Raw genomic sequence first — 72089 nt, 5'->3', positions numbered from 1 at the left:
CAGAGGCTCTCCCCTGCTGGCCAATGCAGGGCTGGCACTGTCCAAGCGCCATGTGCCTTCACGGACTAGAGGGGAGATCAGAGATCTGCCTCCCCGTTCCACAGGCACCGTGCAGGCAGCCGGCAGAGGAGGAAGAGAGGACCCGGGAGCTCAGCCTGCAGCTCCTCCGGGTCCTAATTGCGCAAGTACAGAGCGTTGCCGCGGTTACAGAGCTACGGGCTAGAGTTCACTCTCACCACTGCGACCACTAGGGATTCCTGGTGGTCCCAGTGGTGAGAGTGAACTCTAGCCCCAAACATACACTGCCCACACACACACACCATACACATTCACACACTGCCCCCCCATACACACACACAGACCCTCATATACACACAGCCACCCATACACACATTGCTCTATACACACAGCCACCCATACACACATTGCCCCACACACCTTACACACTGAACCTTTCACACACATTGCACCCTTCCTATACCCTACTACAGCCCCATATCCCAGCAGACCCCAGGTAAGTTGTCAAACTGTTCTTAAATGTTTTGACTACTTACTCTGAGAGCGGGCCCCGGCACTCCTGGTACCATAACCACTACACAGAGCAGTAGTGGTTATTGTGCATGGATTATTTCTTTAAATAATCTATAGGTTCCCCTCCTGAGATCTGGCTCTGGATCTGCCACTGATTATTTTTATATATATAAATATTCCCATTGGTTTGGATATCTTCAATGTGGGTTTACAGTCGGGATTGGAGGCTGCACTGTCTGCGGGGGGGCGCAATGCCGGCGCGGCATAGCGCGAAGGGTGTGGCATCGCGGTTGTCCCTGGACAGCGCAACTGGGAGTAAAGGAGAAAGACACGGAGTCGAGTTGGGGAGACAGACTGCACAAGGGCTGATGGCAAGTGCCAGCTGTTGAGGCTCTTGGGAAAAAGAGGTGGAGAACTGTCTGTTGGGTTAACCCCCCAACAGCTGACAGGTCATGGTTATTGGATTTGAATTAAGTTAATAAAGCTGTGGCCGTTGCCCTTATCCACAAGAAAAGTGTGTGGTGTCTTATTGGAAGGTAAAAGGACGGGTAAAAGGTAAAAGGAGGATGGGTCAGCAGTCATGTAAACATTCTTATTGTTTTGGTGCTAAACTGCTAAATAGTACATTTTAGGGGTGCACTTCATATCTGAGAGTCAAATAGAAGCATCAAATAGTGCGCTTACTGCGCAGTTGTAAACATTCTAATTGTTTTGGTGGTAAACTGCTAAATAGTAAATTTTGGGGGTGCACTTAATATCTGAGAGACAAATAGAAGGGTCAAATAGTGCGCTTACTGCTCAGTTGTAAACATTCTAATTGTTTTGGTGCTAAATTGCTAAATAGTAAATTTTGGGGCCTGCTCTTCATATCTGAGAATAAAATAGAAGCGTCTAATAGTGCGCTTATAGCGCAATTGTAAACATTCCTATTTTTTGGTGCTAAACTGCTAAATAGTACATTTTGGGGGTGCACTTCATATCTAAAAGTCAAATAGAAGCATCAAATAGTGCGCTTACTGCGCAGTTGTAAAAATTCTAATTGTTTTGGTGCTAAACTGCTAAATAGTACATTTGCGGCCTGCACTTCATATTTTAGAGTCAAATAGAAGCGTTAAATACTGCGGTTACAGCGCAATTGTAAACATTCTAATTGTTTTGCTGCTAAACTGCTAAATAGTACATTTGCGTCCTGCACTTTATATCTGAGAGTCAAAAAGGAGGGCCAAATACTGCAGCTACAGCCCAATTGTAATAATTCTAATTGTTTTGCTGCTAAACTGCTAAATAGTACATTTTGGGCGTGCTCTTCATATCTGAGAATCAAATAGAAGCGTCTAATAGCTTACAGCGCAGTTGTAAAAATTCTTATTTTCTGGGTGCTAATCTGCTAAATAGTACATTTGTGGCCTGCACTTCATATCTGAGAGTCAAATAGAAGCGTCAAATACTGCGGTTACAGCGCAATTGTAAACATTCTAATTGTTTTTCTGCTAAACTGCTAAATAGTACATTTTAGAGGTGCACTTCATATCTGAGAGTCAAATAGAAGCGTCAAATAGTGCGCTTACTGCGCAGTTGTAAAAATTCTAATTGTTTTGGTGCTAAACTGCTAAATAGTACATTTGCGGCCTGCACTTCATATCTGAGAGTCAAATAGAAGCGTCAAATACTGCGGTTGCAGCGCAACTGTAAACATTCCAATTGTTTTGCTGCTAAACTGCTAAATAGTACATTTTGGGCGTGCTCTTCATATCTGAGAGTCAAATAGAAGCGTCAAATAGTTCGCTTACTGCGCAGTTGTAAAAATTATATTTTCTGGGTGCTAATCTGCTAAATAGTACTGTGATGGGATTCCATCATGGTCAAAATTTAGTAGGCCGAAATCTCCACATGGCACATGCTAATTAGTATCTGGTTACAAACAGTTGGATGAATCTTCAGTGTACTGAGCATGTGCAGAAGTGGAGAGCACATTCCTTTGTCTCAGATGAACCATGTGGTCTGCCCATATAAGGTGATCCTGAATATCCTGTTTGCTGATTGGTCTGAGGAATATAGGATCGGGTATACTGTATGGGAGGGGATATGCTGTTAAGAAAAAGCGTCTGCAATCTGTGCTCTGGCTCGATCGGTATGAATAAAGAACCTTTTTACTTCTCGAAGACCTGCCACCATCTCCCTGTGTTTGGCTGCTGCAATTGATTACGGTAACATTTTTGGTGCTATTGGGCCGGGAATCTCATCGCATGGATGCCTGTGCAGTGATTTGAAACGGTAATCTTTACCAAATCCTCCACGGCTGCACCCCTGGACTTCTGCGTGGACCTCCTTTCGTCTCGGCGCCACTGGCCTGTTGTCCAGGAGATCATCGGCTTCTATGCAGTGAGTACAGGGGTGTTCCGTTGATGAGTGTGAACCCAGATCTAGGAACTTAAAGGTAAGACAGTGATAGACTGTGGACCCGTTAGGGGTCTAATCTGTATCGTTAATCTGACTGCCCCCTTCCTACGAAGGGAAGAAGCAAAGGCGCACCGCTTATCTGAAGTTAAACGCTCTGTAGCCAGCCCGTTTAACATAGGGACTTTAGTTAGGCTGAATTCTGCGTATATATGTTCAGCCGGACACCGGTATCCTGGCAGACTAAGTGTAATCCTGTTGTATATTCGGTGACTAGATTGGGGATACCGGAGAGACTAAGCGAGATCCTGTTGTATATTCCGTCTGCTAGTTCTCACACTATCTTGACTAAGTGTGTCCTGATGTAAATTCCACCACTAGATCATAGATAGAATATATAGGCTAGTTGGATCCTGTTGCACATTTCGTCCACTAGACCGTGGTGCCTAGGCAGCGTAGGCTAGTAAATCCTGGTGTACATTTTGTTCACTAGACCTCAAGGTGCTGGCTAGTTAGAATAGTTGGGTTGTTGTAAAAGTTGTAAATATATTGTAATTGCTGATATGTATGTCCTGCTAAAAAGCTTGAGCTCTGCCGTTTAGCGTACGAGTAAAAAGTGTGTATAGTGTAAAATAGCATACGGTACCATAACCACTGACTTGTACCATAACCACTGACATTATGTGAACAATACTACAATTACTGTTTAACATTGTATTTGTAACACTTTAACTATTACTAACTGACCTTGTAACTTTAAAACCATAATTGTCTAAACTGTATAATACTTGCTAACCGTACCATAACCACTGACTGTAAAGACGATATTGCTGAAATGTTATGTAGTCGCTTAGTTTAGGTTGATTCATAGTGTGGATAGTTGTATGGTTTGATTAATAGTTACAGTGATGAGTATATAGTGTTTGATGAGACTTTTTGATTTTACTTGTGTGTACGACGTCATGATATTGTTGTGTGTGAGGATCCTGTGTGTGCGTGCACATGTGTGTTTGGGCCTAGTAATTGTGCCATGTGGTGCTGGTGATAAAGAGATTGGTGTGACTGTTGAAACTGTTTGTATATTCTACAGCTTTGAATCAGACACTCTGTTTAAATCATGTGTGCTTCTGATTCAAAAACTGTTGGTCCTTTGTCTTGTATGTTTAAAAAAACCAAAAAACTTTTCTAAGGGATATGCTGCTTGCGATTATGGTGCAAAGCTGTCCCCAAAACGTTTGACTACACTGTGTAGTAGGGAATGGCCTGTCCTGGTAGCCGCATGGCCTCCATGTTGCAGTCTTGACCTAAATTTAGTGCAGCGTGTACATGTGGCTGTAACTAGTAGGCCTGAATTCTATGATCAGTTTCCATATATTAATAGTTGGAAGCAGATCATTGAAAAACTGCCTAAGTGGATTAAACTGTGCCATGAGAAACAATGTCGTGTCATGGTGGCTAGGACTCGTCTGTCCATGAAGGCCGCAACTCCACCCATATTGGACCCTGAGCCTGAACTCCCTTTGCCACCCCCCAATTCATCCTCCAGAGCCAGAGGAGGTGCTGCTGGTGTAGCCACTCCCCCACTCTTCCTCCCAAGCTAAAACTGGTATAGCTGGTATTTGCACCCCCCCTGCTCTATTGTCCCCGCCTACCCAAATACCTAACTCAGACTCTGTTCTTTTGTTTCAAGCTCTCATATTTCTGTACCAACCCCCACTGGTTCTTTGTATTTTGAACAGACCCCCTTTTGGTAGGAGTGTATTTTAGCATTGAATTTTATTAACAATTACAATTGTGAGGATAATTCTTAATAACAGTAACTAAGTCTATTGGATCAGATAATTCTCAGCAATGACATTGTACCATAATCACTGAAATAGCACTACATGTCAGGGCTCCGCGGGCAGCGGTGAGGGGAGGCTGCAATCCTCTCGCAGCACTCACCCTAGGTCCGTCGCCGCCCGCGGTCCCCTCTCCCCTTACCGATAAGCGAGCGGCGTCCTCTCCTCTTGACATGCCGCCCGCGTCCTCCTCTCCTCCTCCCAGCGGCAGCATGTCTAACGCTGCACGCTGGGAGCCGGCACTATTATCTAAGCGCCGGGGTCACTCACGTGACCCGGCGTTAAAGCTACAGTGCAACAAACACAGTGGGGGGTATAGATATCCCCCACGTGTGTTTGTTAATACTGATTGGTGGTTAGCCAATCAGGATTCAGGCTAGGATTTAAATACTTACCTTTCCTGTCTATCTGTGCTCTGTTGTGGTCTTTGCTTTATAGTATTGATTGTGATCGTGTGCTTTCTGGTTACGTACTCTCTGGCTTGTTATACTGACTTTGTGACTTTCTCCTACCCTTTGACCTCGGCTTGTTTCTCGTTATTCTGTTTTCTGGTTCCCCTTACTCGGCTTGTCTCCTGACTATTCTGTGTGTGCTTAGCCCGGCCACTCTAAGGACCGGTACTGCACACTTTCTGTGTGTGTGTCTGTGTGTGTGTTAGCGTGTTGGGTTCCCCGGAATCGTGACACTACAACTACTGAACCCTGTGTGCCTTCAGTAACAGTAACAGTCTACAACTGGAAGAAATGATCAATGGTATAAAACACTAGAATATACTTTTATCCTTTTTGTAGTTACTGGATAGTCCCCTCCCAGCTTTGTCCAAGATATTCCCTTTAGCTAAAATACAAACTGAGATGCTTAATTTACCTTAGAAGCACTCTAGGGCCACCTACTGGCCCTCTTCGGGAGTAACATTGATTTACATTGTTTAAAATACTCATAACCGTTTACAACAGACATAAGTAGGATTGCTTATCCTATTTTAATATTTCTTGTTATAAGGTTTTATTTTAGGTTTAAATATATTAAAAGCTAAGTTTTATTATTAGACCCATAACGACTATTTTGATACAATTACTTACCCTCTGGTGACACCTACTGGTAGGTTTTTGGTTTAACACATTTTTATTTTATTTTTCACCCACCTAATGCTGACCAGTAAAATTAATTTACCCACTTCCACCTACCTTACTGCTCCACGACCGGAACCTGTTACTAAACATCTCTATCGAAGTCCCATCCTAACCCGACAAACGACCGGTACCCTCCAACCTGGCATTTACAGATGCCTCTCCGGCTTACACCTGGTCCACCACATGTTGACGGTGACGGTCAACTGCAGCTGGCAGACCCAGTATTTGCATATGACCATTTCTAGTCCGCAGCACTTCATTGACAAGTTTGGGAATTTCTTTGGGTTTCAGATACATGGTACAGGAACGGATCCAGGAGCCATATTATACGTAGGCCTTGAAACCGAGATTATGATAACTCAGACTCATCAGGTTTTTCATTCCTTTTATGAGAAGATGAGTGTTGAGGATACAATTCCCCATAATGTTAAGAATTTGTTTATTTAGAGTATTGCAGGTAGTCTTAATATAACTAACTGCTTTGTATGTGGAGGCACAAATATGGGAGACCAATGGCCATGGGAGGTGAAAGAAGTATGGTATCCTGGTTCTGAGATAAATGAACAACAGATGCCTTCCCAAACTGGCCATCAAGTAAATATAAGGGAAAAATCAAAATGGCTTTTAAAGACATTTATAATAGGTCATGTATGTTTAGCTAGAGGAGGTCCAATGTATAATACACCTGTTGGAGAGTTAACATGTTTGGGACAGAAGGCCTATAATGCTAGTACTCAAAATACTACTTGGTGATCAGCTTCAAATGTCTCGGAACCTACTAATCCTTTTGCCAATTATACCAATTTGAGAGAGGTATGGTTTGATCTATCTGTTACATCTAATTGGAGAGCCACATCGGATTTATACTGGATCTGTGGTAAGAAGGCATACTCTGAGTTACCACAAGATTGGGAAGGGGCATGTGTGCTAGGTATGCTCAAACCATCCTTCTTCTTGTTGCCAATTGAAACAGGAGAGACCTTGGGAGTGAAGGTTTATAATCTTAAAGGGACTCTCCAGGGAGCAGTTTTTACTCACCTGGTTCCAGCGCCGGGAACCTCGTGAAGCTGCGCCCCCTATTTCGTCAAAATGACGAAATAGATGGGCGCGAGCAGGGAGCAATCAGACGCTTCCATTTGGAAGCGTCATTGCTCCCTTGTGTGCATGCGCGGCTTTGCTGCACATGCGCACATACTTCAGAGGGCGGCATTCATGCTGCCCTCTGAAGTCCTGAGCGCACTACCGCGCATGCGCACGGTGTGCGCGGCCGCGAGCTGAGCTGACTGACAGCTCAGCTCGCGGTCTTTGCCCGCCCCCCTCCTCTGCTGACAGACTGGAGAGAGAAGGCGCGCACACAGTGCACTTTATTTCCCCATCACTTTCTCCTGTTTTTTGTGGGTGAGTAACCTGCCATGTATAAAGAATGGTTAAATGGTTAGGAGGTTTGAGCTCAATTACCTTGTAAGTAACCAGGCTGCAACAATAATAATCTTGTTATAGTTAAAAAAAAAAAATCAATTTTAAAAGCAGAGAAGAAGATGCCAGCAATAGAATGAATATTTTGAAGTCTATTACCTGGCTTTGGTTTTTTTGTGTGCTGACTTAATCACATCATCTATGGTTTTATAGAGAACTACAGATATTTTCAGTCATCAAAATATGTTCTCAAGAATTGTTTTGTTGCTTATGAAACCATGTGTGATGTACAATATTTGAATGATTAAATGTCATAGTGCTTTCATTCCGATATGATGTTTGAACATAAATAGACAATGGCAGATAGAAGTTTATTTATAACAGTGGCTTAAGCATATTTATGGACATTCATGAAAGAATGATAATTACTTTTTCACTCTTTCGAGTACAAAGGTTAAACTCACCAGGAAGACAAATCAGTTAAATATGTTATAGCATCTTTCACAACTGTGGTCCCATTTGGGAATACACATAGTGTCCTAGGGAAGTTTGTAACAGGGTCTGACAGGAGCCTGTTATTTGTGACAGATGGGACAACTCAAACTGTGTCAACATTGATTATATAGGACAACTAGTGTCCAGTGTTTTATTTAGTATTTGGAGGGTATTGTAATATTTGTCATAAAATTATGTTAAGAGAAGTCATAATTGACCATATTTTCTTCACACCAATAGCCCAAAACCCTTCACATAATCCAAGGATTTGCAGCACCTTTGGATATTATCATTTCAAAACCTTTGATGGAGACATCTTTCATTTTAATGGACACTGCAATTATGTTTTTGCTTCACACTGCAAGACCAACTATGAAGACTTTAACATCCAGATTAGACGTGTTGTTACGAAAAATGTCCCGGTAATCCTGACCATTAAAATAAGAATTGAAGAAGTTGATGTTGAAATAACAAAAAAGCATTTAAAAGTCAATGGAGTGGAGTGAGTATTTACTTTTTATTTTAATATTGTTTTCTGCCAACACCTGACAAGTTTTGCTACATGGTTCTATGAAATACTTGAATGTCAGAAATATTCTTCATCTTTAAATCATCATCATGTTCAAAATGCTATTGAATTACATCTTAGATATCTTTATTTTTTTAATATTCACAATATATTTTAATGGATATCTTTAAGCATATTTAAAAAGTTTAGATTTTTGCAAAGAGTGAAAAGAAAAATAAACAACTCTATATCCACCACCAGTTAAAAATAAAATAAATTAAATTAAATTGAAGAAAGGCTTCCAATATTAATGTACTTATCGATTTCTTTCTTTCTTACTTTCTTTGTTTCTTTCTTTCTTTCTTTCTTTCCAGGCTAGATACAATGTCGCATAGTTTTGGAGCAGTTCAGATTTCAAAGACTGGCACATATGTAAGAATTATTGTCAAAGCTAGTTTTGAGTTGGTGTGGAATGAAGAAGATTCTCTTACGGTTAGTACAAGTAAATTAAAATAATAAATCTATATATATATCACATCTTCAAAATAACTGAGATTTAACAAGGAATGTGGTGGAAGATATTGAGTCAATTATGAATTTCATGAATTAACAAGGAAATTAAACATTTTATTCACAGGTTATATGAACCTGTTTTTTTATATATAGGTTAATATTTTCTGCTTAATTTGTTGATATAAAATTTGCAATTTACTGGTTAATCTATAACTAGAAATAAAGTGAAAGAACCCGCAAGTGGCGATGGTCCAAATATGGTGCCAACTCCACCTGTGGAAAAAACACCTAAGTGGACACTCCAGAAGTGTCCTTGGGCTTAACCCCTATGTGTAAAACTGAAAGAATACTCCAGCCTCTGGATGAAAAGTCCAGAAGCTTAGGGTATGCTCTGGAAAAAACTAAAATATAGTCTATGTGATAATATAAATGAATAAGAAGTAACTTGCAATACAGCATTAATGTTCATAGATATTCAGAGTCCCATGAGTGATAAAAATCTAGCCTAATGGCTACAATCTAGCCTAATGGCTACACCTCCAAATAACCTAGTTAACAGAAAATCTATATCCCCACACTGCTACAGACTGCAGACTTTAATAATATTGCGTAGGGTCTAATGTCTGTGAGCTAAGGGGTTAAATATTTAAATCCCTAAGGAAAAGGACATGCAAAAATAACTAGGAGACTGGTCAGACGGCTATCAACTAGTATATATAAGAGACACTATCGGTAGCTATACACACTGTTTCGGACATGAACAACTGAACGCTTCCATGGGACAGTGTGGAGATGCTTGGGGACAGTGGCGGACGTGGTGGCGTTGCTGCCACATCCTCTGTTTGCGAGGTGGAGGAAGAGGTGGAGGAAGAGGCTGAGACAGCAGCAGAAGAGGAAGCAGGAGGAGCTTGAGACCTTTCTTGGTTTTTGAGGTGCTTACTCCACTGCAGCTTGTGCTTTGCATGTAGATGCCTGGTCATGCAGGTTGTGCTCAGGTTTAGAATGTTTATGCCTCGTGTCTTGTTGTCAGCACATTGTCTGAAGAACTGCCATGCCAGGGAACTCCTTGGAGCTGGCTTTGGTGTGCTCGGTCCCTGGGTGCGGTGGGCAGAAGCAGGTGTACTGTCTAGGGGACGCCCGCTCCACTTTTGCACCCTCCTCTAGGAGGAGGAGGTGGATGTGGAGTAGGAGGTTGAGGAGGCGGTGACCATGGCGGTGTAGGTGGAAGCAGCTTTGGAGGAGGAGGAGGTAGCCAACACTGTGTTCTTTTGTTTTTTTTTTATTGGGGTTGCCCCCAAAATATTGGGACATATAAAAAAGAAACATGTGCGGCCTGTGGTGCATTTATTGCAGTCCAATAACGCCATCAGGTTTTTAAAACTGTCCGTCTCCACCAGACGGAATGACAGCATTTCAAAGGCCAGGAATTTCAGCGTTTTTTCAAGGAGACATAGAAGCAGGATAGTAAGGCTGAGATCGGCGTCATCGGCACTGGCCATGTTGGTGGAGTACTCGAAATAGTGCAACATGGCACACAGGTCTCGCAAGGAGGCCCACTCATTGGTGGTGAAGTGGTACTGTTGCGCAGAGCGACTGACCCGTGTTGCTGCAGCTGAAACTCCACTATCGCCTGCTGCTGCTTGCAAAGTCTCTCCAGCATGTGCAAGGTGGAGTTCCACCTTGTGGGCATGTCGCATATGAGGCGGTGAGCGGGAAGTCCGAAGTTATGCTGCATCGTGGACAGGCCGAAAGCGCGCACAGCCGCTACAGTGAAACTGCGAATGGCTCGTTAAATCAGTTATGGTTCCTTTGATCGCTCCATCTGTTATTTGGATAACTGTGGTAATTCTAGAGCTAATATTGTCCCAGAATTACAATATTGTTTAAGTACCTCTTAGCTATTCATAACTGGTTTAAATATAGCAGCTTGTTATCTGGTAGTTTCTAGTATAGAAAATATCAATCTGTTTTCTATCACTTAGATCTGTTTAACAAGTGTTGTAGGTGTGAAACAATATTACAAGTGACCGTTGTAGTAAATTAGAATCAAAGTTCCATTTGCAAAAAAAAATTCTCGCCCATCTTCTGTGGGTTATTGCATTTTTAAGATGTAGACTTATTGTATCATACTAGCCATGCAAAGGTAGATTGTCTGGCACGTTGTTTTGGTGTTTGGTTTTTAACTTTGTAGTTGTGTCTTTACACAATATAGAAATGTATATTAATGCTTCTGTATATAGAGCGATCACAATAACAGTTTTTTTTCACTTTAAAAAAAAAAATCAGGCTAAACAAAAATTGGTAATTAACAATATGACATCTGAACAGCACATGAAAGGATGCTGTATGATTTTAAAAAAAGAGAACACACTACATTAAGGTCCTGTTCAGGTCCTGTGTAGTCATAAATGTAACCAGTAAAACTTTGTTTTTACAGCCACTGGTTGGCCCATACATATTTTAAAACTTGTTTAATTTTTTTTATAGCATGACTTGTAGTCCTGTTTTTAACTTGTCTATAATACATATTTTTGTATGACACTTAGTGTGTTTTTTCATTGATTATTGAATTTTAATGGTCTAAGATAATTTACATGTCAACAGGCAAACGTAACCCGAATGATTTGTCTCAGTCTTACCTTCTATACTACCTGCACCATAGGCAACATTTATTTGTCTTTACACTTTCTTGAGAAGCGGTAACTAGCCAGTGTTGCACACTGATATGAAGTGCACACCCCAAATGTACTATTTAGCAACAAAACAATTAGAATTTTTAAAACTGCGATGTAACCACAGTATTTGACGGTTCTATTTGACTCTCAGATATGAAGTGCATGCCGCAAATGTACTATTTAGCACCAAATACATTTGAATTTTTAAAACTGCAATGTAACCACAGTATTTGATGGTTCTATTTGACTCTGAGATATAAAGTGCACCGCAGGCCGCAAATTTACTATTTAGCACAAAAAAGTGTGATTTTTTTAAACCAACAATGTAACAGTAGTATTTAAGGGTTTTTAGACTGCAAGAAATGAAGTACGCAAATGTACTATTTAGCACCAAAAAAAATTGTATTTAAAAAGGCCTAGATGTTGCCCACTGAGCTACCAGAACAGGATTAAAGTAATGTGCCTGGCACACATACAGTTGCAAGTGCACTGCACTCTCTGTGGCACTGGGCTCAGGGCAGGGTACAAAAATGTAGTATAGCACCCACAAAAATAATCGCTGTAGTTTGCAGATTCAACACCAGAATTCTTTCCTAATCTGTCCTTCACAGATGCAGCATCCTCTCCTTACACTAATAACAGCTTATGTGACGTGCGGCGCTACGTGACTCCTGCTTATATAGAGAGGCTGGGTCACATGCTGCACTGGCCAATCACAGCCATGCCATTAGTAGGCATGGCTGTGATGTCTTCTAAGGGCACACGAGTCAAACGCTTGTTGATTGGCTGCCCTGCAGCCTTTCAAAACGCTCCATTAAATCGACGAACACCAAACTCCAACCCGAACATATACTAAAATGTCCATGTTCGGGTCCGGGGTCCAAAAACCGTAATGTTCTGTACGAACCCGAACTTCACAGTTCGGGTTCGCTCAACTCTAACAATCACTATCCAGATGTTGTGGACTACATCCCCCATAATGCTCTTATACCCATAATGCTGGCAAAGCATCATGTGAGGTGTAGTCCAAAACATCTGCAGTGCCGAAGGTTGCCTATACCTGTTCTAGGTCAACCTACCTCTTGCAGCAAGAGGGTAATTTCCCTCAAGATGGGATCCGGCTGCAAATGTCAATGAACGAATTTTTCCCTCCTGTGCGGCTTCTTTACATGCTGTAAAAAGTAATAAGTTATCACTTCCTCCAAGCACTACCCTACAAGAAGATAAACGTGGTAGTTAGCAAACTCTGGTAAGGGGTCCACACTTAAGTTACACAATGTGCTCTGGTTATGGGAGTTAGTTATATTAGCTGCAGGCAAGTCCCAGGGCTCGGTCAGGACCCTTAACAGGGTACCAGCTGTACCCCCAGATGGCAACCCTGGTCATGGGTAAACCTAATAGTAAAAATACACTCTCAAGGGCAGGATAAGGGAGATTGCTCAGTGTGAAAATGCAGTAGCAGGCAAGTTAGGTTGAGAAGCAGTTGGTCAGATAACAGTGGAGTATGACAAAGTATGGCTGGATTAAAAAACTAAATTTTTCTAAAAAATAAAACCATATACAAAATTTAGAAACATGATGAAGTTTCATAAAATGCAATAAACTTCTAAACAAATGAGAAGTGAAAATGTGGCAGTTGTCCTTTAATGCAATTAACTAATAAATATTAACAATTATAGTTGAGCGGACACCTGGATGTTTGGGTTCGCTGACTTCGGCCGAACTTGGTCAAAAAGTTCGAGTTCGGGCTCGAACTTGACCTGAACTTGACCCCGAACCCGAACCTCTTTGAAGTCAATGGGAATCCGAACTTTTTGGCACTAAAATGCCTCTAAAAAGACCTGGAAAGGACTAAAGGGCTGCAAAAGGAAGTAAAATGAAGGTAAGAATAGGACAAGTGCCCTGCAAACAAATGTGGATAGGGAAATCACTTAAAATACCGTAATGTTAATCACTTAAAATACCGTTTTGTGCTAAAAAACCACAACTCGACTTATACTCGAGTCAATGTCTGTATTATGGCAACTTACATTGCCATAATACAGATGGGGGGCTGGAAGGAAGCTGTTACTTACCTCGAGAGCCGCGGGGTCATAGCGTTGCCACGGGTTACTGTGGCAACGCTCCGTGCGGCCGCAAGACTTACACTGGGAGCTGACAGGAGAGCTGACTGGACCGGCGCGGAGGAGAAGGGAGCTGACAGGAGCTGCAGGAAAGGTAAGTAAATGCTCTCTGCCAGCTCCCCTCCACTGAACTGCCAATGCCACTGGACCACCAGGGAGTGAGAGCCCCCCTCCCTGCCATGTATCAAGGAGGGAGGGGGGACAAAAATATATTAATAATAAAATAAAATAATAATATTTAAAAAAATAATAATAAAATAATAATATAACAAAAAAATTATTAAAATAATAATTAAAAAAATAAATAATAAAAATGCCCACCCCCACCAAGGCTCTGCAACACATACATAAACACACAGTGCATCACACACTCTCTCACTGCACTCATACACACACACTGCACTCATACACACACTGCACTCATACGCACACTGCACTCATACACACACACTGCACTCATACATACACACACTGCACTCATACACACACACACTGCACTCATACACACACACACTGTAAATAAATATTCAATTAATATCATTTTTTTAGGATCTAATTTTATTTAGAAATTTACCAGTAGCTCCTGCATTTCCCACCCTAGTCTTATACTCGAGTCAATAAGTTTTCCCAGTTTTTTGGGGTAAAATTAGGGGCCACGGCTTATATTTGGGTCGGCTTATACTCGAGTATATACGGTAACATAAAAATTAAAAATACAGCTGAGCCATAAAATAGCACTAGATGGAATCTTTGATTTTAGTTTTGGAAGAACATAAATCAAAATCTAAAGCATGGCTGTGAGGAGGATCAACAGACTTATCCATTTGAGAGAGGGTTGGAGTTCAGGGTATTCTCTTTCATTGTTCAAACTGAGCTCAACTCCTGTCCTGATGCATGGAGAAAAAGCCTTCACAAGCCTCTGCTATTGTGTACATATTTTATACTAAGTGACCCATAGGTTGAGGAGGCGGTGACCGTGGCGGTGTAGGTGGAAGTGGCAGTGTAGGAGGAGGAGGTAGCCAACACTGTTTTTTATTTATGTTTAATTTTATATTTTTTAAATTGGGGTAGCCCCCAAAATATTGGGACATATAAAAAAAGAAACATTTGCGGCCTGCGGTGCATTTCTTGCAGTCCAATAACGCCATCCGTTTTTTAAAACTGCTGGCTTTGGTGTGCTCGTTCCCTGGGTGTGGTGGGCAGTAGCGGCCGTATTCTCTAGGGACGGCCGCTCCGCTTTTGCACCCTGCTCTAGGAGGAGGAGGTGGATGTGGAGTAGGAGGTTGAGGAGGCGGTGACCGTGGTGGTGTAGGTGGAAGCGGCGGTGGAGGAGGTAGCCAACACTGTTTTTTATTTATTTTTTAATTTTTTTTGTTTTTTAATTGGGGTAGCCCGCAAAATATTGTGACATATAAAAAAAGAAACATTTGCGGCCTGCGGTGCATTTTTTGCAGTCCAATAACGCCATCAGGTTTATAAAACTGTCTGTCTTCACTAGACGGAATGACAGCATTTCAAAGGCCAGGAATTTTGAAATGCTGGTATTCAGGTCCAGGGATCGCGGGTGGGTAGGGGGGTACTTCCTCTTTCTCTCCAGTGTTTTGGAGATGGATAGCTGAACGCTTCCATGGGACAGTGTGGAGATGCTGGACAATTGTGTACCTGGCCTATGCTGGTGCAGGAACCCACCCCCTGAGCCACTTGTGAATGACTGGCCTGATAACCCGTGGAAATGACCCCTCTTCCTCCTCTTCCTCCTGTGCCACATCCTCTTACATCATCGCCCAAAGCATTTTTTGAGGAGACAGAAGCAGGATAATAAGGCTGAGAACAGCGTCAGCAGCACTGGCCATGTTGCTGGAGTCCTTGAAACAGCGCAGCATGGCACACAGGTCTCGCATGGAGGCCCACTTATTGGTGGTGAAGTGGTGCTGTTCCGCAGAACGACTGACCTGTGCGTGCTGCAGCTGAAACTCCTCTTTTGCCTGCTGCTGCATGTGCAAGGTGGAGTTCTACCTTGTGGGCACATTGCATATGAGGCGGTGAGCGGGAAGGCCGAAGTTACGCTGCAGCGCAGACAGGCAAGTAGCAGCAGGGTGAGAACACCAGACGGCTCTCACTTTCTGCAGCAGCTCTGATATATCTGGGTATACACCGTGGCGGTGGAGGAGGAGGTAGCCAACACTGTTTTTTTTTTTAATTTTTTAATTTTATTGGGGTAGCCCCCAAAATATTGGGACATATAAAAAAAAGAAAACAAAGAATAAGTACACTTGAGTATAACAATGGCTGGATGAGGCCGGTATCAATGTCTATTCTGCACAAGGTACAGACAAGTCTGGTGGGATCCATGCCTGGTTCATTTTAATAAACGTGAGCTTGTCCACGTTGGCTCTGGACAGGCGGCTGCGCTTGTCTGTGATAACGCTCCCTGCCGTGCTAAAGACACGTTCAGACACCAGCACCTCTAATGCATAAAGGGCAAGCTCAGGCCATGTGCCCAATTTGGAGACCCAGAAGTTGAATGGGGCAGACCCATCAGGCAGTACGTGTAAGCGTGTGCACACGTACTGTTTCACCATGTTGCTGAAATCCTGCCTCCTGCTAAGACGTTCCATATCAGCTGGTGGTGCTGGTTGTTGTGGCGTGCTGACAAGGCTTTTCCGCATTTAGGCCATGCTAACCCTGCCTTCTGAGGTGCTGGCGGTGCCCCAGCTGCGTTGACAACCTCTTCCTCCTCCTCTGCCTTCGCCTTGTGCTTCCACTGAGCCCCCGGTGTCAGTTGGGAATACTCTCAGCAGCGCGTCTACCAGCGTGCGCTTGTAGACGCGCATCTTCCGATCACACTCCAGTGAGGGAATTAAGGATGGCACGTTGTCCTTGTAATGGGGGTCCAGCATGGTGGCCACCCATTAATCAGCACAAGTTAGAATGTGGGCAACTCGGCAGTCGTTGCGCAGGTACTTTGGTAACTCTAGAGAACCATTTGCCAATCGCACGTCCCCGTGACGGTGACTACGCATTCGGATGTCTGCCCTATCAACTTTCTATGGTACTTTCCGCGCCTACCATGGTGACCACGGGTAATGGGGAATCAGGGTTCGATTCCAGAGAGGGAGTCTGAGAAACGGCTACCACATCCAAGGAAGGCAGCAGGCGCGCAAGTTACCCACTCCCAATACGGGGTGGTAGTAACGACAAATAACAATACAGGACTCTTTCGAGGCCCTGTAGTTGTAATGAGTCCACTTAAAATCCTTTAACTAGGATCAATTGGAGGGCAAGTCTGGTGCAGAGCGACTGACCCGTGCGTGCTGCAGCTGAAACTCCACTATCGCCTGCTGCTGCACACACAGTCTCTCCAGCATGTGCAAGGTGGAGTTCCCCCTTGTGGGCACGTCGCATATGAGGCGGTGAGCGTGAAGGTCAAAGTTATGCTGCAGCGCAGACAGGCGAGCAGCAGCAGGATGAGAACGCCGAAAGCACGCACAGCCGCGACAGTGAATGTCACATGCTGTTCCAAGTTCGGATCAGTCTGGTGATGGCTTCCGGTATCCAGTACTTTTTTTACTGAAGCTGCATCAGGGTCCTGGTATGTGGTCGCACAAACGCTGGTGCTCAACACCAGGGGGCATGCGGTTACCCTGCACCAGACCCTGCTAATCCATTCCACACTGTGACTCCTATCTTCAACATCCGGCATACTGGGTCCCGGTCACCGGACTGCTGCCCTGACTTTGAAACTGCGAATGGCTCATTAAATCAGTTATGGTTCCTTTGATCGCTCCATCTGTTACTTGGATAACTGTGGTAATTCTAGAGCTAATACATGCCGACGAGCGCAAGGGGACGGCCGCTCCTCTTTTGCACCCTTCTCCCTCTTATGCTGTGCTGGTGCCTCTGTGTGACCACCGCCTCTTCCTCCAAACTGCACACGTCACTTGCATGACCTTCATTCCATGTGGGGTCTAGGACCTCATCATCCTCCACATCATCTTCCACCCATTCCTTAACCCTGCCCTCCTTGCTGGTCTGCACATGAAAGGATGCTGTATGATTTAAAAAAAAAAAAAACACTCTACATGAAGGTTCTGTTCACTAGAGTGTGTAGTCATGTATGTAACCAGTACAACTTTGTTTTTACAGCCACTGGTTGGCCCATACATATTTTACAACTCGTTTAATATTGTTATAGCATGTCTTGTAGTCTTGTGTTTAACCTGTGTATAATACATATTTTTGTATGACACTTAGTGTGTTTTTTTCATTGATTATTGAATTTTAATGGTCTAAGATAATTATCATGTCAACAGGCAAACGTAACCCAAATGATTTGTCTCAGTCTTGCCTTCTATACTACCTGCACCATAGGCAACATTTATTTGTCTTTAGACGTTCTTGAGAAGTGGTAACTAGCCAGTGTTGCACACACACACCAGATATGAACTGCACACCCCAAATTAACTATTTAGAACAAAAAAAAATAGAATTTTTAAAACAGCGCTGTAACTACAGTATTTGACAGTTCTATTTGTCTCTCAGATATGAAGTGCACGCCACAAATGTACTTTTTAGCACCAAATAAATGTAAATTGGTCAAACTGCAATGTCACAGCAGTATTTGACGGTTCTATTTGTCTCTCAGATATGAAGTGCAGTCCCCAAATGTACTATTTAGCAACTAAAAAATTAGAATTTTTAAAACGGCGCTGTAACCACAGTAGTTGACAGTTCTATTTGACTCGCAGATATGAAGTGCACACACCAAATGTACTTTTTAGCACCAAAGAAATGTGAATTTTTCAAAGTGCGATGTAACCACAGTATTTGACGGTTCTATTCGACTCTCAGATATGAAGTGCACCGCAGGCCGCAAATGTACTATTTTGCACAAAAAAGTGTGATTTTTTGAAACCAACAATGTAACAGTAGTATTTAAGGGTTTTATTAGACTGCAAGAAATGCAGTACGCAAATGTACTATTTAGCACCAAAAAAATTGTAGTATTTAAAAATGCCTAGATGTTGCCCTCTGAGCTACCAGAACAGGATTAAAGTAATGTGCCTGTCACACATGCAGTTGAAAGTGCACTACACTTTCTGTGGCACTGGGCTCAGGGCAGGGTACAAAAATGTAGTATAGCACCCACAAAAATAATCGCTGTAGTTTGCAGATTCAACACCAGAATTCTTTCCTAATCTGTCCCTCACAGATGCAGCATCCTCTCCCTACACTAATAAGAGCTCATGTGACATGCGGCACTATGTGACTTCAGCTTATATATAGATGCTGGGTCACATGCTTCACTGGCCAATCACAGCCATGCCAGGAGTAGGCATGGCTGTGATGGCTTCTAGGGGCACACAAGTCAAATGCTTGTTGATTGGCTGCCCTGCAGCCTTTCAAAACGTGCCATTAAATCGCCGAACACCGAACTCTAACCCCAACATACACTGACATTTCCGTGTTCGGGTCCGGGGTCCAAAAACCTTAATGTTCGGTACGAACCCGAACTTTGCAGTTCGGGTTCGCTCAACTCTATTAACAATGTATATTTTCCCATTAGTTTCTAACAAACCTTAAAGCATTACTATTCTCTAATGATATGGTGAAACTTCATAGAGAATGCATTATCATTAATAAAATGTGCTAACCAAATTGTTAACAAATGTGTATCTTATATTTACTTTAATACTGACGCTACTACTTGTTATATTATGCCATCACCATGCACACAGCTATGCTGGACTTGAGACTTGAAACATGGACTGGGACAATGATATTCCAAAATGCTTTCTGAAAACCCCCAGAATTATAAAATACATTTGTGAATGACAAGACTATTTTAACAAGCTGACTCATTGATTCCTAGTTTGTTTTTTCACATTGAATACATATCTTTTATTAGTTTCTATATTGTCACTTATTTTCACACTTGTTGCTGACATTTCCTTTCTCTAGTTGGAACTGAGCCCAAAATATTCCAATCAGACATGTGGACTTTGTGGAGACTATAATGGAATGCCAATATACAATGAGTTTATTGAAAATGGTAAGGAAAAATCAAATGCGTGTAATAAACTAACATGCACGTCAATATTACCCTAATATATACAACCATCGATTTATTCCTTACAGGTATCACAATATTTATAAAACCAATAATTTATCTCTTATAGATGTCGTATTGAATGAACACCAATATGCTAGTTTGCATAAGTACGATGGACCAGAAGAAAGATGTGATGATTCAAGAGATGAAGAATCAGATGACAACTGTACCATCAACGTAAGTTCTGATAGACACAAAATAAGTCAGACTGTTCCACTCCAACCCACTACCTTTAACACATAAATGTTGCCATTCTGCTACTATGTCGTGTCTAACTAACAACGTTTTTTAAGCCTTATCGATGTCATTTTGCTCTGTGAACCATTGATGTTTCTGTATGCTGTAGGTTTCTACATGGTTAGTAATTCCTCCAGACTTTCTCAGTACATGTACATTTTATAATTTGGTCTCAAACATTGTGTTTTAATGATGTATAGTTTGTTTTTAAAGGGATGCCCCTATGCACTTTAGCTTGCTGAAACACTTGATATGTAAAGAATGTGTCCTTTTTTTTTTTTTTTCAAGTGAAATATAAATTAACCTTGTTATTCCCCTTGTCTTTCAAGCAAACAACAGGTCAAGTTACTTTTTTAATACATATCTAAATATAATCTTTTTAACAGACAAGTTTATGCAAAACGGTTCTGACTGGCTCGGCTTTCCACCAATGTAACAGACTAGTGGATCCTACAAGATACATTGAGCTTTGTGAGAAAGATGCTTGCAGATGTAAAGGCAATTCAACTGGATTCTGCCTTTGCAATATTTTCACTGAGTATTCCCGGCAATGTGCTCATGCTGGAGGAAAGCCAAAGAACTGGAGAACAGCTAAGCTATGCCGTGAGTCTCCCTTTTTACTTTGAGATCAGACATATGTAAAATCATTTATTCAAGCAATATATGCATACCATTTTAAAATGACAATTTTTTCAGTAATCGGAGGGTTCTATGATTTTAATGTAAATTAACGTTGGATTTTTTTTAATCAAGGAAAATTCTAATTTTTTACTGCCATTGAATTTATCTGGCAGTTTCAAATTACCATTTTGTTTGGACAAAATGAATAAAGAATCTTGCACAAATATGAGTTTGTGGAAATTGCAGTGATAAGAGGAGGTGACATATTTTTTTAATTACAGCCTTGAAATGTGCTTTCAATCTGGAGTTCCGTGAATGTGGCAGTGCTTGCCAAGACACCTGTACTAATCCAGAACGCTCATTACTATGTGATGAACACTGTACAGATGGATGCTTCTGTCCAGCAGGTAACTCTATTTTTTCACAATCTTCATTAATATGTTTGTATACATTAGAATAGATAGACTCCACAAAACAGAGACCAGATAGAATCAACAAAACATGCATCATGTTTTGACTGCTTAGATTGAATTTAAGCCTAGGCCTGTCATCCTTCCACAAATAAAGCAATGGAGCGAAATTCAGAGAGAATAGAAAGGCTTGGGGCAATTAAATAGGGATCATCTGAAAAAGATACAGGAGCCTTTGTTGTATGGCCAACAGGAACATTTGGAAACTGTTCTAAAATTGTTAAACACTAGGATTCTATGTACTATAACAGAGATGAACTGGTTATAGTATCCATGGTGTATCTTTAAGGTGAAGATTGCTCAATTCGCCATACTTTCAAAACTACTCCAGAATATTATATTACACATGGTTCAACTGAAAACCCCTGAAAGCCTGTTTTTGCCTGATGGCTAAAATAAACAGTTCTAAGGTGATTACAGAATTCTTTGTAAGTCACTCTGCAAGCTATACACCTGGAATGTATTATGGTGTGTGCAAATGGATATTTGGCAGACTCTGACCATGCATTTGTAAACCCCGGTCAGCAGTTGTCTGTAAAATATTGGGTGAAAGACAATTTAATCTAAGTATTGTACATTTTCATATTTCTATATATTTTAATTTAATGAAATGCATCATTCCTTCAATATTTTATTTTTGTTCTTGTAAGGCATGGTTTTTGATGACATCAACAAATCTGGATGTGTACCTAAAAAGAAGTGTCCTTGCACATTCAATGGAGATGTCTATCCCATTGGAACAGGATATTCTGAAACCTGCAAGGAATGGTAACTTTTATTTCTGGACTTTTATTGTTTTAAGAATTTTAAAACCTTGATTTTTTATCTGGGAGTAATTAAGTCAACTTGCTACTGTTTGCACAAACAAATAAAAGACAACCTACATAATAGTTTTAAGTTGCTACCACTTGACACATGTACTGGCGGCATTATCTACATTGTATGCTCTTTCCTTCCTTAATTGAATTATGGTTGATTCAAATAGTATTTTTGATGTATCCTTTTACATCAGACCAGGAATTGAGGTGGTTCTAGTTTAAAAGTGTTTTCTATACTTCTATAAAGTTTTTGCTATTTACATTTTGATAATTGTACATATTTAAAAATAACAAAAAAGTACAATAGTATGCCATGCTATTGTTCTGAACTTATTGGTGTTTTGTTCTATCAGCACATGTGTTGGAGGGAAGTGGAGCTGTGACAAAAAGCCCTGCACAGGTATCTGCTCTCTTGAAGGAGGTTCACACGTCACCACCTTTGACCTTTCACGTTACAAATTCCACGGAGACTGTAATTATGTGTTGGCAAAGGTACGCACCATATAATTTTTTGTGTATAACATCAAGGGCTTCCCAGATAACACACTTTAACAATAATAAAAAAAAAAAAGGCAGGATCCACAAAACAGTGGAGCAGATGCCACAAGTAGACATTTTTTAAATTGCATTTTTTTTATAACAAACTAAAATATATATATTTTTTAATCATACACAGACATGTGATAATCTCCTCTTCACTATATTGGCTGAAATTCGCAGATGTGGAAAAACTGACACTGAAACATGCTTGAAGAGCATCTCTCTCAGCCTCAATGGAGGAAAAGATGTGTGTATTTCCAAAAAAAAAAAAAAATCAACATTGTTAATAACAGCAATCAACTTAATAATAATAATAATATATATATATAAAAAAAACTATTTTCTGCATTTTAGTTTCTATATTACTGTTATGTTCTAACTGATTGATTATATTCTCTCTCACCAGTTCATCTTGGTGAAACATTGTGGCAGTGTTTACGTCAACTCGTTGTATACACCGTTACCAATGACATCTTGTAAGTCAAAAGTTTATATAAGCTTAATTCATTGTAAAAATATCCAGTTGATTGGAACATAAGTTTATCTAACTATGTAATCAATATGTTTGTTTATGTATTTAATTTTCATAATAGTTTATTTTAAAAGTGAAGCAGAAAAGAGTCAATGTGCACATGAAAACATTTGTGAAAGCCTTGGTTTGTTTAAGGAAAAGACAAAAAATGTTTATGTTAACAACAGAGGGATAGCAGATGGGCAGGGTATAAAAGGTGCTAAGGTTAGTAGTGGCTTAGTGCTGTACATGGGGTGTCTACCACAACCCTCATTTTTTTTTATTCCACCATTCTTAGACTTGATAGAGTCTGTTACAGGCAAACACACAAAAAAGAAAATCAATTCCTTACAAGAAGAGAAATGGGTGGCATTTTTGGAAATGTATTGGACGATTGTATTGTGGTTTTGAAGAACTCTTCAGTGGTTTCATGCAGCTTGGCTATCACATGTTCCCTAGAATGAATATACCACATATTTTTTATACATATAAAATTAATATTCCAATTTCTGTTACAGATTTATGGTTTTGAAAGGTTTACACATAATTAGTATTTTCCATGCACCAATAAACTATTTCAATTGTAGGATCAATACATATTTAAATATATGTACTTCCTATATATTTTTGTTAACTTATACATATATAAATATATGTACTTCATATAAAATCTTGATGGCTAATGTATTTTTGATGGCTAATGTATTCATCCTAAAATCTCATTCTAGTTGTGATGCTGCACAGGATAACTAGGGAGTCTGAGTTGAACTTCAATAGACCAAATCTTTATAAATCTCTTATTTTGTACCATGTTATAAAATGTCTTATGTATCTTTTTGATATGCAACTTTCTTTCTTATCGTTACAGCCAGTTTCACCATGTTCAAACCAACATCCTTTTTTATCATCATGGAAGCTAAAATGGGCATGCAGATGCATATCCAATTGAAACCCACCATGCAGGTCCACATTGTAAGCGATCAAAGGCATATGAACGGAACCTGCGGTGAGTTGCTCTCTTGTTACAGTTATATGTGAAATCAAAATAGGAAGTATAAATAGAATTCTAAATTGCTCATCCACATACTTGCTAACATTTAGTTTTTTTATTTTCCCATGGTCATTATGTAAAATTGCCTCTAGTGCAAAATTTGCCACCCTATCTTGACATACAAATAATATTCATTTATAAATGTAACATGTGCCAATACTATTCCTCAGGTCTCTGTGGTAACTTCAACAACATTCAATCTGATGACTTTAAATCACCCAGTGGATTGATTGAAGGGACTGGGGCATCATTCGGCAACCAGTGGAAAACACAAGCAGATTGTCCCAGTGTCAAAAACAGCAAGGTGAATCCTTGTTCTCTCAGCTCTGAATCAGGTGAGTATTTAAAAGTTATTCAATTAATGAAATTATACATAAACAAATGTGGAATTCTCAACTTATTTAACCCCTTAAGGACCAAACTTCTGGAGTAAAAGGGAATCATGACATGTCACACATGTCATGTGTCCTTAAAGGGACACTCCAGGCACCCAGACCACTTCTGCTCATTGGAGGGGTCTGGGTGCCAACTCCCACTACCCTTAACCCTGCAAGTGTAATTATTGCAGTTTTTCATAAACTGCAATAATTACATTGCAGGGTTAACTCCACCTCTAGTGGCTGTCTACTAGACAGCCACTAGAGGTCACTTCCTAGTTTCTAGCACAGGTTTCCTGTGCTAGAGCGTCGCTGGACGTCCTCACGCTGTGTGAGGACCTCCAGCGTCGCTCAAAACCCCATAGGAAAGCATTGAAATGATTTTTCAATGCTTTCCTATGGGGAGACGTAATGCGCATGCGCGGCATTTCCGCGCATGCGCATGCGCATTAGGTCTCCTCGGCCGGTGAGCGAGATTAGTCTCGCCCACCGGCTGACGTAATCACTAGGAGGAGCGTCGCGGAGGCGGAGACAGCGGCGAGGGACATCGCCGCTGTCCCAGGTAAGTGACTGAAGGGGTTTTCACCCCTTCAGTAACCGGGGATTGGGGGGTGGGAGGGAGAGGGACCCTCCACTGCCAGAAAAACGGATCGTTTTTCTGGCACTGGAGTTTCCCTTTAACCCCTTAAGGACCAAACTTCTGGAATAAAAGGGAATCATGACATGTCACACATGTCATGTGTCCTTAAGGGGTTAAGGGGTTAATTGAAACAGGTTCTGCAGAGGTTTAATGGATAAAAACATAACATGGAAGACATAATATAGATTTCTCGGAAGAGAAAAGTCCCGAAAGTCAGAATTGTTGGGAGGGAGAGCGAGAGTCCAGCTTCCAACAAAAACTAACAAAAGATGTGCCCATAAATTAGAGTAAATAACTCAGAACCCATGGTATAGGAAATGTTGATAAAAAATTATAAATCTTTAATGGAGAAATATTAAAAATCTGTAATAGATAACCAAAAAAGTGCTACAAAATGAAAATGTGAAAAAGTGCTAAACACACTAAGTCTGGGTCTTAAATAGAGTCTACCTGATTAGTCTCAAATATATTGAAATATGGAGTTAGTTGCTCACTAAGAGGATAGAATAACAGACATTTGAAGCGATATAGATGTAGAACAGGTAGACCGTATAGCTGCCAGGGAGCGCAGATAGTAGGGTAAATAAAAACTAACTCCATATTTCAATATATTTGAGACTAATCAAGTAGACTCTATTTAAGACCCATACTTAGTGTGTTTAGCATTTTTTTCACATTTTCATTTTGTAGCACTTTTTTTGGTTGTCTATTTGTAACGAAAATATACCTAGACTCGCAGGATTCAACTCAACAAAAGACAACACAGAGGAGAGATACATCTACGGGATCTTAGAATGTCCGGACTCGACGTATGTGAGAGGAGACATAGTCAGGAACGATCTGAGGTCAAGGGCACAAAGAGACAGCGTAAACTAGGACTAGCCGGGGTCTGGTACACAGTAAACAGCAAGCCGGCAAACAGAACAGATAAGGATAAAGAGATAACGTAGTCAGAAACAAAGCCAAGGTCAATACGAAGGAACACAACTGAACACAACAAACGCTAAAGGGAACTGCAACAGAAACCACGATAGGGCAAGGACTAAGGGAAAAAGGTGAGTATAAGTACCTTCTAAATTAATGTGATTGGCTCCTGTCATATCCACACCCCCAAAAGGTAAGTGTATGGGGAGTGTAGCATGACAGGGGCCAATGGAAGCCTTTTGCTAATTTAGGCTCCCACTGTTTCTTTAAGAGCGCGCCCGAGACTCGCGGTGCACTCTTAGATTCAGGCGGGACACGTGATCGCTTCTCGCGGTCCCTGCCTGCCTTCCTGTTGCAGCCGTCGAAAGAACCGTGCGCGTCTCCTGCAGCAGCAGCAGCAAGAGAGGACCGCGGCCGGCCCCTGGATAAGGTAAGTGTGTTTAGCACTTTTTCACATTTTCATTTTGTAGCACTTTTTTTGGTTATCTATTACAGATTTTTAATATTTCTCCATTAAATATTTATTATTTTTTATCAACATTTCCTATACCATAGGTTCTGAGTTATTTACTCTAATTTATGGGCACACCCTTTGTTAGTTTTTGTTGGAAGCTTGACTCTCGCTCTCCCTCCCAACAATTCTGACTTTCGGGACTTTTCTCTACTGTTTATCGCCTTGGGTTATGCCCATGTTTGTTGCCCATTTAGTCCAGAAGCAGCTTAGCCTCACTCTGCAGTCACTTTCCTTCTCTATTTATTAATTTTGTGGTTTAATACCAGGACTAACGATTTTACCATTTAATGAAATGTATTTAATATACTTTTGAACTTATATACATTATGGCGGGTTTCCTGTCCAACAAACCGGACAGTAACTTATGGTGCAGGGACTCAGATAATGTATTTTCAGTTGAACAACTAGACTATTCGAATTCCGCCCCTGACATTAACCAATCATTCAACACCTTACAGAATCTCTATAAAAAACAAATTAAGTGCAGTTGGGAGATCTCATCTCTTGAAAATGATATCAAGAAATAAATGATTCCCCGGGGTCTGAGGGTTCAGAATATACCATCGTCCTATACAGATAACGTTGAATTAACTAAAGAATGGTAGTCTGCAGCTGCAATTTGTTCCAAATGCTTCATGGAAATTCTAATAAAATTTTAAAAAGAGAAAGTAGTAGAGGTCAATTTAAACCTTGAGAAAGAGATCACTATAGTACAACAATATCAATCCAATTCAGAATTTACTCCGTTCGAGACTAGACTTACTAGATAAATTTCAAAACAACATAAAAATACGTAAGCATTAGAAATTTGTCAGGGACTCCAGAGACTACCAAATTAATAATGTCTACCAATACTTTAATCGAAGAGTAAGGACTAATTCAGACAATTATTTAACATCAGATTACGAGTCCTCCGATATGGATACTGATGTGACGAGCGGATCACAAACTGACCCCCAGCCACAGACCTCAACCGCCCCTACATACACCAACCCTAATACTTAAGAAAGGGGTGAATTTTTTAGAGATGGGCCATCCAGATGGCATGCAAACTCGCAGAAACAGAAACTCTACATGGAACAGGGAAGGGAGCAGAGCAAAGGGAAATGGCAGGAGAAGATTTTGATTGGTAATAACGGCTCTGAGACGGATCTAAGAGTCAATAACCTCTCTAAACAGGTCCTTAATAACGACCACCTCTCACTATTAGAGAAAGGGTTATCCTTCGTGCCAGTACCCCCTTTGAACAAATTCATGTGGGTCAAAGACCTTCATCTATTTGCTGGGAAATTAGCACTTCATAAATTACATTAGATTAATAAAGAAAAGAAGGCAAAATCTCATGGTATGTCAAATAGAGAATATGAGTGCCTCATGACCCTCATGGATTTATGGGAAAAAAAAACAATGAGACTAGTCACCCCAAGTACACCAATCTCAGACAAAAAAAGTAAATTTACCCCAAATCTAGGAAACTACCGCAACATTGATCTGTTCCTAGAAACCATGAAAAATGAAATCGACAAACTAGATACTAGATCCCTTGATTATTACCCAAACATGAACTTGTCCAGAAGAGAGCAATTAGCGCTAAAGTCGCTTAGAAACAACAACAAAATTATCATGAAACCTGCGGATAAAGGCGGGAACATTGTAATGATGGATCTCACAAATTATGTGAAAATGGTACTTAATGTTCTGGAGGATGGTGATACATACAAAATCCTAGGGTCGGACTCCACCAATGACTTTCTCCAAAAATACATCGTCACCCTAAGATAGCAACCTTCTACTGCCTGCCAAAAGTACATAAGAGCATGACTTCACCCCCGGGCCGCCCTATTGTTTCGGGCATAGAGAATTTGACACAAAATGGTAGTACTTATATGGACCAAATCCTAAGACCCTTTGTTGAGAAACTTCCATCTTACCTCCAAGACACAAAACAGACCCTCGCCCTCCTGGCTAACCTGGAGGTACCACCTCTAGCTAAACTTTGTAGCCTAGACATTGGGGCATTGTATTCATCCATCCCCCACTCTAATGGCATTAGACATACGTGCCATTTTTTGGAACAAAGGGGTGAATCTGCCATGGCATATACTTCATTTTGTCTGGAACTCCTCGAATATATACTCACACACAACAATTTTATTTTTAAAAACAAATATTACCATCAAAACAGGGGGACTGCGATGGGGACAGCTTGTGCCCCATTGTATGCTAACCTCCATTTAGGGTGGTGGGAGGAGAATTTGACTCAGCACACGGGGATCTCACAATACCTCCCCCTTATCTATCTTTGGCGTTGCTACATTGATGACGTCCTTATTGTGTGGCTTGGTAACCTCGAGGAATTCAATGATTTTGTCCAGATTCTTAATATCAACGATGAAAATCTAAGATTTACTAATGAATTTGGGTGCTCAAGTTTAAACTTTCTGGACCTAACGATCTCCATTACAGTTTAAAATAAAATACACACCATTCTCTACCATAAGCCATATGCATCTAACAACCTCTTGAGATGGGACAGCTTCAACCCAACACCTCTCAAACAAGGCATCCCAACAGGCCGATATCTCAGGGTTAGACGTAATTGCAGTACCATCGCCGAGTTTAACATTAAAGCCAGAGAACTAAGGAGATATTTTAAGGCAAAAGGGTATCCTAATAGATGCCATCAGAAGACCCCAAGGGGATTATTCGATTAATAGCTACCTATGATGCAGGCTGGGAGAATGTAAAAAGCTCCCTTAGATGCTTCTGGCCACTTTTAACTGGTGATTTACATCTTCAAGAAGTACTAGCCCAAAACATTACCATCACGGCTCATAGAGGAAAAAACTTACGAGACTTGTTAGCCCCCAGTGACTTGAAAACTGGACCCCCCTACAACATGGCTCCAGACCCCCTTGATCGGAACCTATGGTTGTGGGCAGGGGCGTACCTAGAGCATATGGCACCCGGGGCGGGTCCTAGTTTTGGCACCCCCCCCCTCCCCTTTGCACTTTAAAATGCACAAAACACCCACAATTTTTTTTAATGTATGTAGCATTGAGCAGTGCTTGCATGTTTCAATGTAAGCATGCTTTTGTATGGAGTAAGTGTGAGTGAATGAATGGGTGTGTTTATATGTAGTGTTGGCATTTTAATGCAGGCATGCTTTTGTGTGTAGTGTTGGCGAGATGCAGTGGTGTGGTTATATATAATGGTGATGTTTTAATACAGAGGTGTGTTTGTATGTAGTGTTTGCACTGAATTGCAGGGATGTGTTTGTGTGTAGTGTTGGCAAGATGCTGAGATGTGGGATTGCCATATTTAAGGACACCAAATAAGGGAGCTATCTGCTAAACAGCACCCTAATTTGGTATCTTTACATATGGAATCTCACATAAGGGCACCAATTTAGGGAATTCTCTACTAAATAGCTAAAAGATCAAAATTTAAAAAGCCTTTTTCTTAATTTTAATCTTTAGGTTGTTTAGTAGATAACTCACTTATTTGTTATCCTTATGTGGGATTGACATATTTAAGGACACCAAATTAGGGAGCTATCTACTAAACATATACACAACCACAGATATACAAACGCATTTAGTTATTAAGAGGTCCAACCAACCTCCCTACCTTACTCTGGGAGTGACAAGCGGTTGCTGCTGGGCTGGGATCTCTGTGCTCTTCCTTCACAGCTCACTTGCACGACCAGTAGTGATGCCGATGCCAGGATGACGTCATACCCCGGCTGCCGGCTTACTGCAGGGCGTACACAAACTCCTATATGGTCCATAAAAATGTTTAATCTCACCGCCTTCCAGTATATATCTGTCCTATCTGTCTGGGGGAATGTGACAACGTGGATGTATATGTAAGTGGGTGAGTATTACTATCAGGAGAAAGGTATATGGCAGGGTGGGACAGTGTGGTGGATACTATGACAGTGTGTGCCATTGCACACAGTGGATTGAAGGAGGTGACTGCAGGTGAGGTGGTGAGTATATGGTGTTTTATGTCACGGGTGGGAACAATGGGATTGGGTGTTATATGGAAGAGAGGATATTATGTCAAGGCAGGGCCAGGGTGTATGGCAGGGTGTGTATTATGATAAGGTGGAGGTATATAGCAGGGAGGGGATTATGGCAGTGTGGATATTATATGACATGTTAAAGGGGTATATGCCAGGGTGGGAATTATGACCAGGTAGTGGGTTTATAGCAGGGAGGATATTATGACAAGGCAGGGGTGTATATGGCGGGGGTGTATATGGCAGAGAGGGCAGGGGTGTTGAAATTTAAAAAAAAAAACTACTTGTCCAGGGACTTAAGTGTTTGCCCAATCTACTTGTCTGCCTTGACAATCTACTTGTCCTGATACAAATCTTTATTGATAGTAATTTAGGAGACAGACCTGCTGTAGGGGTGATAGGGATGTAGTATGGGTAAGACACATAGTGTGGGGGTGGGATGTAGTGTGTGTAGGGCATTGTAAGGCACATAGTGTGCTGTGGGATAGGGTTGGCAGAGGGCGGAAGGGTCAGGTGGCAGAGCGTAAGAGGGAGGGGCTGACAGCGTGGGAGGGAGTGACAGGTAGCAGAGTGAGGGAAAGAGGGAGTGACAGGTGGCAGGGTGAGGGAAGGAGGGAGTGACAGGTGGCAGAGTGAGGAGGTGGCAGAGTGAGGGGATGACAGGTGGCAGAGTAAGGAGATGACAGGTCGCAGAGTGAGGGGGTGGTTAGTGACAGAGTGACTGAGGGAGGGGGTGACAGGGTGACTGAGGGAGGGGGTGATAGGGTGACTGAGGGAGGGGGTGATGGACAGATTGACTGAGGGGGTTGACTGGTGACTGAGGGAGGGGGTGACTGGTGGCAGAGTGAGGGGGTGACTGGTGACAGAGTGAGGGGGTAACAGAGTGAGGGAGGGGGTGACTGGGTGACAGGGTGACTGAGGGAGGGGGTGATTGGTGACAGAGTGACTGAGGAAGGGGGTGACAGGGTGACTGAGGGGGGGTGAAAAGGTGACTGAGGGGGAGTGACAGGGTGACTGGTGACAGGGTGACTGGGGGGTAACTGGTGACAGGGTGACTGAGGGGGGTGACAGGGTGACTGGGGGGTGACTGGTGACAGGGTGACTGAGGGAGGTGACAGGGTGAGGGGGGGTGACAGGGTGACTGAGGTGGTGACAGAGTGACTGAGGGAGGGGGTGACAGGGTGACTGAGGGGGGTGACTGGTGACAGGGTGACTGAGGGGGGAGTGACAGGGTGACTGAGGGAGGGGGTGAGAGGGTGACTGAGGGAGGGGGTGACAGGGTGATTGAGGGGGTGACAGGGTGACTGAGGGAGGGGGTGACAGGGTGAGGGGGTGACAGGGTGAGGGGGGGTGACAGGGTGACTGAGTGGGGGGGTGACAGGGTGACCGAGGGAGGGGGTGAGAGGGTGACTGAGGGAGGGGGTGAGAGGGTGACTGAGGGAGGGGGTGAAAGTGAATTTACAATAATATTATCTTACCGTGATTCAGGGGCTGTCTCTCTCCATCCCAGCCCAGGCAGTGCAGCAGGTGCAGGCAGAGTGGCCGCAGGGGAGAAACCTGGCAGAATACACGCTCTGCGCCCCCTGCTGGCACACTCCATAACAGCATCCCTGGTGCTCAGTGATGACTCAGAACACAGGCTGGGAATCCCCTCCCTGTGCTCTGACTCACTCACTGAGCGCCTGAGCTGCGAGGGAGAGGACGACCAGCAGGAGGTACAGAGTGTGGCACCCCCCTACTGGATGGCACCCGGGGCGGACCGCCCCCCCCTTAGTACGCCACTGGTTGTGGGAGATGCATTACCTGTAAATTCATCAAAAGGACTCTAAGAGAGTGAAAGACAGCCTAGAGAAGGAGGAATTTGTCATAGCTTTCTTCTGTAATACGGCAGGTATTGTATACTTATTGACTTGTGAATGTAATAGAAAATATGTGGGCAGCAGGTCTCTCTCCATCCCAGCCCAGGCAGTGCAGCAGGTGCAGGCAGAGTGGCCGCAGGGGAGAAACCTGGCAGAATACACGCTCTGCGCCCCCTGCTGGCACACTCCATAACAGCATCCCTGGTGCTCAGTGATGACTCAGAACACAGGCTGGGAATCCCCTCCCTGTGCTCTGACTCACTCACTGAGCGCCTGAGCTGCGAGGGAGAGGACGACCAGCAGGAGGTACAGAGTGTGGCACCCCCCTACTGGACGGCACCCGGGGCGGACCGCCCCCCCCGTCCCCCCCTTAGTACGCCACTGGTTGTGGGAGATGCATTACCTGTAAATTCATCAAAAGGACTCTAAGAGAGTGAAAGACAGCCTAGAGAAGGAGGAATTTGTCATAGCTTTCTTCTGTAATACGGCAGGTATTGTATACTTATTGACTTGTGAATGTAATAGAAAATATGTGGGCAAAACATTCTGCCCTTTTAAGAAACGGATACAGGAGCATATCAGATCATCCAAGAACTTGACTGAAAATCCCATTTCAAGACACCTTCGCGAATATCATGCTAGCGACCCTAAGGGGCTACGCTTCTGCGGTCTGGAACTAGTCAAGAAGAACACTAGGCAAGGGGACTATGATAAATGTCTTAGACAAAGAGAATGCTTTTGGAATTACCAACTTAAAACTTTCAGTCCAAAAGGTCTTAACAAAGGAGTTTCATTCTCCCCCTTTCTATAACATTTAGGCTCTACTATATTTATTTATAGACTTGTGGTAACCACCAAGTGTATATATTTCTAACTACTTTTTCTTATTATTTTTTCTTATTTTACATATGTTTACTTTATTTGGTAATTTCAAACTTATTAACCCCTTAAGGACACACATCATGTGTGACATGCCATGATTTTCTTTTATTCCAGAAGTTTGGTCCTTAAGGGGTTAAATTCTTTATGGTTTTCTGTACCTACTGTTCAGAATGTTCTGAAATCTACATTTTTATAATATTAAAGTAGTTTTTTCACTTTTGGCCTTTAGGCATTTATAAACATTGGTCTCCTATCTGCAGTTAGTTTTATTTATGAGATAATGAGGTTTCAGACAAACCAACTAGTAAACTTACCTTTACTTTACTGCATTTTCCATCTCTAGGATACCACAAATATTATAATTTAAATTAGCAACAAAATTGCAACAGCTTGTAAAGTCACATAGTGAAATAATGTCTTTTCATTTTACACTTTTGGAGATTTATTTATGAATGAGCCACTCCAATAGTTATTTACTATTTCGATTTCAATTCAGAGACTTAGGGGTTAATTGAGACGTTCAACACAGCGATCTACTAGTACCGCGAGTATATCGATAACATTATCTTGTTACGTATTAATTTACACATATTCCTCCCCGGTTGTTTCGATTCATTCAGTCCGTACTCCTGGAGGCGGTTCTATTTACCTCCCATGCAACTGATTAACATTTGGCCCACCCCCTTTTATGTGGCGGCACAGGATTGGCCGCATGACATATGCTGATGAGCGGGCTCTTGCCCCTTAAAAGTCTCGGCGGGTTCTGACTAATTTTACCGCTCTTGACAAAGGCGCCACATAGCGCCGAAACGCGCGTCGAGCAAGACGCCAGATTTAGGCTAGAATTTTAATTCACTATGGGTTCTTCTTGCCTGTCTTGCCTTAGAAGCTTAGAATGACTATGAGTTAGTAGGGTAATATTGACAGCTCTGCCTGGGAAGCGTAGAACAAGTACGAGATAGGAGACTTACGGGTCTTTAGACTGTATACCCGTTCTGCATTTATCTCAGGGTTAACTTTAAGATTCATTAGGGATTGCTGAATACTTTTCTTCACAGCAATATTGTATCCCTACTTGGCTAATTTGCTACTTGGATATTGATAGCTACTTTGTGTACTTTTCGTTTTTACTTTAAAAGGGGAAAATATATATTTTTCGATATCTCTTTTTTTATTACTTTGGCATTAGAGTTGCTGATATCTTTGCAGGTTGAGATATTTGGTAGTCTAGACCTATAGATGGATGACTTATAAATACCCACTCAAGACATCTATACCATTATCCACTGCATTGCGACTCTTGGATACCTTTTGAGTATCTATTGTATAAGCAACTAAGTTTCTATTACATAGCAATTTATAATAGGAAGGCAGTTTATACCATTTAACTGCTCTCCCAAATATCCTTTTTATCTAGTTAGTCTGAGGTTTAGTGTAGACTCAGACCATACGGGGGAGATTCTGTTTCATCCACATCTCCCCTTATAATAGAGGCTCTGAACACTATCCCTAGATACATGCAGGATTTTCAAGCTACATATAAGTACCTATTACTCAACTTCCTACGAATATCCTATTTACCCTACTATCTGCGCTCCCTGGCAGCTATACGGTCTACCTGCTCTACATCTATATAACTTCATATGTCTGTTATTCTATCCTCTTAGGGAGCAACTAACTCCATATTTCAATATATTTGAGACTAATCAGGTAGACTGTATTTAAGACCCAGACTTAGTGTGTTTAGCACTTTTTTCACATTTTCATTTTGTAGCACTTTGTTTGGTTGTCTATTACAGGTTTTTAATATTTCTCCATTAAAAATGTATTATTTTTTATCAACATTTCCTATACCATGGGTTCTGAGTTATTTACTCTAATTTATGGGCACACCCTTTGTTAGTTTTTGTTGGAAGCTTGACTCTCCCTCCCAACAATTCTGACTTTCGGGACTTTTCTCTACTGTTTATCGCCTTGGGTTATGCTCATGTTTGTTGCCCATTTAGTCCACTTTTTGACTCCAGAGTCAGCTTAGCCTCACTCTGCAGTCACTTTCCTTCTCTGAAATAGATTTCTTATTTCGCATATTTTGTTGTCATTAAGTTTGGTAAAATTACCTTTGTTCTCTCTCTCTCTCTTTTTTTTTTTTGAATATGTGTATACAAACTAACATTACTGTTTGGCTCTACACTTGTGAGTTGTCAATTTATATACCTTTATTCATTTCTGGTTATAAGTACCATCTGCACTATGATTGTATTGTATATTATTTGCAGATTATTTTTAAAAATGTTACTACCAATATATTCATCTGTTCAGGTATTTCAGTGCTCCGCTTATACTTTCCTTTTTTCTAACATTAATCTAATGTTTATTTTTTAGAAACTTATGCCAAACACTGGTGCTTGTTCCTAACAGACAGCAATGGACCATTCTCTCAATGTCACAAAACCATTGATCCAGAAGACTATTATAAGGTAAAATAAAAATAATGCGATGCTAACCTCAGCTACATTCTCTTTGTTGAGGAAATTTAAAAAAATATAATAATGGACGAGTAATATATAATATATAATATATAATGATATATAATAATTGTAATATATTTTATTTGTGCCTGAGAAATCAGTCTGGGTATGAAGATATTTCTAAAATGATAAGTAATTAAATACAAACAATTAGTAGAAATAATTTGCAGAAGTGCGCATTTTGTGAATTTAAACCAGGCATAGCCAATAAGTACCCATTCAACTGGTGCCATGATGCAAATTTTGGGAGGCTAAGCTTTGCAGTCCCATTTTAATGTGTGCAAGCTGTGTTGTTTTGCCAGAGTCATATCATTAGCTAAAAGCTCCCAAATGTAAGGAATTCAGGGGATAGAATCCCTAATTACAGTGTAGAACAATGATAGAAAGAAGCAAACCAGAGAGCACCTTAGTCAGACTGGCCAAGGTCAAAGACAATAGGAAAATAATGGGAATTTTTGAACAAGCAGGGCCAAACAAAGTAAATCTGTAAAGGAACACTAAAGAATCACACGCATTGAGAACCAGGCAAGGACCACAAACTGGCAGCACACTAATGGAGCACTGAAGTTTAACCCCTTAAGGACACATGACATGTGTGACACGTCATGATTCCCTTTTATTCCAGAAGTTTGGTCCTTAAGGGGTTAAATAGGTAATCCTTGATACGGAGTATGAAGTTGCATGAGATGTGAGGATGCTTGCCAGGAATTATGTGAATAAGCAAAAATAAATGCTTGCTGAAGACATCGGACATATGGAGTTCCTGACAAACTATCTCAAACAGTTAGCCTTCTACACTAGTAGATGATATTTTTCTTCAGTTGCAATCAATATAAACTTTTTTTATTCTCCTTCAGAGATGCTTGTACGATACCTGTAACAGTGAAAAAAGTGAAGATGCCATGTGTGCAGTTATGTCGTCATATTTCTATGCCTGCTCTAGAAAAGAAGTTGATTTGAGGGGGTGGAGAACACATGTCTGCAGTAAGTTGATAAACATCTGCCATTACGTACATACCAATTGTTTTGGGTATTATGAAATCTGCTGGCAATGTTATTTTCTGATTGTTAAAGAGACTGCTCATATAAATGTGATGGAAGGATTTATTAATGTGCTCATCTATTTAATCCCTAGGCTCATACACCCTGGACTGCCCAAAGACTCAAACATACTCTCCGCTTGTCAGTACATGTGAGCCCACCTGTCGCTCCCTCAGTGAGCCTGATGCCTTGTGTGCCATAAGCATGCCCATTATTGATGGATGCCGTTGTGAGGATGGAACCTATAAGGATCATAATGACAAATGTGTGCTTCCAGCTTTTTGTTCCTGTTTTTACAAGGGGACACCAGTGTCACCAGGAGAAGTTTTCCATGAAAATGGGGTAAAATGGTAAGTTATTATTAAGTGATAAAGAACAGACTTAGACATATTTCTTGATTTACTATGGTCACTGCTTCTACTCACAACTGCATTTCTGAACTTCAAATCACTGTACAATGCTAAAACGTTGTTGTTTTCCAATATTGCAGCACCTGCAAGAATGGAAAACTGGAATGTATTGGACAAGATACTAAAGAAATAGGTATATATTTATGGGGGGCAGTTTAAAATGGCACATTTTATTGTTATAGTTTACATTAAAGCCCTTCAATCCACTGCCATCAAATAAAGAAATAAATCAAGCCTAATAGGCAGCTATTTTGATAATTGTTTTTCTAACAATTACATTTATCAAGTTTTCCTTACCTCAAATATTATATCCAAACATTTAAAAAATATATCTTAATCTTCTTTTCTTTTGTAGTTCTCTTGTCTTATATTATTTTGTTTTGTCTGTTTCACATAGTGTGTAAGAGCCCAATGGTCTATTTTGACTGTGACAAAGCCCCAGCAGACACCAAGGGATCTGAATGTCAAAAAAGTTGTTCGACATTTGACACAGAATGTGTACGTATTTTTATGAGCACAATAAGTTGTAGAATTGTTTTTGAATTTAGAGGGACACTATAGTCACAAAACAACTTGAGAGTGCATATGCATGATCTATTCACTAGAACTGCTGTTTTGAGCAGTTTTTAAGTTGTTTTTGTGAGTACTGTGTCTATTTAACATTTTGGTTTCCTTTTACAACATGTTTGAAAGAAACAAACAAATAATACACAATGTAACACCAAAAATATATATACTTGTTATTGGCTATAACCTCTGAAATGTGCTAACTCAAAGTTAAAAAACTATTTGTGACACCCTAAGATCAAACATTAAAGGATACCTAGACAGACCTATAGATTAAAATTTGTTTCAATCAATAGTAATATGCAATTAATTTTGTATAAGTACAATAGGAATTGTCCACTAAGTAGATATTCTAAATTATATTCATACTTTTTGTTTGTTTGTGGTTCTCTATTGACACTGTTACTAACTAAACGTCTGCCAATATATATTACAGTACAGCACACAGTGTGTTTCTGGCTGCATGTGACCTGAGGGATTAGTGACTGATGATGATGGGCACTGCGTGCATGAAGAAGATTGTCCGTGCATGTTAGATGATGATTTATATGAACCAGGGGAAGAAGTTCAAGTAAAATGCAACACCTGGTGAGCCACTTAACTATTACATTTATTCAGGAGAAACATGTCTGAGAATAAAGATTGTGTGCAACTATTGTGATAGTGTGTTTCTTAAATTTCAAATTTACATGAACATCAAATTGGCATTTTTTAGAAAAACATACATTTAATTAGAGGTGTTGTGAATTTCAGAGGATGCTCAGAGATATTCTACTGACAGTTTCTTCCATAAATAATTTTGTGTTTTCTTCATGAAGCACTTGCAAAAATAGAAAGTGGGATTGCACAACCAACACATGTCTGGCGACATGTGCTATATATGGAGATGGGAACTACATTACTTTTGATAACAAGAGATACAATTTCAATGGACAATGCCAGTACTCCTTGGCTCAGGTACATTCTATTGCTTCCCTTTTACATCTCTGATGTGTGTGTGTGTACTTGCAGTCATTCTTGATATCTATAATCTTTAAAATATATTTTAAGTGCTTCATATTAGTGTTATTCTGATGTAGCTTGAAATCTGAGTAGGGACCCATCAAAAAAACCAGCTGCTTGAGCTGTTGTCCGTTCTTAGTACTCTTTTGCACATTGTTTGTTTTTGTTTTTTTCTCTGTCCAAGTTTAATGGGTATGCCACACATGGACCCATTACTCATGATGCCTAGAAGGGTATTGTCTATAACTCACTGAAAAGGCAAGCCTAACAGGTCTAAAAATATCATCTTGGGTTGCTGTATCATGCAGAGAGAGCTGGCATGCATTTCATCTTTTGGGTGGGATCAGTCTGGGATACAAATGGCATAAGTTCTCTTTGAAATGGCTCAATATGAGCTGCAACTAGCTTAAGATCTGAGTGGGCAAGCTACTTGAACTGTTGTGACTTTTCAGTATTCTCTGGAACATTGTTTTTTTACAGAGAATACTATCTTTAAAACAATGGTTGTAAATAATAATAATACTGTCAATGTCAAACTCCCCATATATACATATTGTGATTGACCAAGAATTAAACAAAAGAAAAATAAAGTATTAAAAGTAACCTAAACTATTTTTAGGTTAAGCAGTAAGATTTTATAATTTAAATTATATATATATATATATATATATATATATATATATATATATATATATATATATATATATATATATATATATATATATATATATATATATATATATATATAATAACATAATAATAATAATAATAATAATAATAATAATAATAATAATTAAATGTTATGTTAATGTATGGTGACCTTTTTGAGATCTTGGGATTTTAACTGTGTAGAAAAAAATAACCTTGTCAAGGTAATGCACCTTTTAAATTTACTGTGTGCTATAAAATATGTAATTGATGGTATTTTTTTTACATTACTAATGATATTTGTTTGTGGAAAGTGCTTGCATAAATTACATACTTGTAAAGTGCTTGTAAAAATCAATCTCCAGGATCATTGTTCTGAGGAGCCCGGTACATTCTACATCATCTCAGAGAACATTCCATGTGGCACGACAGGCACCACCTGCTCCAAATCTATGAAGCTCTTCCTAGGGGTGAGAAATTGCTAATTTGTTCACCTTAATATATATGTAACATAAACTTATATGAAAAACAAATTCAACAGTCTTGTTCATTTCCACAGAAACGATTTACCATAATATATCATTCTACCATGGTGCATTCAATTTATTTTAACTGGTAATAATGACATAACCCTTTATGACATTTTTTTTTCTCTTTTCCAGAACTATGAGTTAATTCTTGGTGACCAGAAATTTGATGTAGTGAAGAGAAATTATGGGCAATATGTACCTTTCAAAGTTCGACAGATGGGCATCTACATGATAGTTGAGGCTTCAAATGGCTTGATGTTGGTGTGGGACAAGAAAACAACTATCTTTGTGAAACTCCACCCCAATTTTCAGGTATAGATCTATTGAACAATATGTACCTCAAATGAGATCAAGTTAACCCCTTAACACAGCCAAATGTACAAGTTGTGAACGAAACAAAATGTAAACAAAACCTGGCATTTGCGCTATATGTCTGTCCAACCGTAATTCACCTCTTTCATATTAAATGCCCCCCTTATTATATATCATTTTATTCAGGGGAAACAGGGCTTTCATTTAATATCAAATATTTAGCTATGAAACATAATTTTATATGAAAAAAATGGGAAAAAATAAGATTTTTCTTTTTGTTTAGTTCTACATGACATTTTAACTGTCAATGTCATAATACTGTTTGCTTTTACTGCAATAAAATACACATATTTGTATTCAGCAAAGTCTCACTTGTAAAACAGTACCCCCTATGTACAGGTTTTATGGTGTTTTGGGAAGTTACAGGGTCAAATATAGCGTGTTACATTTGAAATTGAAATTTGCCAGATTGGTTACGTTGCCTTTGAGACTGTATAGTAGCCCAGGAAATAAATTTACATCCATAATGGCATACCATTTGCAATAGTAGACGACCCAAGGTATTGCAAATGGGGTATATCCAGTCTTTTTTAGTAGCCATTCAGTCACAAACACTGGCCAAAGTTAGCGTTAGTATTTGTTTGTGTGTGAAAAATGCAAAAGACGCCAATTTTGGCCAGTGTTTGTGACTAAGTGGCTACTAAAAATAACTGGACATACCCGATTTGCAATACCTTGGGTTGTCTACTATTGCAAATAGTATGCCATCATAGGGGTAATTTTCATTCTTGGGCTACCATAGGGTCATAAAGGCAACGTAAGCAATCTGGTGAATTTTAATGTGAAAAAAATGAAACACAAGCCTTATATTTGACGCTGTAATTTTTTTTTTTAAATATATAAATCTTTATTTTCATTTTTTTTTTTTTTTTAAATTCATTCAAGTACAGATACAGCTTTCAACTATATAGTTTTAAACACGGTACAAAAAGTTACTTTACAATAGTGATACAATAGATAATAATTATAAATACCAATCGGGCCGTGCTTCTAATAAACATCTACCAGTATTCTGCTGTATCTACAGCCATACAAACATACAAGCATACCGTACATTACATCTTGACCAAACCTACTTCCCATTCTCTCAACTGCCTGCGTGTGGCTATCTCTATGAGGGGAGGGGGGGAGGCGGGGGGGGGGGGGGGTTTACCTGTTGTAATTAATAAATCTAACCCAAGGGACCCAAACTTCATTATATTTTTCTTTAGATATCTTGGCTATCCCAGCTTCCATGTTGCGTTGGTATTCAATTTGTATACATATATCCTGCCAGTTTAACGCACCCAAATTTCTCCAGTTTCTGGACATAACTATTTTTATTGCCATACAGATATGAATCCAAATAATTTTTAATTTTATATTGCTTTTTGGTAAATCTAAATGAAACAAATACATTTGAGGCGTGATCTCAGTCCGAACTTCAAACATAAAGTCTACCAATTCCGCTAAGATTGATTTCACAGGTTTCAACTCCTCACAGTCCCAACAGATGTGGGAGAATGAACCTAACTCCCTACCGCATCTCCAACAATCTGGTAGGAGTGTGGGTCGAAATCTGTGAAGGCGAGTAGGGACCAGATACCAACGGTATACTAGTTTGAAGTACACTTCCTGTATATTCACCCCATGTATATATCTTTTTACTGCTTGTAAACCCAACAACCAGTCCTCCACCGAGGATGAAAAATTAAGTTCTTGCTCCCATTTATACATTGCTGGCGCTTTATCTATTTGCCTTTGGCTTCCTGCGAATTGATTATATCTGGAGGCGATTTTTTTTTTATAATGGAATGCTACAAACTGGTCCATTAGAGAACTTTCCGAAAAGTCTTTTCCCATAGTAAAGGATTTTATTCTTAAATAATTAAAAATTTCCTTCGCAGGGAGATTATATTTTGTTATTATTTAAAAGTTCCGCTATTCTTTCTACTCCACCATTTTCCCATTCTTGTATATTTATATCCTTTATATAAAGTTTTAGGGTTGTTAATGGGGCATTAAGTGATATATGTTTTGTTCCATATTTCTTTTTCAAGTGCTTAACGATATAGATCATTGTGTTATTCTTCGGGTTGCTAGATCTTATATTTTTTAGAAGTTCGCTATCGCACCACCAAAGCAATAGAGGTTCCATGTCACCAAGATCTGATTTTTCAATGTCTAACCAGTTTGGTCTGGCCATTGTAAAATTGTCACACTTAATTAGGTGTGCTACCATGTTGTTCATATATAATTTCTGTATGTCTGGGAAACAGATCCCCCCTTCTTTCCAGTCTCTCTGTAGTATTTCCAATGAGACTCTGGGTCTCCTATCTTGCCAAATATAATTTGATATTTGCCTTTGGAGACCGCGTATCGTCTGGTATGTCACCCTCAACGGGAGGTTACTAAATAAAAATGTAAACTTAGGAAGGAGATAGAAATTTACTGCTTCAATCCTACCCAACCAAGAAAGTTCCAATCCCTGCCAGTTTTTTAAGGTATTCCTGAAGTGGATGGCAATATCAGTATAATTAAGTTCTCCAATTTCTCTATAATCTAGAGAAAGTTTTACCCCTAAATATTTTATGTTTCTTGTTTCCCAATCGCATTTAAAATCTTTTTTGAGTTTGTCTACACCTGGTCCACTTAAGCCTTTTATCAGTATTTGTGTTTTATTTATATTTATTTTATAACCTGAATGTATACCAAACACGTTAATAAGCCGAAATACGGCTGGGATGGATCTAATAGGGTCTGCTAGGGTCAGTAGGACATCATCTGCATATAATGCAATCTTATTCTCCATCTTATTCACTTTTAGCCCGCTGATGTCTTTGTTCTGTCTAATCGCGGCTGCCAACGGTTCTATAGAAAGGATATATAACAGGGGTGCCAAAGGGCATCCCTGTCGCGTCCCATTTCTAATAGGGAACCAATTTGATTGAAACATGTATCCTGATACTTTAGCTTGAGGATCCTTATATAGCGCCATTGTGCACTCCTTAAAGTAACCCTCGATGCCGAAGGCCCTCAGTACTTCTTCCATGTACTTCCAGTTAACCCGATCGAAGGCCTTCTCGGCATCGAGGGTAACCACCGCAAAAGGAGACAAGCTTTGATCTGCATGATATAGGACATTCAGTAGTTTCCTAATATTATCAGATGTGCCCCTACCCTCTACAAACCCGCTCTGATCTTTATGTACAATGTTGGGTATGATTTGTTTTAGTCTATCGGCCAGAATTCTAGAGTATACTTTGATATCTAAGTTGATAAGAGATATTGGTCTATAATTTGAAGTATACGTAGGGTCCTTGTCTGTCTTAGGGATTGGTATTATAGAGGCCTGGAGTAGTTCCGTTGGGATGGCTTTCTGATTAGCAAAATCTTCAAATGTTCTTAATATATATGGAGATATTATATCGCTTAATTTTTTATAGAAGATTGAGGAGAAGCCATCTGGGCCTGGTGCTTTACCTGCTGTTAGTGCTTTAATGGTATTACTAATCTCATGTATAGAAAAGGGGGCATTTAGTTGGCTCAGATTCTCCACTGATATTGTTGGTAAGCTCAACTTATCCACTAAAACTGTTTTGTTTCGCCCTCAGATGGCTCATTAAATTTTATATTATATAGGCTTTTATAATAGTCTTCGAATGCTTTAGCTATTTGAGTTGGAGAAAACATTTTTTTACTTCCAACTGTTATATAGTTTATAGATTGAAGTTTATTTTTATTTTTTTATTTATTTGAAAGACTTTTCCCTATTTTATTATTTCCATAGTACCATCTCTGTTTTAAAGTTAACATAGCTTTATTAATCTTTTCTTGAGTTCTTACTAAAATGTTTCCCCTAATCTCTTTAATATCCTCCAAGATTTTATGATCTATGGTGAGTTTATGTAGTCGTTCTTGTTTTGCCAAATCAATATAAAGCTCGTTGAGCTCTTTTCCTTTCTTTTTTTTTATAATAGCGCCCATTTTTATGAGGCATCCTCTCATATACGATTTAAAAGTACACCATAGCATGGCATTGGAGACATCCCCTGTATCGTTACTTTCAAAAAATTCTCTGGTCTGAGTGCGTAGTACATCTACATTAGTTTCTGATTTTAGTAAGTTTTCATTAAGTCTCCATTTGTCTCTACATTTATATTCAGGATTATTTTTTATAACTAAACTTACAGGTGCATGGTCAGACCATGTTATAGGTCCGATTGACACTTTCTTAACTCGCTCCAAAGTTTCAGGTTTTACCAAAAAATAATCAATTCTAGTGTATGTCTGGTGAACATTTGAAAAGAACGTGTAATCTCTCGCTTCTGGATTAGACGTTCTCCAGGCATCGAATAGACAATTTTTTGCCAAAATAGTCTGCATCATTGATAGGCCTGTTCTTTGCTTGGCATCTATGTGGGCGGACTTTATTCTATTCCTATCTATTTTATTATCTATGATGCAATTAAAGTCCCCCCCGATGATTAGGCTACCAGACGACACGCGGTCAATCTTTTGCATCAAATTTCCCAAAAATCTATATGGGGATTGATTTGGAGCATAAACATTTACTAAAGTATACAAAATGTCATTAATTCGAACTATCACTACAGGGAGTGCAGAATTATTAGGCAAGTTGTATTTTTGAGGATTAATTTTATTATTGAACAACAACCATGTTCTCAATGAACCCAAAAAACTCATTAATATCAAAGCTGAATATTTTTGGAAGTAGTTTTTAGTTTGTTTTTAGTTTTAGCTATTTTAGGGGGATATCTGTGTGTGCAGGTGACTATTACTGTGCATAATTATTAGGCAACTTAACAAAAAACAAATATATACCCATTTCAATTATTTATTTTTACCAGTGAAACCAATATAACATCTCAACATTCACAAATATACATTTCTGACATTCAAAAACAAAACAAAAACAAATCAGTGACCAATATAGCCACCTTTCTTTGCAAGGACACTCAAAAGCCTGCCATCCATGGATTCTGTCAGTGTTTTGATCTGTTCACCATCAACATTGCGTGCAGAAGCAACCACAGCCTCCCAGACACTGTTCAGAGAGGTGTACTGTTTTCCCTCCTTGTAAATCTCACATTTGATGATGGACCACAGGTTCTCAATGGGGTTCAGATCAGGTGAACAAGGAGGCCATGTCATTAGATTTTCTTCTTTTATACCCTTTCTTGCCAGCCACGCTGTGGAGTACTTGGACGCGTGTGATGGAGCATTGTCCAGCATGAAAATCATGTTTTTCTTGAAGGATGCAGACTTACCACTGCTTGAAGAAGGTGTTTTCCAGAAACTGGCAGTAGGACTGGGAGTTGAGCTTGACTCCATCCTCAACCCGAAAAGGCCCCACAAGCTCATCTTTGATGATACCAGCCCAAACCAGTACTCCACCTCCACCTTGCTGGCGTCTGAGTCGGACTGGAGCTCTCTGCCCTTTACCAATCCATGCATCTGGCCCATCAAGACTCACTCTCATTTCATCAGTCCATAAAACCTTAGAAAAATCAGTCTTGAGATATTTCTTGGCCCAGTCTTGACGTTTCAGCTTGTGTGTCTTGTTCAGTGGTGGTCGTCTTTCAGCCTTTCTTACCATGGCCATGTCTCTGTGTATTGCACACCTTGTGCTTTCGGGCACTCCAGTGATGTTGCAGCTCTGAAATATGGCCAAACTGGTGGCAAGTGGCATCTTGGCAGCTGCACGCTTGACTTTTCTCAGTTCATGGGCAGTTATTTTGCGCCTTTGTGTTTCCACACGCTTCTTGCGACCCTGTTGACTATTTTGAATGAAACGCTTGATTGTTCGATGATCACGCTTCAGAAGCTTTGCAATTTTAAGAGTGCTGCATCCCTCTGCAAGATATCTCACTATTTTTGACTTTTCTGAGCCTGTCAAGTCCTTCTTTTGACCCATTTTGCCAAAGGAAAGGAAGTTGCCTAATAATGATGCACACCTGATATAGGGTGTTGATGTCATTAGACCACACCCCTTCTCATTACAGAGATGCCCATCACCTAATATGCTTAATTGGTAGTAGGCTTTCGAGCCTATACAGCTTGGAGTAAGACAACATGCATAAAGAGGATGATGTGGTCAAAATACTCATTTGCCTAATAATTCTGCACTCCCTGTATAAGAAACCTGCCACCAGGGTCAGTCTCCTCGTGGATCAACTCATATTTTAAACTATCTGAGAAAAAAATTGCCACCCCTCTTTTTTTGTTCTTTCCCGCCAGATTAGATCTGTGGACCACTGGGAATTTTTTGTAGTTCCATAGTTTTGGCGTAGAATTAGACCAGTGTGTTTCTTGAACGAAACCGATATCTGTTTTACTGTCAATCAATAATTTATACAAGTATCCTCTTTTCTGACCTGAATTTAAGCCCCTTGTGTTAATAGATAGTATGTTTAATGACATACTACCGCAGTTCACCCCACACCCTCATCCCCTCTATCCTCCCCTCAGATAGCATCCAACACTCAAATCCATTCATATTTCCACCTATCGGTCCTATATATATGGACCTCCTGGTGAAACTCCAACTTTCTGATACCTCATTCAATCCATAATATGAAGTTCTGTATACAGTCTTCATATTTGACCCTGCTGCCGTCGCAGGACCCTGGACCAGGATAGTAGGCATTTATTCTTTATTATAATCCCTCTGTCCTTCATACGATTCTGCCCCCCCTTTTTTTTCCTTTTTTTTCTCCTTCCTCTTTCTTACCAATCCTATTCCTAAAGGCGTGATGATGTTCATTCCCTTTATCCTGCCACAAGATCTATCTGCTAAGTCCCCCTTCTACTAACTTTTATTTTATCTGGGGCAATTCTCTCTTCCAATTTCAACTTCTAATACTCCCTTTCCCTAGCCCTTGGTTATGGTCTATAATCTCCCTTCTCCTCCTTTTGTGTGGTTATAAACTTGTGTTTATTGTGAAACCCACTTCATTCATTTCATTCTTATACTTTTAAATAATGTGTCAATAAGTGTAAGTTGTGCTTTTTGCTCATTTTCCTTATACATTACATACATTACTCTATATGTGAATCTATGATTTTTACTCTATATGTGAATCTATAATTATATTCTTTATATGGGTAGCCCCACAATTTAACACCTTTTCTGCTAGTGCCAAAAAAAAAAAAAAGAGAAACACTTATAAATTGTTTTCTATAGTTATAAGTGTTAAATACTCCTTTTTCATTAACTTCATTCTTACTATATTACTTTATATATGTTTATATTAATTTTACCATATACCTTTAAATCTATTATAAATTGTTTCCTAGAGTTATAAGTGTTAAATACTCCTTTTTCGTTCACTTCATACTTACTATATTACTTTATATATGTTTATGTTAATTATACCTTATACCTTTAAATCTGTGATTATGTGATTACCCCTCTATACATTTTACCATTTCTAAACAAAAAAAAAAAAAAAAAAAAAAGGAGGAGGAGTTCGGTTTGACTAAGGGATCAGTTTCAAACTTGACATCTTCTGTTTTAGTGCCAGGTTGTCTCTAAAGATGTATGATTTATCTTTAAAAAAGACCATAATTGCCGTCGGGAACAGCCACTTGTATCTAATCTCCTTGTTCCTGAGGATAACCGTTTCTTCGGAAAAGGTTCTTCTTGCTTGTCTTGTCTTTAGAGATAAGTCCTGATAAACTTTTAGATGTCTCCATTCTTCCGTGTCTAGGATCCCATTCCTTATCTTCTGCATTATTTGATTTTTCATCCAAAAACTAGAGAAGCAAATCATAACGTCTCTTGGGTAGGATTTATCGGTACCATTTGGTCTAGCCAGTCTGTGGAATCTTTCGAAGGTCTCAGAGCCCAGCGTCTGTCTGGATAGTATTTTTGAAAAGAGACTGTTCAGGTACAAATATAAGTCTTCTTGTAATATTGATTCCGGTATTCCTCTAACTCTTACATTGTTTCTCCTGGATCGGTCCTCTAAATCAGTCAGCTTCATCTCGGTGTCCTGCAGTCTCTTCTCTAACTGTATATTAGATGCTTTAATTTGTTCGTATTCCTCTTGGACTTTTTGTAGTATGATTGCCTGGTTTGTAAATTTCTCTGAGAGGGTAGCAATTTCTGATCTGACATCTTTAGAGTTGTTTTCAATATCCACTTGGATCTTTTTATGTAAATTATCCAACATTTGAGTTAACAGTTGTTGTGTCAATCCCTGTGAGTTTTTTGACTGATGTGGCAGGTCGTCCTCTGATATGTTTGATATTTGAAGTGCAGGGAGCTGAGCATTTTCTAATGGCAGGGACTTTCGTTGCCTCTCTAGTTCTATACTAGGCACTTTGGGTGAATAAAATGTGCCTATTGTTGCCTTCTTTTTCTCCATATTTTGGACTTTCTCTTTTTTAGGAGCCATATGAGGTGCTAAAGCTTCTGATTTAAGCTTTATTCTCCGCTAGGGTTAACCCCGCTAGGTTAACTATTGAATATGTCTTTTATCAACTTTAGCGGAATATCTCCTTTGCTCTTTGCTGGTACACCAGATGCTGTCCCTTTAAGTTAACTCTTATTTGTCCAATGTGGAGTAAAGATCAGTGGAAAATAAGTATTTAGATATTTTCTTTAAATGTGGAGTAAAGATCAGGGGAAGATAAGTAATTAAATATATTTTTACTCTCAAATATTATTTTATACTTTCTTTGTCACATTTAACACAAAAATTTCCTTTCCTCTTCGCTGCAACACCAGATGACTGTCCCTTTAAGTTAGCGCTTATATATAGAGTAGAGATTTAGTTGCAGATAGGTGGATAAGTATATTTTTTACACACAGACATTAATTTATACACTCTGAGACTCTGCCAAAATCAATCTTCTATTTACAAACTCAAATAAATTCAGACTGTAGATGTATACTTATCGCACTCAGCGTCCTCTCTTCTTCCATGTGTCAGCAGTGCCCGATAACTGTCCCGTTTAGTGAACTTTTAATCATCAGATAGGAGTACAGAATCAGTGGCAGATGAATGCCCCAATGTATCAGCTTTGTAGCTTTGTATCTTTGTAGCAACTTTGTAGATTAGTAGCTGTTTGCTCGTGGAAAGTTGTAACTTTGTAACTTTATGGCTTAGTAACCGCTTTATATCTGCTGCTCATCGCACTTGTGAAGATCCGTGGCAATCAGTGGCAAGTGGGCTCATAATGTACCGGCTTTATGGTTCGACAGCTTTTTCCAGTACCTTAAGCCTCTTGTAGCTTTATGGAGGCTGCTCAACTGCTCAGCCGTCTGTCGCGCTCGTGCCCCGCTGCCCTTCACAGTCTCTCCGCCCGGCGTTCTCACCGCCTCGACAGGCTCGCACGCTGCATTGCCCCACTTCCTGGTCCGTGAAGACGCGGTCCCACGGCTTACGTGCGCACCGACGTCACGTACCGCCCGCCCACATCATGACGCTGTAATTTTTTAAACACCATAAAACCTGTACATGAGGGGTACTGTTGTACTCGGGAGACTTCGCTGAACACAAATATTTGTGTTTCAAAACAGTAAAAAGTATTGCAGCAAGAATATCGTCCGTGTAAGTGCTGTTTGTGCGTGAAAAATGCAAACAATTTCACTTTTACTGGCGATATCATCGTTGTAATACATTTTACTGTTTTGAAACACTAATATCTGTGTTCAGCAAAGTCTCCCGAGTAAAACAGTACCCCCCATGTACAGGTTTTATGGTGTCTTGGAAAGGTATAGGGTTAAATATAGTGCTAGCAAATTAAATTCCCTATACTTTCGGCATGGGTTGTCATGCAGGTCCCGCTAATTGTAATTAATTAGGATACCTAATTATGTAAAATTATTACATAAATATATGTGTAGAATTAATATATGTATATATATACATATGTGTATATATACGTATATATATATATATATATCATTTTTTTTTAAAATATTTTTATTTATATATAGGTATATATATAGTGATATATACGTATATATTTATGTATATAGATATATATATATTATTTCATTCTACATGTATTTTGATATAAATATATATATATATATTAATATCACAATACAGTTAGAACGAAATAAAACACATCTATATATTTTTTAATATTTTATTTTTAATTAATTTTTTATTTTATTTTTTACGTATTTACATTTTTTTATATTATATAACAATAATTATATATATATTTAATCAGTATCAGTCTACGTGTAATTTGATATTAATATATATATATATATATATATATAATTATATATATATTAATATTAAAATACACCTAGACAGTGTATGTGTATGTGTGTATATATATACTTAGATCATATATATATATATATATATATATATATATAATATATATATATGGTCTAAGTATATATATATTTTTTTACACTTATTTTAATTTTACACTTAATTTAATTTTATTTCCAGCCAGCAGGGGGACCAACTGTCATTACAGTTAGTCCCCCTGCTGGCAATGCCTGAGCCAGCTATACCGGCCATGTCATTGTGAGGTCCTCGCAAGGACCTCACTCTCACATGACCGGGAGGGACCGGAGAAGGAAGATCTGCCGCGGGGGGCTCCCTGGGAGTCCCCCCAACCGCGATCGCCGGCGACCGGGTAAGTTACAAAAAAACGGAGGGCGTACTATTACGTCCTGCGGCGTTTAGAGCCGCTTTTAAAAGGATGTAATAGTACGCCCTCCGGTCTTAAGGGGTTAATCTTTGTTAAAGTGAACAATTATATCTTTCAAAAACGTGTTTCATAAATCATTCAAGCATTGATTTTTTAATTTTACACTGATTAAAATGCTGTTGGAAATATTCTGTTTGCAAACTAATGCATCTATTGCATTAGATAAAATATTCCAATGTTTTCTTTTAATCTTTTGATAGGGCAAGGTTTGTGGTCTTTGTGGTAATTACGATGGGAATGCTGTTAATGACTTTATCACCAGAAGTCGCTCTGAGGTTGGTGACGCATTTGAATTTTGCAATAGCTGGAAATTGTCGCAAAACTGCCCGAATGCTATTGAAGCAAAAGATCCTTGTCTGTCCAACCCATATAGGAAAGCATGGTCACAGAAGAATTGTAGTATCATCACAGGTCCTGTCTTCCAGGCCTGTCATCCCAAGGTGAGAACTATATTTTGAAATTCTTGCCCTCTTGCTTTAGATTGCCACTTATTCCAGTTATTCTATACATTACTTGTGATGTAGTCTTTAAATTCTGCTATTTCCATAAATTAATTGTACAGAAAACACTAGCCAATCTGGTCTTTCCAGAATTTCAATGTACTCAATTCTCATATCACAAATTAGTGATGTATAATGAATTGATTTTCTAACATTATCTTGTGCTCCAACAACTTTGTGTTACATTATCCTGAGCTATGTGCAGTTTTCTAATATTAAAGACAATAACATGGAGATTCATGATCACGTAGGAATAGGAAATGACTGCTTCTCTACCCATAGATTGACCCAATGGAATATTATGAGTCTTGTGTTCATGATGCCTGTGCTTGTGACACTGGAGGAGACTGTGAATGTCTCTGTACAGCTGTAGCCTCATATGCCCAAGCTTGCAGTGAAACTGGAATATGTGTGAACTGGAGAACTCCATCCATATGTCGTAAGTGTTAAATGACCCAATATTTAAATGGATGGTTTAGCTGTAGACTGCCATTTTTCAGTAGATACAAATTTTCAATTTTCATGCTATGTCTATCCTAGGTTTTAAATAACTAGTTATTGTTCACATGCTAGTTAAGAGTGTTTACAGAAATTTAGTTCCCTATTGTGATAATTTTCAGGGTATTCTAGACTGCACTTTTGTACAAGATTTCACAAACATAGACCATTCCAATATCACACAGGACCTTTTACCATACCCATGTAACACATGTCAAGTCTTTTAACCAACACATTTATCTTTCTGAGCTTCCTACTAAATACAAACCCAACCTTTCCAATTGGTATTTTCACTACATAACATTAGGTGGTTCTACTGGTGTAAACTCATTAATTCTTGTCCACTTATAAACAGCTATATATTGTGATTTCTACCATCTGAAAGGACATTGTGAGTGGCATTACCAAGCTTGTGGAGCTCCATGCATGAAGACATGCATGAATCCTACTGGGGTTTGCTTTAACAATCTGACTGGTTTAGAAGGTAAGAAAGACTCATGAACATTTTATGATTCACATGTGCCACAAATAATACAAGACGAGTGAAATGCAAACTGTGATGTTCAGATGCTTTTATAGTTTATTGTTATGTTTAAATTAAGGATAACTATTTAATAGATAAAATAACTGAGCAAAGAATGAACATTTTATGTTTTATTTCAAATGATTGGATTCCTGGATACTTTTTAGGGTAACTTGTTTCTTGAGGGATGTTTCCCTTACCCTCTCCCTGCAACAACTTTTCACCTTCTCCTTATACTCATAAATTTTCTTTCTTCTTTTCTGTCTTTTTAATTTCCTTATCTCTTAAATATGGAAGGTAGTTTACTTTCCTTCTAATGTCAAAACTACAGAACAGTGGTGCGAGTTAATGTTTTGAGAGATCACTTTTTGTTGCTTTAGGTTTACTGCTCTTAAATAAGGAGTGTAAAAAAAAACCGTAATAAATCATGGATGATATGCTGCAAATATGAAAAGAAAAAGAAAATCTGAATATTATAGCTTCACATAGACGTAATAAAAGCAATTTCATCAGACTCTCATTAGGTTGTGAATTACTTTTACAAATAATTATTGACATATATTTTCTGTTGCCCCGGTGTATGCTAAAAAATGTGGCATGGCATGGTTTTAGTTTGATAACCTTTTTTTCTGCCATACCAGAGGATTTGTATGAAGAACAAAGAGAACAAGAAACCTAGTTTAATTTATGTTACACTGTTTACATTGTATTGTATTAATTGTTCTAACTTCATAAAATGTACAAATAGCAAGTGCACACATTTCAAATAATTTTAATAATCTTTTTATTATTTTGCTATTCTTCACTGATGCACTATGTTTATCAGTTTTACTGGTCACCAGTATCACATGGCTAGCATTTGGCTAACCACTCAGTGATGGCTAGTGTAATTTTACTGGCAAATATAACTCTAACATGGTTACTTACAAAAGTGAGAATTCAAATTGAATTTGTTTATAATGCCCATACAATTATTAAAGCTGCCCTTTAATCAGCTTTAAAGCATGATCCTTGATTTTGTTATTGATATGATCTTCAGAAATTCACATGCTTTCATATATCCTCAGGTTGTTACCCAAAATGTCCACCAGACAGTCCTTATTTTGATGAGGAGAGCATGCGGTGCATTTCCTCGTGTCACTATTATGATGAATATGGAGATGAATATAAACCATGACAGAAAATGCCAAGTGTGGAAAGATGTTCAATCTGGTATGAATCCTAGATATTGGCAGGCATGTGTGTGCATGCGTGTGTGAATATGGCTCGATAGGAAGTAAAGATTATGACTATAGTTGAGCGGACACCTTGATGTTCGGGTCCGGCTGGTTCGGCCGAACTTTGAAAAAAGAATTTGACCTTGAAATCGAACTTGACCTTGAACTTGATCCTGAATCCGAACCCCATTGAGGTCAATGGGGACCCGAACTTTTGGCCACAAAAATGCCTCTAAAAAACTCCTGGAAAGAGCTAGAGAGCTGCAAAAGCAAGTCAAATAGGGGTAAGAGTAGGACAAGTGCCCTGCAAACAAATGTGGATAGGGAAATCACTTAAAATAAGATAAAAATTAAAAAAAAAAATTCTCTTTCATTGTTCACACTGAGCTCAACTCCTGATGCATGGAGAAAAGGCTTCACAAGCCTCTGCTAATGTGCACCTAGTTTATACTAAGTGACCCATAGGTTGAGGAGGCGGTGACCATGGCGGTGGAGGAGGAGGATGAGGTAGCCAACACTGTTTTTATTATATATATATATATATATATATATATATATATTTATATTAATTGGGGTAGCCCGCAAAATATTGGGCCATATAAAAAAAGACAACTCTGTTCCGCAGAGTAGCTGTTGACATTATACTTGCGCAGGAACTTTGTTGACTATAGAGAACCTTGTGCAAATCGCACATCCCCGTGGTGGCGACTTTGCATGCGGATGTCATCCATATCAACTTTTGATGCCAGTTTCTGCACCTACCATGGTGACCACGGGTAATGGGGAATCAGGGTTCCATTCCATACAGGGACCCTGAGAAACGGCTACCACATGCAAGGAAGGCAGCAGGTGCGCAAATGACCCACTCCCGACGCGGGAAGGTAGGGACGACAAATAACAATACAGGACTCTTTAGAGGCCCTGTAATTGTAATGAGTTCACTTGAAATCCTTTAACTCTGATCAATTGGAGGGAAGTCTGGTGCAGAGCCACTGACCCATGCGTGCCGCAGCTGAAACTCCACTATCGCCTGCTGCTGCTCGCAAAGTCTCATGAGTCGGTGAGCGGGAAGGCCGAAGTTACGCCGCAGCACAGAAAGGTGAGCAGCAACAGGGTGACAACGCCAAAAGTGCGCACAGCCACTACAGTGAATGTCACATCCTGTTCCAAGTTGCGGATCAGTCTGGTGATGGCTTCTGGTATCAAGTACTCTTTTTACTGAAGCTGCATCAGGGTCCTGGTATGTGGCCGCACAAACGCTGGTGCTCAACACCAGGGGCCGTGCGGTTACCCTGCACCAGACCCTGCTAATCCATTCCACACTGTGACTCCTAACTTCAACATCAGGTATATTGAGTGCCGGTCGTCCGACCGCCACCCAGACAGTGTCTGGGTCCTGGTCACTGGACTGCCCACCTCACTGTAAAACTATGAATGGATCTATAATCTGGTACGAACCCGAACTTTGCAGTTCGGGTTTGCTCAACTCTATTATGGATCCTGTGATCGCTTCGCTTCATGTATTACTTGGATAACTGGTAATTCTCGAGCTAAAACATGCCGACGAGCGCTAGGGGACAGCCGCACTATTAGACGCTTCGATTTGACTCTCAGATATGAACAGGCCCCAAAATGTACTATATAGCAGTTTAGCACCAAAACAATTAGAAAGTTTACAATTGCGCTGTAACCGCAGTATTAGACGCTTCTATTTGACTCTCAGATATGAAAAACAGGCCCCAAAATGTACTATTTAGTAGTTTAGCACCAAAACAATTAGAATGTTTACAATTGCGCTGTAACCACACTATTAGACGCTTATATTTGACTCTCAGATTTGAAGAACTGGCACCAAAATGTACTATTTAGCAGATTAGCACCCAGAAAATAAGAATGTTTACCACTGCGCAGTAAGCGCACTATTTGATGCTTCTATTTGACTCTCAGATATGAAGTGCACCGCAGGCCCCAAAATGTACTATTTAGCAGATTAGCAGCAAAACAATTAGAATGTTTACAAGTGCACAGTAAGCACACTATTGGAAGCTTCTATTTGACGCTCGGATATGAAGAACAGGCCCCAAAATGTACTGTTTAGCACCAAAACAATTAGAATGTTTACAATTGCGCTGTAACCGCACTATTAGACGCTTTGATTTGAATCTCCCATATGAACAGGCCCCAAATGAACTATTTAGCAGATTAGCACCCAGAAAATAAGAATGTTTACCATTGCGCAGTAAGCGCACTATTTGACGCTTCTATTTGACTCTCAGATATGAAGTGCACCGCAGGCCGCAAATGTACTATTTAGCAGATTAGCAGCAAAACAATTAGAATGTTTACAATAGCGCTGTAACCGCAGTATTAGACGCTTCTATTTGACTCTCAGATATGAAGTGCACGCCCCAAAATGTACTATTTAGCAGATTAGCACCAGAAAATAAGAATGTTTACCACTGCGCTGTAAGCACACTATTAGACGCTTTGATTTGACTCTCAGATGTGAAGTGCACGCTAGTGATGTCCCGAACTGTTCGCTGGCGAATAGTTCCCGGCGAACATCACTTGTTCGCGTTCGCCACGGACGGCGAACACATACGCTGTTCAGTCCGCCCCCTATTCGTCATCATTGAGTAAACTTTGACCCTGGCCTGTACTTCACAGTCAGCAGACATATTCCAGCCATTCAGCAGCAGACCATCCCTCCCAGACCCTCCCACCTCCTGGACAGCATCCATTTTACATTCATTGTGAAGCTGCATTCTTATTGAGAGTAGGGACAGTGTAGCTGCTGCTGATTTGATAGGGAAATTGATAGCTAGGCTAGTGTATTCAGTGTCCACTACAGTCCTGAAGAACTCATCTGATCTCTGCTGTAAGGACAGCACCCCAAAAAGCCCTTTTTAGGGCTAGAACATCAGTCTGTTTTTTTTTTTTTGTTGCCTGCCTGCCAGCCAGCCTGTGTGTCAGGCTCACAGCATATAATGTGCCCACTTGCCCAGTGCCACCACTCACTCACTGGTGTCACAATAGCTTGCATTTAAACCCCAAAAAACTTTTTTTAATGTAGTATAATAGCAGTCAGTTTCCTTAACTAGTGTACGTTTCAGGGCCTGCCAGGGTACAGTGTCACGCCAGTGCAACTCATATCTGGTGTAACATTTAAAAAAAAAAAAATAGAATTTTGACTGTAATAGATTGAATAGCAGTTAGTTGTCTGCCAGCGTGTGTCAGGCTCACAGCGTATACTGTGCCCACTTGCCCAGTGCCACCACTAACTCACTGGTGTCACAATAGCTTGCATTTAACAAAAAAAAACTTTTTGGACTGAAATATAATAGCAGTCAGTTTCCTTCACAAGTGTGCATTTCAGGGCCTGCCCAGTGCCACCACTCACTCACTGGTGTCACAATAGCTTGCATTTAAAAAAAAAAAACTTTTTGGATTGTAATATAATAGCAGTCAGTTTCCTTCACTAGTGTGCGTTTCAGGGCCTGCCAGGGCACTGTGTCACACCAGTGCAACTCATATCTGGTGTAACAGTAGTGTAATTTTTTTTGTTTTTTAAATACAATTTTGACTGTAATAGATTGAATAGCAGTTAGTTGTCTGCCAGTGTGTGTGTCTGGCTCACAGCGTATACTGTGCCCACTTGACCAGTGCCACCACTCACTCACTGGCTTGCATTTTAAAAAAAACTAAACTTTTTTGACTGTAATATAATAGCCGTCAGTTTCCTTCACTAGTGTGCGTTTCAGGGCCTGCCCAGTGCCACCACACATATCTGGTGTCATAATAGCTTGCATTTAACAAAAAAAAAACCTTTTTGGACTGTAATATAATAGCAGTCATTTTCCTTCATGAGTGTGCATTTCAAGGCCTGCCCAGTGCCACCACTCACTCATATCTGGTGTCCCAATAGCTTGCATTTAAAAAAACCTAAACTTTTTGGACTGTAATATAATAGCAGTCAGTTTCCTTCACGAGTGTTCGTTTCAGGGCCTGCCAGGGCACAGTGTCACACCAGTGCCACTCATATCTGTTGTCACAGTAGCTTGCACGCATAGTACCACTAATCGAAAAAAAAATGACAGGCAGAGGCAGGTCACTCCGCAGGGGCCGTCGTGGTCGTGGTTCTGTGATTCCCTTTGGCCCTAGAATAATGCCCAGTGTTCAGAGGCCACATACCCTGAACTTGAAAAGCCCTCCTGCCGCCACCACCAACACTAGCACCACAGCCGCTTCTTTACATAGTTCTTGGTTCTCTTTACATAGTTACATAGCTGCAAAGAGACTTGCGTCCATCAAGTTCAGCCTTCCTCACATATGTTTTTTGCTGTTGATCCAAAAGAAGGCAAAAAAAAACCCAGTTTGAAGCACTTCCAATTTTGCAACAAGCTAGGGAAAAAATTCCTTCTTGACCCCAGAATGGCAGTCAGATTTATCCTTGGATCAAGCAGTTATTACCCTACATTGAAAGATTATATCCTTGAATATTCTGTTTTTGCAAGTATGCATCTAGTAGCTGTTTGAACATCTGTATGGACTCTGATAAAACCACTTCTTCAGGCAGATAATTCCATATCCTGATTGTTCTTACAGTAAAAAAACCTTTCCTTTGCCTTAGACGAAATCTTCTTTCTTCTAGTCTAAACGCATGACCTCGTGTCCTATGTAAAGTCCGGTTTGTGAATAGATTTCCACACAATGGTTTGTATTGGCCTCGAATATATTTGTATAATGTTATCATATCCCCTCTCAGGCGAAGTTTTTCTAAACTAAATAGGTTTAAATTTGTTACCTTTCTTCATAGCTGATATGTTCCATTCCTTTTATTAATTTTGTAGCCCGCCTCTGCACTTCTTTAGAACAGGTGGCCAAAATTGCACAGCATATTCAATGTGTGGTCTTACCAGTGATTTATAAAGAGGCAAAATGATATTCTCGTCCCGAGAATGAATGCCCTTTTTCATGCATGACAATACCCTACTGGCCTTGGCCACTGCTGATTGACATTGTACATTGTTGCATAGTTTGTTGTCTATAACAATTCCCAAGTCCTTTTCGTGTGTTGTTATCCCTAATTCGCTTCCATTAAGGGTATACGTTGCTTGTGTATTTTTTACGCCGAAGTGCATGACTTTGCATTTTTCAACATTAAATTTCATCTGCAATTTGAGTGCCCAGTCCTCCAGTCTATCTAAATCCCTCTGCAGCAAAGTAATATCTTGCTCACATTGTATTATTTTACAAAGTTTTGTGTCATCTGCAAACACTGAAACATGACTTTGAATACTGTCTTCAAGATCATTTATAAACATGTTAAATAGAAGGGGTCCCAGAACAGACCCCTGAGGGACACCACTTGCCACCTCTGTCCAGCTTGAAAATTTACCATTAACGACAACTCTTTGTACTCTATTTTTAAGCCAATGTTCTACCCAAGAATAAGCATTTTCATCTAGACCGATTTCCTTGAGTTTGAACGAGTATTTGTATAACCGGGGTGCTAGGACAGCCTCTGCGGAGCTGGAATTTTTTTTGCCACATTACTGGACGCTCATGCGCAATGCCTGTAGGCTCATGCATCCTTTTGAGGAGGTGACAAACCTAGTCAGTCGCACCGAAGGCACCATCAGCGACATCATACCATTTGTTTTCTTCCTAGAGCGTGCCCTGCAAAGAGTGCTGGATCAGGCCGTAGATGAGCGTGAAGAGGAAGAGTTGTGGTCACCATCACCACCATGCCTTATCAGCATCGCTTGCTGGACCTGCGGCAACGCTGGAAGAGGATTGTGAGGAAGAGGAGTAAGAGGAGGAATGTGGCTTTGAGGAGGAGGAGGAAGACCAACCACAACAGGCATCCCAGGGTGCTTGTTGTCACCTATCTGGTACTTGTGGTGTTGTACATGGCTGGGGGGAAGAACATACCTTCAGAGAGATCACTGAGGACGAGGAACAGGACATAAGTAGCTCGGCATCCAACCTTGTGCAAATGGGGTCTTTCATGCTGTCGTGTCTGTTGAGGGACCCTCGTATAAAAAGGCTGAAGGAGAACGACCTGTACTGGGTGTCCACGCTACTAAACCCCCAGTATTAGCAGAAAGTGCCTGAAATGTTACCGAATTACGGCAAGTCGGAAATGATGCAGCAGTTCCAAAATCAATTAAAAAGTATGCTTTACACAGCATATAAGGGTGATGTCACAGCACAATGTGAATCTAACAGGGGAAGAGGTGAAAGTAATCCTCCTCCTCCCACGACCACGCCGGCAAGGACAGGATGCTTTACAGACGTGTTGTTGATGGAGGACATGCGGAGCTTTTTAAGCCCTACACATCGCCGCAGCCCTTCGGGGTCCACCCTCAGAGAACGACTCGACCGACAGGTAGCAGACTACCTCGCCTTAACTGCAGATATCGACACTGTGAGGAGCGATGAACCCCTTGACTACTGGGTGTGCAGGCTTGACCTGTGGCCTGAGCTATCCCAATTTGCGATAGAACTTCTGGCCTGCTCCGCTTCAAGTGTCCTGTCAGAAAGGACCTTCAGTGCAGCAGGAGGTATTGTCACTGAGAAGAGAAGTCACCTAGGTCAAAAAAGTCTAGATTACCTCACCTTTATTAAGATGAATGAGGGATGGATCCCGAAGGGACTGACTCGACTAAAAAAGGCCTGATGAGAGGGACTACTTAACACACCACTCCTATCTGGTGGCACATTAGATTGCACGCGCAGTGCCCCAAATTTGAAGTAGGAGGACCGACCAAGCATCTTTTTCCATCTCCCGCTTCCTAAAATCGATGCCTTATATACCCGTCCCCTGATAGGGGACGTAACAGGGATTAAACTGATAGGAATAGTACTACTTAACACACCACTCCTATCTGGTGGCACATTAGATTGCACGTGCAGTGCCCCAAATTTGAAGTAGGAGGACCGACCAAGCATGTTTTTCCATCTCCCGCTTCCTAAAATCGATGCCTTATATACACGTCCCCTGATAGGGGACGTAACAGGGATTAAACTGATAGGAATAGTACTACTTAACACACCACTCCTATCTGGTGGCTTATTAGATTGCACGCGCAGTGCCCCAAATTTGAAGTAGGAGGACCGACCAAGCATGTTTTTCCATCTCCTGCTGTCAGGATCGGGACAGGGATCCAACACGCAGAGTACGAACAGGAGAGATGTACGTATACCGGACCTTAGAATTGCCGGACTAACGTAAGGAGAAAGCAGAGAATAGTCAGAGACAAGCCGGGGTCGAGGGAACGAGAGGACAGGTAAGCGAGAGACAAGCCGAGGTCAAAGGACACGAGAGGTAAACAGGAACGATAGTACAAGCCGAGTCAAAACCAGATAGAACGATAAACATAAGAGCACTGAGGGACCAGACAAGCTAGGACCACGACAGGGCAATGAACCATTACCCACATCCCTCTTTTATACCCAGATTGACAGGTCGGGATGTGATTGCCGTCATGACGTCGGCTCCTGAGCGTCGTGTCATAAAAGGAAGTGGGGTTCTCGCGGCCGGCGCGGGAATGACTATGAGAGCTGTGAGGATTAGATGAATCAGCCCCGCTGAGAGAACGGACGTCGGGAAGTCTAACCTCCTCCGAGGTAGAGACTTCAGGTACCCTGACAGTACCCCCCCCTTCAGAAACGCCCACCGGGCGGAAGGAACCGGGGCGAGACGGAAAGCGAGCATGAAAAGCCCTGAGAAGGCGAGGAGCATGCACATCCTCCTGGGCCACCCAAGACCTCTCTTCAGGACCATATCCTTTCCAGTCCACAAGATATTGCACCTTCCCCCGAGAAATCCGAGAATTGAGAATGGAATTGATCTCATACTCCTCCTGACCCTCAACCTGGACAGGACGAGGGGACGGCACAGTGGAGGAAAATCTGTTACATACCAAAGGCTTCAATAAAGAAACATGAAAGGAGTTCGGGATGCGTAAAGCAGGCGGAAGAGCCAGACGATATGCAACAGGATTTATCCGAGACAGAACCCTGTAAGGACCTATGAAACGAGGAGCAAATTTCATGGAAGGAACTTTCAAGCGGATGTTTCTGGTACTCAACCATACCCTATCGCCCGGAGAGAATACAGGAGCCACCCTTCTGCATTTGTCAGCGTGTTGTTTGGACAACATGGAATTATGAACAAGGATTTGTCGAGTCTGATCCCACAACTTTCTCAGATTGGCAACATGAATATCAACCGACGGTATCCCCTGGGAGGGGGAGGCCGACGGAAGAACGGAAGGATGGAAGCCATAATTCATGAAAAAGGGGCTAGAACGAGTAGAATCGCAAACACTGTTGTTGTGCGCAAACTCCGCCCAAGGAATCAAACCGACCCAATCGTCCTGGTGTTCAGAAACAAAACAACGCAAGAACTGTTCAACCTTTTGGTTGGTGCGCTCGGCAGCCCCATTGGACTGGGGATGATAGGCAGAGGAAAAATTTAATTTGATACCAAGCTTGGGAACAGAAGGATCTCCAAAACCGGGAAACAAATTGGGAACCTCTATCAGAAACGATTTCAGAAGGAATCCCATGTAAACGAAAAATCTCCCTCGCGAAAATTTCCGCCAATTCGGGAGAAGAGGGCAATTTGAGCAGAGGTACAAAATGAGCCATTTTGGTAAACCTGTCAATTACTGTGAGGATAACCGTATGTCTTTTAGAAACCGGTAAATCAACAATGAAGTCCATAGCCAGACAGGACCATGGTTTCACAGGAATTTCTAGGGGTTGCAAAAGTCCACATGGAAGCGTATGAGGTTGTTTGGTCCTCATACAGACATCACATGCCCCGTGAATTCCTTAAGATCCTTACGTAATGAAGGCCACCAGAAATCTTTAGAAATCAGAGAACATGACTTGCGTATGCCAGGATGTCCGGCAAATTTACTGTTATGAAAACACTGCATAAGTTCCAGTTGGAGTTTAGGAGGCACGAAGTAACGGTCCCCCGGAATAGGTCCGGGTGCCAGATGTTGTAACTTCTTGATCTCCTCCAGCAACGGAGTGTGAATCTTAATGCTAGTGCTGGCAATAATATTACGCTTAGGAACTATAGAAGAAAAAAACATTTCAGGCATAGTAGAAGGTTCATGTTGGCGGGACAATGCATCGGCCTTAGAATTCTTAGAACCAGGTCTATAAGTGAGAACATAGTTGAAATGAGTAAGGAACAAAGACCAACGAGCCTGCCTGGCAGATAATCGCTTGGCTTCCCCTATATATGACAAATTCTTGTGATCCGTCAAAATAGTAACCGGGTGTAAAGTCCCTTCCAACAAGTGTCTCCACTCCTTTAAAGCCAAAATTACCGCTAACAGTTCCCTGTCACCAATATCATACCTGCTCTCAGGCCCAGACAATTTCCTAGAAAAAAAAACACATGGATGCAGTGGTTTATTCAAACTTAACCTTTGGGACAGAATAGCGCCTACACCTGTCTCTGAGGCGTCTACCTCGAGTAAGGAGGCAAAGATGTGTCTGTATGAACTAATATCGGTGCTGAGGCAAACTGTTCCTTGAGAGTACTGAAAGCAACAAGCGCTTCTGGAGACCATGTCTTAGTATCAGCACCCTGTTTAGTCATGTTAGTAATAGGAGAGATAATAGACGAGTATCCTTTAATGAAGCGCCTATAGTAATTCGAGAAATCGATGAATCTCCGAATGGCTTTGAGTCCCTTGGGCAATGGCCAATCCAAGATAGATTGGAGTTTAACAGGGTCCATCTTAAAGCCCTCTCCAGAAATAACGTAACCAAGAAAATTTACCTGAGATTGGTCAAAGCTACACTTCTCCAATTTGCAGTACAACCCATGCTGTAGAAGTTTATGTAATACCCTTCTGACTTGTTTGTGATGAGTTTCAGGCTCTTTAGAATGTATTAGTATATCATCCAAATAAACTATAACACATTCCTGTTGAAATTCCCTAAGAACCTCATTAATCAAGTCCTGGAATACAGCAGGAGCATTGCAAAGCCCAAAGGGCATTACCGTGTATTCATAGTGGCCATACCGGGTATTGAAAGCCGTTTTCCATTCATCACCCTGCTGAATTCTCACCAAGTTATAAGCTCCCCTCAGGTCTAACTTGGTAAAAATCTTAGAACCTTTCAGGCGATCAAATAGCTCAGTAATCAGGGGAATCGGATAAGCATTTATGATTGTTATCTTGTTCAAGCCCCGATAATCGATGCAAGGCCGTAGTGTGCCGTCTTTTTTATCTACGAAAAAGAAACCGGCTCCGGCTGGAGAAGAGGACCTCCTAATAAAGCCTTTGTCTAGATTCTCCTGAATGTACTCCTCTAAGACTAAGTTCTCCTTAGCGGATAGAGGATATACATTACCCCTCGGGGGCATAGTACCAGGCAGGAGATTAATCTTACAATCAAAGGACCTGTGTGGAGGTAAAGTATCAGCCTTCCTCTTATCAAAGACTGCCTTTAAATCCTGATACTGGGAAGGTATCTGTAAATCTGTGGGCTTGTTAGAGTTGCTAGGTGTGTCCACTAGGCACAACGGTGAGACTTTCTGTACACAACCTTTCTGGCAACCCTGACCCCAAGAGACTATCTCACCTTGTTCCCAATCAATAGTAGGGTTATGTTTTTTAAGCCAGGGATACCCCAAAACTATAGGAACTGAAGGGGATGAGATAAGCATGAAATAAATCTCCTCCTCGTGTAAAATACCAATGGTTAGTTTAACTGGTAAAGTTTCACGAGAAATAACTGGATCTAACAACGGTCTACCATCTATGGCCTCAACGGCCAGGGGAGTCTCCTTTAACTGAGATGGGATAGCATGTTTCTTGACAAAAGTTTGATCAATAAAGCTTTCAGCTGCTCCGGAATCTATTAATGCCATAGCTTTAAGTGCTCCCTTTTCCCAAGTTAAATAAACCTGTACTAGTAGCCTATGATCCCTGTAATCATATGTAGAGGACAAAATAGAAACACCCAAGGCCTGTCCTCTGGAGAAACTTAGGTGTGAGCGTTTCCCGGAAGGTTAGGGCAATTAAGGCGTAGGTGACCTCCTACTCCACAATACATACACCGACCCTCCCTTTTCCTATTTTGTCTTTCATTCTCTGAAAGGTGAGTGTTACCAATCTGCATAGGTTCTGGGAGAGCTAGAATAGTAGATTCAGAATTCTGAAATGCGGGAGTTAGACTTAAGGAAGGTCTATAACCAAAATCACGAGTGTTCTGCCTCTGTCTCATGCGTTCATCTATACAAGAAATAAATGAAATCAATTCCTCTAAATTTTCAGGAAGATCCCTAGTGGCAACCTCGTCTAGGATCGCATCTGACAATCCGTTCAGAAATACGTCCATATAGGCTTGTTCATTCCACTTGACCTCTGCCGCCAAGGATCTGAACTCTAGCGCATAGTCCACAAGGGTTAGCCTATGCTGTCTAAGACGTAATAGTGATCTAGCAGCACTGGCCTTTCTCCCTGGAGGATCAAAAGTCCTCCTAAAGGTAGTAAGGAACGCATTATAGTTATAGACTACTGGATTATCATTTTCCCACAGAGGGTTAGCCCATCTAAGAGCTTTGTCAATGAGTAGCGATATTATGAATCCAACCTTCGCCCTGTCAGTAGGTTGTAATTCAAAATGAATTCCTATCTGGTTTAGGAAACCACGACAAGTATCTGGAGCGCCGCCATACCGTAAAGGGGAAGTAACACGGGAAGAAATTCCCCCTGTGGCTACCTCTAGGCCTGTGTTAGCAAGAGAGATAGATGGAGTACGAATTTCCTCTGCTTGATTACTCGGATGGGATAGTAATGCTTGCAGCGCCAGAGCCATTTGGTCCATTCTATGGTCCATGGCTTCAAACCTTGAGTCAGGTGAACCAAACTGAGCATTAGTACCTGCAGGATCCATGGCCCTGTCGTAATGTCAGGATCGGGACAGGGATCCAACACGCAGAGTACGAACAGGAGAGATGTACGTATACCGGACCTTAGAATGGCCGGACTAACGTAAGGAGAAAGCAGAGAATAGTCAGAGACAAGCCGGGGTCGAGGGAACGAGAGGACAGGTAAGCGAGAGACAAGCCGAGGTCAAAGGACACGAGAGGTAAACAGGAACGATAGTACAAGCCGAGTCAAAACCAGATAGAACGATAAACATAAGAGCACTGAGGGACCAGACAAGCTAGAACCACGACAGGGCAATGAACCATTACCCACATCCCTCTTTTATACCCTGGTTCTCTAAATCATGGCTCCGCCCTTGCCGAGCCCTGATTCGTTGTTCCGAACCAGATTGACAGGTCGGGATGTGATTGCCGTCATGACGTCGGCTCCTGAGCGTCGTGTCATAAAAGGAAGTGGGGTTCTCGCGGCCGGCGCGGGAATGACTATGAGAGCTGTGAGGATTAGATGAATCAGCCCCGCTGAGAGAACGGACGGCGGGAAGTCTAACCTCCTCCGAGGTAGAGACTTCAGGTACCCTGACACCTGCTTCCTAAAATCGATGCCTTATATACACGTCCCCTGGTAGGGGACATAACAGGGATTAAACTGCTAGGAATAGTACTACTTAACACACCTTATAATAACGCAGAGAGAGGCAACGCAGAGAGAGGAGTCTGAAGAAGAGGAGTCAGAGGAGGAAGGTGGCTTTGAGGAGGTGGAAGACCAAACACAGCAGGTGTCCCAGGGGGCTTGTTGTCACCTTTCGAGGACCCTTGGTGTTGTACGTAGCTGGGTGGAGGAAGAGACCTTCAATGACATCAGTGAGGACAAGGCACGGGACATGGCTAGCTTGGTATCCAACCTTGTGCAAATGGGGAGTTTGCGGTTGTGCAAATGGACTGTTTGCGGTTGTTTGCGGTGCGTTAAACGGGGAGTTTGGTCTGTCACTGTGAAGCGGGCGTAACCCTTACACTACCTGATCGATACAACATCATACCTGATGTTTTAAAGCAGGTTATTCCAAACATTTTAGGAATGTTAGGGGATTTATACCCTTTATGGATTACAACCAGACTCTGCATCAACTATGTAATTTTCCATGGGAGTTTTGCCATGGATCCCCCTCCGGCATGCCACAGTCCAGGTGTTAATCCCCTTGAAACAACTTTTCCATCACTATTGTGGCCAGAAAGAGTACCTGTGGGTTTTAAAATTTGCCTGCCCATTGAAGTCTATGGCGGTTCGCCCGGTTCACCCGTTCGCGAACATTTGCGGAAGTTGGCGTTCGCCGTTCGCGAATCGAAAATTTTATGTTCGCGACATCACTAGTGCACGCCACTAAAATACTACTTAGCAGTTTAGGACCCCAAAAGTTTTAAAACTGCAATGTGACAGCAGTTCTATTTGACTCTCAGATATGAAGTGCACCCCACCCCACTAATGTACTAGTTTGCAGAATTCTTTCCTAAGCTGTCCCCATCAGCGGCAGCATCCTCTCCCTACACTAATAAGAGCTCTAGCATTAGTAGGCATGGCTGTGATGGCTTCTAAGGGCACATGAGTCAAAAAAACTTGTTGATTGGCTGCCCTGCAGCCTTTGAAAACATGCCATTAAATCGCCGAACACCAAACTCCAACCCAAACATACAGTGATATGTCCGTATTCGGATCCAGGGTCCAAAAGCCCTAATGTTCGGTACGAACCCGAACCCGAATTGTGAGAAGTTTAGAGCATCAGAATGTCATTGGACCGATTGGTTTAATGAACAACAACCTTCTTCAGGAGACAGTGGTGAAGAGAATGAGAATTCAGATAAGCTGAGGTCAAAAGGATTAGAGGTATATAAGCAAGAGTAAATTGAAAACCAAATTGAGTGCAGAGCTGAGCAATATCCTGATGTTGCTTACAAAGACATTAAACAAGTGTTCACATGTAATTTGAAAGAAGAATTACTCTGTCAGAATAAGGGCCAAGCTGGTGATGATAAAATGTGCCATGATTATGAGATAAGGTTTGAATGCTGTGCTAAAAAAAATATTGAATCTTTTGGCAGCATAATTTCATCTTCAACCCCACCCTCATCTACCGAAGTGACTAAGATTCCTACAACAACTGCAGCATCTCAAACGTCTTCATCTGGCAGTGAAACTACTCCACCATACTCTTCAACATCAACGTCCAGAACTCCAGGTGCATCTTCAGGAACGTCCTCAACTTCTGGTCCTGAAACATCTTCTACTAGTAGTCCCACTTCCTCGCCTACGTCATCCCGAAACACCAATTCTATTTTCAGTTCTTCAACAAGCACAATAACAGTGACTTCTACAACAAGCTCACCCTCTCCAAAGAACACATCTCCAAGTGCATCTTCTGGGCATCCCTCAACTGACACCAGCACACCGCCTTGCTCATGCATTGTTCAAGAAAAGATCTTCTCTCCAGGTAAGACATAGTAGTAGAAGTATTGCTTAGTTTCTTAAAGACCTGCAATTAGATCCCAATGAAACATTTATCAGATCTATTTTCATTCTTAAAATCTGCAACCACGTAAAAATTTTATCTAAACTTACAAATGTTGCACCTCACCTCAAGTGATAAAACTTCAATATGTTAGGGTGAAGCGCACACAAAATTAATCACCCTTCTTGTTTTACCTTGTCTATAACAGAAACAAAAGATTTCTCAAAATCTTCAAGAAAATATGGCGCAAGTTCTACAGATAAAGTATTCACATTTGTATATTTTGTGCACTTTTGCAAAAAAAAAATAATATTTTACAGAAAGGGGCACCATGAGCTTGCATCCTCCCACCAGAAAAATACTTCCATACTAAATGTATGTTCACAGCTCAACTCAATGATCAAAACTACAAAGCAGCTTGCAATATAATTTGAGGACCCACAGGGAAACATATATTAAGAATATCACTACCTGCTATCTGCAGACAGGTTGTGAATTAAAAGCAGATCACCCAATGCAATTAGTGGCTGATCTGTGCGCATCTATTGATAGGGAAGTCTTTCAGACAAGAGGGGAGTAGCTAAGGTGAAAAACTACTGGCCCAGCATTCTGCAAGAATTAAATTTTTTGCATGCACAATTTATGAGGATTTGAACACGCAAAAAATACAGTAAGCCAAACTAAAAAAATGCATTAAAATAGCATCAGTTTCCAGAGTTTCACTTTAATTAGATGTGAGTGGATGTGCATGCAACCACCCACTTCCATGTGACACACAAGGCATTCCACAATTCCTGATGCATGTGTCATCTGGGGTGTACTTGTATTTATTTCTCTTGACTATATTTAACATTTTTCACTTAGTTACCTATAGACACACAAAGAAGAATAACTTTTTATTAACTAATTTGCTGTTTTGCTTGTACTATATATCCCTGTCCTATAAATTGGTCCTCTGCCATGTTTGTCGTGAAAATAATAATACAGTATATAGGCTGTACATTCCATGTATTGCTTTCTAAAGCATACAAAAGTAGTGTTTGTTACTTAAAATTCCCAGATTTTACTAGTAACATGACGTAAAGTCATGATTTTATTAAAGACACGGAGGCGAGTATTATGCATACCGTATATACTCGAGTATAAGCCGAGTTTTTCAGCCCATTTTTTGGGCTGAAAAACCCCAACTCGGCTTATACTCGAGTCAGAGTCTGTATTATGGCAATTTGCATTGCCATAATACAGACTGGGGGGAGAGGGGGGCTGTCAGAGGTGTACTTACCTTTCCTGCAGCTCCTGTCAGCTCTCTCCTCCTCCGCGCCGTCCGTTCAGCACCTCGGTCAGCTCCCAGTGTAAGTCTCGCGAGAGCCGCGGCTCTCGCGAGACTTACACTGTGAGCTGACAGAAGAGCAGAACGGACGGCGCAGAGGAGGAGAGAGCTGACAGGAGCTGCAGGAAAGGTAAGTACAGCTCTGACAGCCCCCCTCTCCCCTCCACTGAACTGCCACTGGACCACCAGGAAAGGAGAGCCCCCCTCCCTGCCATATATCAAGCAGGGAGGGGGGACGAAAAAAAAAAAATATAAATAAAAAGAAATAAAATAATAAAAAAAAAATTAATAAAAAAAAAGGGGTATAAGGACCACTATGGGGGGGGGGGGTATAAGGACCACTATGGGAGGGAGGGGGTGGGTTAAGGACCACTATGGGAGGGAGGGGGGTATAAGGACCGCTATGGGAGGGAGGGGGGGTATAAGGACCACTATGGGAGGGAGGGGGGGGTAAGGACCACTATGGGAGGGAGGGGGGGTATAAGGACCACTATGGGAGGGAGGGGGGATAAGGACCACTATGGGAGGGAGGGGGGGTATAAGGACCACTATGGGAGGGAGGGGGGATAAAGACCACTATGGGAGGGAGGGGGGGATAAGGACCACTATTGGAGGGAGGGGGGTATAAGGACCACTATGGGAGGGAGGGGGGGTATAAGGACCACTATGGGAGGGGGTGGGATAAGGACCACTATGGGAGGGAGGGGGGGTATAAGGACCATTATGGGAGGGAGGGGGGGGGGGTATATGGACCGCTATGGGAGGGATGGGGGGGATAAGGAACACTATGGGAGGGAGAAGGGGGATAAGGACCACTATGAGAGGGAGGGGGTGGGATAAGGACCACTATGGGAGGGGAGGGGGAAGTAAGGACCACTAGGGGAGGGGAGGGTAAGGACCACTAGGGGAGGGGTGAGTCAGGACCACTGGGGGGGGGTGAAGGAACACGGGGGTGGGGAGGTAAGGACCACTGAGGGAGGAGGAGGGGAAGTCAGGACATATGGGGGGGGGAGGGGGCGGCAACATTTTTTTTGCCTACGGCGGCAAATATCCTTGCACCGGCCCTGCACACACTGCATTCACACACTGCATTCATGCACACACACACTGCATTCATGCACACACACACTGCACTCATACACACACTGCATTCATACACACACGCTGCACTCATACACACACACATACGCACACACTGCATTCATTATACACACACTGTAAATAAATATTCAATTAATATATTTTTTTTAGGATCTAATTTTATTTAGAAATTTACCAGTAGCTGCTGCATTTCCCACCCTAGTCTTATACTCGAGTCAATAAGTTTTCCCAGTTTTTTGGGATAAAATTAGGGGCCTCGGCTTATATTCGGGTCGGCTTATACTCGAGTATATACGTAACTCTTTCTTTATTTCCTCAGCAGCAAAGATAGAGGAATATAAATATTATCAAAAAAATGAAAGAAAAAACTGTACAGGCATAACAGGTAGCCAATCACATAATAGAGGAAGTAGCTATATAAGTCCTGTGTCTCCCACAATCCCCCTCTTTCTTGCGAAACCGAAGACCAGGTAAGATAAAACGATGTCCCACTTGATCCAAACAGGAAACGGGAAACAAAACGATAACTTCAAGCTAAAAAAGATAGAAAAATATGGTAATTTCCAAACTCAAAACTGTAGACTTACCAAACAAAACCGTGAGGAGTCATACATAAAACTGGATTCTGAAATAGAAAATATATAAAAATTAGAAACCAGCATAAAACTTTCAAAATCATCCAAAACATGATAAAAATACATGATCTAAATACATGATCCAAATACAGACCTAATTGAAAACATACCTGCATAGTATCGAAGCATCTCTTATCCCAAATCCAACATTATGTTGACATCCCAAAAGTCTGAAAAACGCGACCTAGGTGGACGGCCGAGGCGAATACCCTTGAGAAGGCGGCACACAAAAGGATGTTTGCCGACGGGTAAACCTTCCAAACCGCCGTGACCGGCAGATATGGCCGAGCGAAAAACATTGATAGTTCTGTACGCCTTGCCCGAGTCGAACAGGGCTGTGAGAAACTCCAGGATCAAATGGAGAGGGGCAGATACGGGATCCATTGCCCGTTCCATGCACCAACCAGACCAAGACTTCCATGCAGCTCGGTAAGCTGATCGCGTGCCCGGAGCCCAGGCGTTATCGAGGAGCAAGAGAGTCGTCTGTGGAACGTCAGGGACAACCCAGCGTCCCCTGAAAGGAACCACGCCACCAGGGGCAACTGGTGCCGCAATACCAACTCGTGCAAGTTACCATCCGGATCCAGAAGGAGGTTCCGAAAGTTCGGTAATAGACGTGGGAAGTCTATGGACAATTCCATCAGTCGAGGGAACCACGGACGGGATCTCCACAGAGGGGTGATCAGAGCCAGACAGCAGTCGTGTCGAACCAGTTTCGAGATTGTGCGAGCAATCATGTTGAATGGAGGAAAGGCATATAGGCGGCCCGGCGGCCATTCCTGAAGAAAGGCATCCGTCGCCACAGCCGCCGGGTCCGGTCTCCAACTGTAGAACTTCGGCAATTGAGTGTTCA

General features: G+C 41.0%; 1 protein-coding gene across 1 annotated transcript; it reads left to right on the top strand.

Annotated features, from left to right (window-relative positions):
* Positions 1-20511: 20511 nt before the first annotated feature.
* LOC134578527 (mucin-5B-like) lies at positions 20512-53697 on the top strand (the record flags this gene model as incomplete). Its single annotated transcript, XM_063437510.1, is given in 21 exon segments — positions 20512-20584; positions 20884-21009; positions 21723-21840; positions 22244-22382; positions 22567-22677; positions 22837-22910; positions 23814-23947; positions 24163-24327; positions 35595-35689; positions 36598-36724; positions 36876-37131; positions 37272-37324; positions 37589-37689; positions 38195-38346; positions 38577-38715; positions 39774-39878; positions 40071-40250; positions 51200-51439; positions 51782-51938; positions 52353-52481; positions 53588-53697. Coding segments are annotated over 21 exon segments (2784 nt in total), but the record flags the coding sequence as incomplete, so codon positions are not given.
* Positions 53698-72089: the final 18392 nt, after the last annotated feature.

Source organism: Pelobates fuscus, chromosome 12 (genome assembly GCF_036172605.1).
Source record: "Pelobates fuscus isolate aPelFus1 chromosome 12, aPelFus1.pri, whole genome shotgun sequence".
NCBI classification, from domain to species: domain Eukaryota; kingdom Metazoa; phylum Chordata; class Amphibia; order Anura; family Pelobatidae; genus Pelobates; species Pelobates fuscus.
Note: the sequence above shows the minus strand (reverse complement) of the source record. Positions and strands in the feature narration are given on the sequence as shown.